Raw genomic sequence first — 60,948 nt, 5'->3', positions numbered from 1 at the left:
GGGTGGAGTGTGGGGTGCGCAGGGAGACAGAGAGAACCACAGAGCTGAGTGAAACGGATGGATGCCGAGTGGCTCCCCCACACTCAGTGCCAGCAAGGTGCCATTTACAATTTGAATTACAAATGACCCTGGGGTTGGTGGTGAGCTGCTGAGATCGCACGTGTTGAAAGCACCGGTGCCCAGGGCGCATCGTGCCCTGGTCCGTGTGGTTAGCACGCCGGGCCCGGTGGCCGTGACTCCTGTCCTCTCACCTGGACCAGTAGCCTGTGGCCTGCCTTGGTATCCACCAGGTATCCCTGAGCACAGGACTCATTCTAGGCATTTGCTCAGTAAATACTGGTTTCCATTCTGATGGAAACTAAGTCACAGAACTTTGGCTACAAAACAGTTTGGCACATAGCCCATAAGTCGCTTTGCTTTCCAGAATCTAAGAGCTTTCACTCTCTCTGTGCCCCTGATTTAGAAATAATTCTGTCACTGCATAATTAGCCCTCAGTTCTCTGAGCGCTTTGCATTGTTCTGCTGCAGCCGGGTCTCCCGAAAACTCCTGACTCTGGGAGCACTGCGTGCTCAGGATCAGGCATGGGGTTTACAGATGCGCTCGAGGTCAGAGTGCAGTGTGGGGCGAGGCCTTTGGCAGGCCAAGCCCTGAGAGACGTAGTGGACGTGCCAGGGTGTCAGGACAGCCCAGAAGGAGGACAAGGGCATCCCTCTAGGACCAGGGGTGGGCAAACTTTTTGACTCGAGGGCCACAATGGGTTCTTAAACTGGACCGGAGGGCCGGAACAAAAGCATGGATGGAGTGTTTGTGTGAACTAATATAAATTCAAAGTAAACATCATTACATAAAAGGGTACGGTCTTTTTTTTTTTTTTTTTAGTTTTATTCATTTCAAACGGGCCGGATCTGGCCCGCGGGCCGTAGTTTGCCCACGGCTGCTCTAGGACAGCAAGCCTGTCCAGTGCTGCAAAGGCAGACACTGGAGGACACAGCATATTTGCTCCCCATATTTCTTTCTTTCTTTCTTTCTCCTAATTTTATTGCTTTTCAGAGAGAGGAAGGGACATAGAAACATCAATGATGAGGGAGAATCATTGATTGGCTGCCTCCTGCATGCCCCCTACTAGGAATTGAGCCCACAACCTGGGCATGTGCCCTGGCTGGTAATTGAACCGTGACCTCCTGGTGCATAGGTCGACGCTCAACCACTGAGCCACACTGGCCGGGCTCCACATAATTCTTGAGTTCAGAGTTTAATCCAGGGATCAGAACAGAGAGTAGAAGAGGATTCTAAAGGACCAGAGCTAGACCATAGGAATTCAGGCCAGCCGGCTGGTAAACCACCCAGGCAGCAGCTGGGAGCCGGTGCCCATGGAGGCACCAGGATCCCAGGGAAGATGCCGTCATTTCAGGGCAACACTGTCATCAGCACAGTTGGCTACTGCCCTGGTTGATGTCTGGGTGGCAGATCCTGAGGCTGCCTCTGGAGTGTAATCAAACTTAGCCTGTGTGTTGAAGTTGTGGGGTATATAGAGAGAGGAGGCCAATTCCTTATCTGCTAAGCCAGGAGTGAAGAGGAAAACTCTGGAAATGGATTTGAAACTCAATACTTCACTCTGTTTCCTAAACATGTTTGAAATGCACTGGAAGCCATAAATAAATACATCCAAAATGAAGATTTTGTTACCTAGTGACGATGGTGGTAATGGTGATTCACAAAGATAATTATAATACCACAAATTAAGACAGTAACTACATGTGCAGATGGCCATGCTACACTCTTCACAATCTTCTATCATGTAATCCTCCAGTGAGACAGTGCTCTTAAATATTCCCATTTCGCAGATGAGGAAACTGAGCAACAGAAAAGTTCATTTAGACAATGCAGTGCAAAGGCCGGAATTCTCACTAAGTCTCTGCCACCTATTCTGCCCCCTCTGCTGCTGTCCTGCAGGTCTCTGGTCCTTTGACCTCACTGTGACTCAGCTTCTTCAAGAGAACATTCCAGAAATGGAGCGAGGGGCTGAGAATGGCGTGCAGTGCTCCCTGAGCAACCTCACGGACCTCATCCATGTCATCCTCGTCATGTTGGCCTCACGGCCACAGCAGCTTGGCAAGCTGGTCTTCATCTCCACACTGTGTGTAACCACAGGGCACTCAATGTAGTTTCTTTACGCAAGGAAGTGCAAGATTAAAAATGCCCAGGCTCAGCAGAGAGGAAAGATACTTCAACCTGAGAGGCAGGCAGCATCTCTGACTGCTCAGAGCTCTAGAAACACTGGCCCTGTCTCAGTGTTTCCAGTGATTTCCCTGCACTGCTCCTGGGGCCTGGCCTGCCTTGTCCTCTTGCTCCATTGGAGAGCAACTGTGTCTCCGGTCACCTTTAGCCAACAACATCGACTGTATGCAGTGCATGTGTGCAGTGATGGACACTAGCCAGGACTTGAACAGGGTCTGACTCACCGAGTGCCCATTAACTGAACTCAGATTCCAGCACACAACCTGAAGGGTTTAATTTTGCCAACATGACTCAATGTTTCCAGGTTTTTATTGTTCTTTGGGTTCTAAAATTAGAATCTTCTGGTCAATGTTAAAACCAGAGCGGTGGAACTTGGTCCCAGTTCCTTGGGCGTGGGTTCATGTTCTACAGCTGGTCTGTGAACGTGCCTCTGATGGGCCCAGTGCCCCGCAGGAGCATGGGAGCTACTTGTCGAAGTACAACCTTTGGGTGGTTTCTGGACTCGGGCCAGGACAGGGGTCTGGCAGTCCCTCAGTGGACCTGGCCAAGCTTTGCCTTAGCAGTCAAGCCAAGACCTCCAGTTTGACCAGTTATGATGAAGAAAAACACTAGTTTGTGAGGAGCTATTTCTGAGTTTCTGGCCACTTATAAACAGTCATCATAAAAACTAGCGTCTGAGGAGCCTGGGAGAAAATCCCTGTAGCTCTTCACCTGAAGTCATGAGCTGCTATTCCGTAAATGCTGTGATACAGAAGCGAGGACACTGAGGCCTCAGTGCAGAGCACCTTTCTGCACGTGGGAAAGTCACATTTGGGGAGTAGAGGTGGAGGGTACCGCAAGACAACTGGCCCCTGGCAGTACAGATAAACTCCACTCGGGGGTCTTCTAGGCATGGTTGCATAGTCCCAGATTGTGCTAAATCCCTGTATCACAAAACATTGCAATCGGAATTTTTCAGTTTATGAATAAAAAAGTAAGTTTTAGAAAGGCAACCCTTTATGAGTACAAAACAAAAATAAGCCTTTCAAACTCATCTCTGGCTGTTTATCTGTTCACACAATCCCAACATGGCTTTGCTCCTGCCTCCTGCATGCCCCCTACTAGGCTTGACCTGACCCAGACACTGGCTTGACCATCAGCAGAGTAGGTCCAGCCTCAGGGCTCACTGACCAACTGACCTAAGTCTAGAGTCAAAAGCCTGTCTCCACTATCTCTAGCTCCCCTTTCATTATCGGGACAATCTTCTCTGTTCTACTTCTCCCTTCAAGGTACTTGAGACCATGAAGGGGGAAAAGGCATCTTCTCATTTGGGTGCTAAGGAGCCTGGAATGCAGATGGCCCTGCCCCTTCCTCCTCCTCCATTTAAAGCTTCAAGTGCTAAATGGCAAGTCTGCCCACTGGCTCTCTTCTCTGGCTCCCAGGAGGCTCAGAGCAGAACTGGCAGAAGCCGAAAGCACGAGGTCAAATGGCTTGTTTTACACAATCCTGCTCTCTCCTTGCCCAGCTCTTTCTCCCTCTTCCAATTATTGTATTGTTTGCTATGTTTATGAGCCACCTCAAGATATCCTGGAAATATATTGGCATTGTGTAAATAGCTATAATAGTCTCTTCAGTTTGTTCTAACAGTTGAGTCTTTCAGTTATTGACTCAGAAATTATTGACTAAGTGAAATCAGCTTCATCTTATATAGTGATGTGGTTAAGTCACATCGTGCAATCTCCATTAAGTCAGGAACCCTCAATCACAGAACTTAACACACAGGGAAAACAGTATTTCCCGAATCATATATTTTAAGGTTTTAGGAATCTCAAAGAACATACCTTTATTTGGAATAGTCACTTGAACTACAAAGATTTGCTTGCTTTTAAGAAACAAGAACTACTTGTTCTCAGGGCTTAGGAACATGTCGAGGCTGTCAGAAACAGGGTATGCCCCTTCTTGAAATCAGATTAATGCAGTATGTGTACCTGAACTGGCATAGCAACAGTGCAACTGTGATACTGGGCAAGTCGCATCTGGGGGATTAGTGACTGGAGTTCACATTTAAAGCAAAACCATAGCCATTAGCATAACACTGTATTTCAATCCCATTTTCTTTATAATCTCTTCATGCCCAAGCATGTCCCTTGGAAGTAATAAATCCTCTTTGAAAACATTTCGTTCAAGTCAATTCCCTTCATTTCTCAGGGCCCTCGAGCACAAAGGAACGGCCTGGACCTGTAATAGTCATGCTGGCATCTTCCCACTCCTGCTTTTGCTCTGCTGACATGCAGGCATGTGCTGTGCCAGAGGACAAGCTGCCGGCGGAACACACGTGGGAATGGCTCCACTCCTCATCCCGATTTCTTTGGTGATGTAAGGCTACACAACCAGGGCACAGGACAACTGTTTCTGAGATGGGGCAGGGAATGTACCAAACCTGGAACCATAAGAGGACATCTGAAGGACATTGCTTGCTCCTACAGGTAAGATGGCACAATGCAGCTGCTGGAAGCACCCTTAGTCATGGGGGTAGGCGGCAATGGCTCTGCAGGTTATGTTACAGAAGACCGAAGAAATACCAAGCTTCCTAGAGAAAGGGAGGGACCCTGTTTCTTCATTCCGGGAATAATTTCCAAATCAGAGTGAAGAAACACGCAGAGAGCCTGTCTATATATATCCCGCTGGGGTCTTTGTCTTGCAAATACGCCCCCTGCCCCCTCCGTGGCCCTGCAGGAAGGCCCCCAGGTGTCAGGCCACATCTGATGGGTCTGCCCTGGCACCAGCATTAACAACCCTCCCCACCCCCTCAGGGCAGTGCACTGTTCACAGTTCCATGGCCTCTGCATTTAGATAACAAGTTCTGCAAGACCAGTTTCTTCCTCAGTTAGAGCTACTTCCTGGAGCTATGGCTCACAACCAATGCATGGCCCATCCCTCCTTTAAGAGCACCTTTGAATATCCCAAGAGAAAAAGGGCAAGTTCAGACTGATTCTTCCAAGACTAAACCATGTGGCTTGCTTATCCATTAAGCTTTGAGATCAACCCAAGCCAGATTACTTAGCACCTCTGTTCATTTCCCTAATTCCTTGGCTAGCCAGGATTGGCCAAGAACATGCAACATTTTTTCCCAAAGGGAAAATTGCCAATGTGGAAAGCAAGACTACAAGGAACCCAAAGTAGCGCCAATAAAGTTACTTACAGGTAGAATAATTTTCACACTCCATTTTCTGCTACCATGTGGCCACTAGAACAGATTGTTAAGAGATTGAGGGAGAAGTGCCACATCACAGGTGAGATTTAAACTGCAACCATTAAGAGGAGAAAGTGTTGCCTGAAACATCCATAAACAGAAATTGTATATCCTTGATAACTGAGCCAACATATACCTCTCGGTACTGTTTCTCAGGTATTTATTGTGTACATGAGTCACTATGTGATTCATACTCCAAAGTGATTTTGATGTTTTTACCACTTTTAACATCTCAGGAAGTCATTCAAGTACTGATCCAGGACTATTTCCCCAGAGACTTCGTCGGAAATGTCATTAAGATGCCAGAAAGGGTAAGTTTTTAGAGTCATGTTTATTGAAACAATTTACGTTTAGTAAAACTCATCCTAGATTGGACCAGTGCATAATAACCACTGTAATCAAGATGTCAAACACCTCCTCAAATCGCCCATGCCCCTCCCCACCCCTAGGAATCCATCGATCAAAAGGGTCACATTTAATCATTAAAGTGTTCTACATACAGCATTTTAGAAAAATCTGTAAGCATATAAAACCAGGATTTTAAAAGAATACTTGGTAACAAATAATCTTTACAACAGTCAAAAGAATGGGATTTTAAAATAACTTTGTAAATTGAAGCACAGTGGACAAAACGGCCTTAAGTACAGAATACACAGTAGGGTTACAGTAGGGTTACTGTGTCAGGCAGGAGGCTGGGGCCGTGGAACGAAAGCTGAAATAATGGAATTGAATAATGGAATGGGAATTCTCTATGGGGCAGATATATGCTCTAACAGAAACCTGCCCCCCCCCCCCCCCCCCGCAACTCACCCCAGCTGTTAGCGCAGTAGTTCTCAACCTTCTGGCCTTCTAAATACAGCTCCTCATGTTGTGACCCAACCATAAAATTGTTTTCGTTGCTACTTCATAACTCTAATGTTGCTACTGTTATGAATCGTAATGTAAATATCTGATATGCAGGATGGTCTTAGGCGACCCCTGTGAAAGGGTCGTTCGACCGCCAAAGGGGTCGCGACCCACAGGTTGAGAACCGCTGTGTTAGGGTAAAAGGGACAAAGAAAGCAAAAGCCTCTGTTTTGCATATATCAACCATCACCTGTTCACATACACCTTATCTACTTGAAAAGCTTCTTTCCGGCACAATTGTGTCTCTCCAGCAGCACCAGCCCTGTAAGAAAAGTGCCCCCGGAGGTAATTAGATTAGCAATTACTAGGTAAGATAAAACATCTTACAAAACTGTATAGAAAATAGAACTCCCCACTCAGACACAGTCATGGTTTGACTTAAAAACCACATTTTAAAACTCAAAATCCTATGTTAATAATGCTAACAATTCATCTCTACATTTTTTCAATCTCAAAATAGTCACCATTGGAAAAACATTTTTAAAGATTAAATGTCCATCACTTAAGCGTCCTTTGTGAAGTGGGGAGGGATATGACAGCACTTAATAAATTCCTACCAGGTTGGCCTCAGGTAAATCCTTTAACCCATCAGAGCAGGGGCATATCCCATCAGATTAGAGTTCTCATCCTTGGCCAAGAATTCTACTCGACTATTTATTTATTAATAACTTAATCCAAACTCTCTCCATTTACCTGAAGTTTGTCAGCATCCTGAACTGGACTGAGCCTGGTAGGAAAGTAAGAAGAATAACGTTAAGAATATCATGTGGTAACTTTTTGTTTTGGCAAAGGATGTCTTTTATTGTGGCCCTCTACTACCAAACTGTGATGGAATAAAGAGCTACCGTTGAATAGAATCCCTATTTTTAAAAAGGCACAGTCTCCAAATTTCCTGACATTTGGGAACCACCTAGATTTCCAGCCAGTAGTAAAATGAATAGTGCAACACATTCATGTACTCTGGAAATCCATTTAACAGAATGTCAGCAGCCACCACTTTTCCGGTTTTATTAGCATGGAATAATGATCAATTTTAGAAAAGCTAAACATTACTGGCAGCAGTTATCTGCCTAGAAAACAACAACAATAACAAAAAAACCCAGAAGCACCCTAGCTGGTTTGGCTCAGCGGCTTGAGCGTGGGCCTGCACCCGAAGGGTTCCAGGTTCGATTCCGGTCAAGGGCACATGCCGGGTTGTGGGCTCAGATCCCAGGTGGTGTGCAGAAGGCAGCTGGATCAATGATTCTCATCATTGATTTCTCTCTCTTTCTCTCCCTTCTTCACTGAAATAAATAAAAATATATTTCACACACACACACACACACACACAAAGCTTTAATGGATTTTAAAACCAAAGAGAGCCAGACAGTTGTTTGCCCAGGGCCAGAGCCCGAGCATGGAGAACAGGCGTCCTCCCTTGCTCAGCTTCCACAATCCTTAAATAGACACACGCTGCCTGGCTCTCAGTGCATGTATCTGTCTCAGATGGAATTGTTTAAACAGTTTGGCTCAACACCGAAGGCAACTGTACAACAAAGCCCGGCCATGGCCTTTCCCTGTGTGGCGGTGCGACCCACCAGAGACTGAGGCACTGGGGCAGCAAGCGTCGTCCGTGTGCTTAGAACACAGCCTGCAACACACGATTTCCCTCTTTAGAAGCATGATAAAAATAGACGCCCTCTCCGGTTGCCTAATCAGTAAAAGGATCTTGCACAACCGAGGCCGACACGCACACCACACCAGCCTCGCGTTTCGAAAGAAGATTGCTAAGTAGTATCTCCGAGGGCTACAAGGATTCCTTCGTTCGCTCACTCAGCTCTAAATTGAGACTTCCCCATGTGGACACCAACTTTCTACAGCAATATGTACGGAGTAACGAACCCGTCTTGTGCCCACCGAGCCCCAAACTTGGTGCTTCCTGGAGACAAAGCTTTCCCCGGGGCAGCCGTGCGTGTTTATCTTGGTGGAACCCGTGGCCCAGATGCTCCCCCAGGGCTCACCCCTGGACCTTTAGAAAAGCCCATCCACCGTGGCAAGGGCAGGGCAATCGCGGCGGGAGAGAGTGGGCGAAATTACCCCCGTTTGTTGCCAACACCGTCATTACCCTGCTCCGCACCGAAGCGCAGCGCCTTCCAGACCCGGATGGCAGCCGCGTCCTAAACTGGCTACGCCGGGTCATCAGAGCCCTGGGCAGGACACCGCCCGGCCTCCGCGCCTCCGCCCGGGTCAGGCTAATCCTCCAAATGCTAACGTTTCCATGAAAAGACGTTCTCAGCTCCCTGTGGTCCGATCCCTGGGGCGTCGGGGCCACAGGCACGAGAGGTGCCAGGCTCCCGGGCACCGGGGAAAAGGGGGACCCGAGGTGCCACGAGGGTGCGTCCCGGGGAGGGAGCGTCCCCAGCACCGCGGTGGGGTCCCCACCCAAGTGGGCCTCTCAGAGAGGCTCCCCTGTGGGCTCCATCCGCGGAGCTGGCAGCGCCTCTCCCCAGGGGTCGCCGGGCGGGGCCGAACCCCGATCTTGGCGGCACAGACGGGGCAGGCCCGGGACAACAAGGGCACCCCTAGGATCACCGGGGAGACCCCCCCGGCCACGTGGCCGCTACGGCGTCGAACCACACGGGAGCCACTTACCCAAGTCGCGCGCCGCGGCCGAAAGGGGAGGGCGCCAGAGAAACCAAGTTTAAAAGGGGCCTGGGCTGTCAGCGCCGGAGGCAGCCAACCAAAAAGTTGCCCCAGTGCCCCTCCCGGCCCAGCATCCGCCCCCACCCTGCACCCGCCCGGCTCCCGCCCCGCCCGCGGCCCCCGGGGGCCTCGCGCGCCCCCTGCCGGCGGCCTGGGGAACGCGGGGCGGGCGCCGGCCCAGTCCCCCAGCCCCGGCCCAGAGACGGCGGCCTCGGGCGGGGGAATCCACCCCTAACACCTCCCTGGGTGTGGTGTGCATGCACCTCCCTGCAGGTTCGAGAAGCTCCTGACGTTCACATAACGTTAGGTACCCGCCGCGCCCGATTACCCCCTGCCTGCCTTCCCCTAGGGTGGCCTGCAGGTCACAGAGGCCCAGAGGGACAGAGGAGCCCTCCCCAGCCTCACTCTCACACGTCGTTTTATCTGCAACCTGCCCTTGGGATTTTAGGACTTGGGTTTAGGGCAACGGGTATTTATAGGAGCCCTCCCCAGCCTCACTCTTACACGTCGTTTTATCTGCAACCTGCCCTTGGGACTCAGTAAGGCTTCCCGCCGCCGGAGGGGGTACCTAGCTGAGTCTAGCATTCCCAGGAGGAAGCTGACAGCACATCAAACATAAGAGAGGGGGAAATCAGAGGCCTAAAGAGTTGAAGAGCCATAGAGTAGAGGGATTTGACACATCATCCAGGGTTTTCTCTGCTGGAGTAGAGCCGGCCTTAGGCTCTTCTCCAATGGCAGAGTTGTCATGGTGTTGGAATATCAGCTCCATGAGGACTCCTCCATGGAATCCCCAGAATTCAGCCTCATTAGTGCCTGGGTAAGTGGGAAATGACTCAGGGCAAGAGATTTGCCATTTATCCTCCATATGCCTTTACAGTTGGGTAGACACTATAAAGCTCTTCTAGGCTCACATGGTAGGTAGCAGTGGCGGGGCCTTACCCAGGCCGTAGTTTTCCTAGGTCACCTTGCGTGTGCCTTTATCCCTCCCTGCATTCCCAGTCCTTGGCCCAGGGTTTGGTGCCATCAGTGGATTTCCCCTCTCAGTATGTATTTGGCAGGCGTTTCTAGAGCAGGCATCCCAGGGCATCAGGTGTTAGGTACCTCTCTGCTGACAGAGGGAAGCCATCCCTCCAGCCCGCCCCCGCCCCCCCCCCCCCAACTCCCCACCCACCCGTCTGACCCTGTTTCTCTGTAGAGGAACTTGTGTTGGACAATGCCTCTAGCCTCTGCCCACACGCTCCTCATTCCCTTCCAGAAGAGAAGACATTCCAATAAAATCCTGTGCTGACATCAATTTTGAGAGCATGCAGACTGGGGTAGGCTTGTTGGCTTCCCTCCCCTGCCTGTGCCGGTTCCCAGTGAAACAGGCCAAGATTCCAATCTTCTCTGATGGGAGCGGAGACGAGACGGGACAAGAGGCGATCACCTGGAAGCCATTGAGGAGTCCCTCCCCTTTGCCCCTGCGTTTTTCCAATAGGTCAAACCAAGTGGGAGATTATTTCTCATTAACCCTACAGTAACACGATCCTGCATTTTACTCACTCTAAATGCTTGCCCCCCACATGTTATGGCAGGTGACATCCAATGACTCATCTTTCTCAAAGAACAGCAAATCCATTAGAAAGATGTTAGCTGTGAGGATTCACGTTCTTTTTCTCCCCTCGGTGCCCGGGACTAGTTTAAGGAAATGGTGACTCAAGGTCTGGACTGAGAAGGGGGATAGAACAGACAGCTCTAAAGACTCGGATCTTATCAGTAGGAAAGCTAACACTTTAATTTCCATTCTGTGTCTTATGCCCGAGTGGGTTCTGAGCATGGAAGGGGAAGGAAGCACATTAGTTATGGCCCTCCCCAAACCCTGCAGTTGCCTGGCCCTAAGACTCCCTTCTTCTCTATGGACTAACATTAGACATATCTAGGACATTTGCTTTTGCAAATTAATGGGGCCATTCATTTACTCTTGTCTTTGTGTTTAGTGCAAATTTATTGTGTTATGGTAGTGTAGAGTCAGAAGTTAAAGCAATGACTGACATTATTTATGATTTAAATGATCACTCCAGTTGGGTAACATTTTAATTAGTGTCATTGGGCTGTTTGCCACATGCAGGCCTCAGCTCAGCAGCCTGCCTTTTCCAAGCAGCTGTAGGCTTGTTTTCAAGTCAAGAGAGAATGTCTGCCCTCCCCGGCGCCTATTGGTTTTATCTGCCTAAATAAACGGTGATCAGTGGATGATCAGTAATTAGAGGCTGTGCAGCAAAGTCTCCTGGAAGCCCTGGAATACAGATGTGCTTGTTTCTGACCCCCACATGGGTACAAACACTTTTTTTTTTTTAAATATTCACCAGAGAATATTTTTTCATTGATTTTAGAGAGAGTGGAAGAGAGAGGAAAAGACAGAGGAAAATATCAATGTGAAAGAAACACATCGATTTGTTGCCTCCTGCACGAGCCTGACCAGGGCCCAGGCTAGGGAGGAGCCTGCAACCAAGGTACATGCCCTTGACTGGAATTGAGCCCGGGACCCTTCGGTCTGCAGGGCTGACGCTCTATCCACTGAGCCAAACTGGCTAGGGCCAAACAGACCATTTTTAAAATTCCCTCTCATGTTTATTTTTTTTACAAACCAGGGCACTGTTGGTCACAATACTTCCAAGAAATATATGAATAATGGTGTAAAGTAGAATTCTATTTAATTACACATTCAATATATTAAATATGCCACTTTTATTGATAAGAATGATCTGGTTTGTTGTAAAATAATTAAAATGGAAACATACTTTAATGTCACATCTTTCTGCAACTAACCTCTCATTTCGTTGTTTTTCTATGTAGCAAAACTCTTCAAAAGCATTGTCTATGTTTGTCTCCAATTCCTCTCCCTTTTTTTTTTTTTTCTGAATTGAATTATATTGGGCAGCCTTTGAAATGGTCCCCAGTGGCCCCATCTCCTGCTATGTATGCCCTTGGGTGATTCCCACGCCCCTTGAGTGCTGCCTGGGCCTAGTGAATTTCTTTTACGGAATAGAGTCAGCAAAAGTGATGGGATGGCATATGAAGAGATGCTCCACATCACATGTCACAAATTAAGACAACAATAATATACTGTTATACCTTATTAGAATGGCTAAATTCCAAAACACTGACATCATCAAATGCTGGTGAGGATGTAGAACAACAGGAACTTTTATTTCTTGCTGGTGGGAATGCAGAATGGTACAGGCATTTTGGAAGATAGCAGTTCTTTACAAAATTAAACAGACTCTTATCATACAATCCAGCAATCCTGGCCCTTGATATTCACCCAAAGAAGTTGAAAATTCATATGCTTGCAAAAACCTACAAAGATATTTATCATAGCTTTATTCACAATTGCCAAAAGCTTGCAAGCAACCAAAATGTCCTTCAATAGGTGAGTGGATGGATAAACTGTACATCCAGGTGATGGAATATTATTCTGTGCTAAAAAGAAATGCTCAATCGTTATTCACAGTGGCCAAGACATGGAGACAACCCAAGTGTCCTGTGATAAGAGGACTGGATAAAGAATTGTGATACATATACACAATGGAATACTACTCAGCCATAAGAAAGGATGAAATAGCGCCATTTGCAACAACATGGATGGGCCTTGAGAACACTATGCTAAGTGAAATAAGTCAGTCAGAAAGAGCTAAGAATCATATGATTTCACTTATATGTGGGATATAAAACGGAAACTCGTGAACACAAACAGCAGTGTGGTGGTTGCCAGAGGGAAGGTGGTGGGGGGAGAAAGCGGTCCTAACATAAGGTGACAGGATAAGATATGACTTGGGTGGTGGGTACACGGTGCAATATACAGATCTTGTAACATAGAAACCCACATGTTCATGTGGACCAATATCACCCCAATAAGTTGAATAATAATAATAAAAAAGAAATGCTCTATCAAGCCAAGAAAAGACATGGAGAGAGATTAAATAGACATTACTAAGTGAAAGAAAGCCAATCCCAAAAGTTCACCTACTGTGTGATTCCAACTATATGACATGTTGAAAGAGGCAAGTTTTTAGTTTAATCATATGTGTTGCTCCAGGACAATGGAAAGAGTTCTTGTATCTCTCACAGCTTGAGGAAAATATTCTCAAGTTGGCCAATTCTACAGTGTAATATACACGGTCACTGGGGACATAATATCTGTAGTCTATTTAGGAAGAATGTCACATAAATAAATATTGATAAATCAACCGGAGAGAGTGGAGGCACCGTGAGGAAGTGCTCATCTTGCCCTGGACAGGGGCCAGGAGCAAAACAAGGTAGATTACATCTTGGAGGAGATGACTTGAGTGGACTTTAAAAAGGGGGTGTGGGGCCCTGACCTGTTTGGCTCAGTGGACAGAGCGTTGGCTTGCAGACTGAAGAGTCCGGGGTTCGATTCCGGTCAAGGGCATGTACCTTGGTTGAGGGCACATCCCCAGTGGGGGGTGTGCAGGAGGCAGCTGATCGATCCCTCTATCCCTCTTCCTTCCTCTCTGTAAAAAAAAAAAAAAAAATCAATAAAATATATTAAAAATGGGGGGGGGGGAGGCATTTCTGGCAGAGGCAACAGCAAGAGATAAGAGAGAATATGGTGCCTTCAAGGAACAATGGATCTTTAATCTTTTATCCTAAAACCCAGTCCTTTTGAATACAATGCTTCTTCTATGTCAGGCAGGGAACACGTGGAGATGCACTTGAAAAGATGGAGAAGGCGGTGAACAGAGAGACGGCGTTCCGAACGGAAAGAACAGAGCCTCCGGAATCCTGCAACCGGCGAAACCAGGCGGTTCCTAAACCTGGAGGTGAACTTGAGCCTCGGACAGCGAGCAGACTCGACCACGCATGCGCCTGTGATAGACAGCGCCGCGGCGGCGCGAGGCGGGTTCCGGGCGGTGAATTACGACCTCTGCTGGCGACGCTCACGACTCGTGCCGTAAAAGTCGCGTGTGGCGCCTGCGCACACCCCTCTCTTTCCTCGGAGGGAGGACTCCGCCGCGGCAGTGGGTGCTCGCAGCGCCGCCCGGGCCGTCACCATGGTGAAGCTGAGCAAAGAGGCCAAGCAGAGGCTGCAGCAGCTCTTCAAGGGCGGCCAGTTCGCCATCCGCTGGGGCTTTATCCCTCTCGTGATTTACCTGGGTCAGTGGGAGAAGAGCGCGTGAGGAGACGGGCGGGCGGGGAGTGCGGAGGCGGCGCCTCCATGTTTGGCTTCTGGGGCGGGAGAGAGCAATGTGGCCACGCTGTGTCACGTTTCAGGTCCTTTGAGGCCGTCGGGGCCAGTGGGGTCGGTCCAACATGAGTGCGAGTTCCGGTTCGACCTTTGAGTATTTCTATGGCCTGTAACAAGCCACGCAATCCCTCCATTTCTGCTTTTCCATCTGCGAAGCGGAGGTGACATGCTTTGCAGGCTTGTTGGGAGAGTGAGAGGGACTAAGGAACAGTATGTGAAAGCGACACACATTGCACTCCGGCACCAGGTGGGTTTTCAGGGCGTTCGTCCTCACCTGTCCAGGTGGGCCTGGTGCGAGAGAGGCCTGTGACGCGGACACGCCACCGCCTGGAAGCACGACGATGACAGTAGTTGCTGGATGCCGTGCTTCCTCCTCTGCGCCAAGAAGGGCGGGGGTGACTTTATTCTGGGACCCACTGCACAGCGAGAAGCCGAGCCGCGGAGAAGTTGGTTCCCTGCCGGAAGGCCACACCGCTGTGAGCTCAGGCAGGCCATCAGGGCCCATACTCTTTTTTTTTTTTTTTAAATATATTTTATTGATTTTTTACAGAGAGGAAGGGAGAGAGAGAGGGAGTTAGAAACATCAATGAGAGAGAAACATCCATCAGCTGCCTCCTGCACGCCCCCTCCTGGGGATGTGCCCGAAACCGAGGTACATGCCCCTGACCGGAAACGAACCTGGGACTCCTCAGTCCGCAGGCTGACGCTCCATCCACTGAGCTAAACAGGTCAGGGCAGGGCCCGTACTCTTAACCTTTCTGCTGTACTACAAAGATTTGTAAGTGCCCAGGCATTTATTTTTCATCCAGGGCTGCACATTGGGACTTTATCTTGTTTCTAAACTTGCGTCGTTTTTTTTTTTTCTTTTCTGTTTAATCTTATTGCCCGACGCAGGCAACATGATGGGAAGGAAACAGCCCCAGCGCTGTCAGTTTGAGCATCACGTTTGACATTTTCTAACACTCAGTTTCACACTTCAAAATCCTATGATTTTAGCTTCCTATTTGTTTTAGGTGCCTTGCCTAAGAAAGTACAAGAGCCTTTGATCATGCTGGATGTTCCCCATGAATTGCAAGCCAACTGATAGTCTGGGAATACTTACGTATCCAGGGCTTAAAAAAGATCTTTTTCCTCCCTTATTTTGAACACTTTTTTTTTTAAGCATTACTTTCCAAGATTTTAGTGACTTTTTTTAAGTATCAAGGATTAAATAATTGACAGGTTACTGTTACAGTCTATGCCAGTGACGGCGAACCTATGACACGTGTGTCAGAGGTGACACGTGAACTCACTTTTTTGGTTGATTTTTCTTTGTTAAATGGCATTTAAATATATAAAATAAATATCAAAAATATAAGTCTTTGTTTTACTATGGTTGCAAATATCAAAAAATTTCTATATGTGACACGGCACCAGAGTGAAGTTAGGGTTTTTCAAAATGCTGACACTCCGAGCTCAAAAGGTTCGCCATCACTGGTCTATGCTGTTACCCCTCTTCCTGACTTTCAGATGGTGGAAGGGCCCAGTTTGGCTGGTGGGACAGTGGGACCAGCTCTCTTTTTAGCTAAGAAAGGTAGGGGGGCTTTGATTCTTCCCCTTCATTGTGCCATTTTCTTTTTCCATTGTGTATGTGGGGTCCTGTTGTTGACTGCTCTTGGTCTCTGTCCTGTGGTTTCTTTGTTGCTTTATAAGTCTTTTCATCTACCTTTTTAAAAATATATATATATTTTATTGAATTTTTTTTTTCTTTTTTACAGAGAGGAAGGGAGAGAGAGAGTTAGAAACATCGATGAGAGAGAAACATCGATCAGCTGCCTCCTGCACACCCCCTACTGGGGATGTGCCCATAACCAAGGTACAAGGTACTTGACTGGAATTGAACCTGGAAACTTTTTTTGACTTTTAATTTCTTTATTGATTAAGGCAGGGGTCCTCAAACTACGGCCCGGGGGCCACATGTGGCCGGCCGAAAACATTTATCCGGCCCGCAGCCGCTGCCTGTTGCTTAGCAGCCGACTAGTTTTTTTTTAAATTGTATGCGGGAAGAGACTGGACAAAAATTGTGCACCTAGGGATGAGGACAGTGGGGGGGGCGGTAAGGGCAGAGGGTGGGGTGGGAACTGGGTGGAGGGGAGCTATGGGGGGAAAAAACGAGGAACAAATGTAATAATCTCAACAATAAAGATTTACTAAAATATTTTTTTAAAAAATAAACATCCACATTTACACCTTTAAAAAAAATAAAAATAAAAAAAATAAACTGTAGTCCGCCCTCCAACGGTCTTAGGGACAATGAACTGGCCCCCTGTTTAAAAAGTTTGAGGACCCCTGGATTAAGGTATTACATATATGTCCTTATCCCCCCCATTACCCACTCTCCCCCCCCCCCCCCGCCCCCACTCATGCCCTCACCCCCCTGTTGTCTGTGTCCATTGGTTAGGCTTATATGCATGCATACAAGTCCTTTGGTTGATCTCTCCCCCTTACCACCACCCTCCCCTACCTTCGCTCTGAGGTTTGACGTTCTGATCAATGATTCTCTGTCTCTGGATCTGTTTATGTTGTTTATTATTCCTCCTCTTTTTGAGATTCCTTTTCTACTTTCCAGAAAGCTGTGGCTGGTTGCTAAAATCTGTGCATCAAGGGCTTTGGTCTGAAGAGTAGATAATGCTTTTCTTTTCCATCCTAGAATTTGTTTTCCTTTTTGTGTGCGCTGGCTATATTCTCTTTCCTAGGATTACCATTGTGGTATTTTCACCCTAGCATCCAACTCAGGTTGAGATTGACGTTGAGGCTATTTTTTCAGTACTTCTTGTTAATGGCCTTTTTTCTTACACTATAATGTCTAACCTAGTTTCCAGGTTGTTTCTTTTACTTCTCCATCTCACCTCTTACTAAAACCTGCAATTGTAGATTGATTTTCTTGTGTAGTTTAGGTTAAAACATACCTTTTTTAGGACTTCAAGGAGTACAGTGGGATTATAGTGCTATAAAATAGGACATAATAAAGAATCAGTTTGGACATTTACCAACAAAAAGATTTTAATGAGCCATCTGTTGGAAGACAGTTTTCCACAGTTTCTTGAATTTCTACAATTCTTGTGAACAGAAGCTCTGACTACCTTTGCTCCATGTTATCTATTTAAGGATGTGTTTGTAGAATGAACAGCCTTGGACAATAGTATCTCCCTCCAGAACAAAGGGGAGATATGCTTACTGCCCATTATGAAAGACTCTGGTTCCCTAATGCAGGGTTGTCTCTGATATGATGGTACTCTGACTATTGCTGTAGCTGGGAGTAATAAATGGTTCTTTGTTTCTGACTAGGAATATGGCAGACAAGTTTGTTGTCTTGAAAAATGGGATAAAATTTCATACCCCTCATAGTTCTTGACACCAACTCTAATCTTAATAAATTATTTCAGCAAATTAATATATGTTGTCCAATTAATTAATAAACATATTTTAAAAAATTTTTATTAATCCTTGCCAGAGGATATTTTCCCATTAATTTTTAGAGAGAGAGAGGGAGAGAGAAACATTCATGTGTGAGAGGCACATTATTATCTGCACCCACCCTAAATGGGGGCCTGGGATCGACATGCAATCCCTGACCAAGAATCAAACCTGAGACCCCTTGGTGGATAGGCTGACACTGTACCATTGAGCCACACTGGCCAGTGCTAATAAACATTTTAAATGGTAAAAGGTTTAATTAATCATACTTGTAATAAGAATATTGACTTGATTAGGTTAAACAAAACTGAATGTTAAGGTTTATTTAATCATGCTTATAATAAGAATAGACTTTTAATTAGGTTGTTAAATAATAACGTGAATATCCTATATAATAATCCTATATAATAAAAGGGTAATATGCAAATAGACCGAATAGCGGAATGACCGATGCCTACCGACTACCAGGGGCACATGCTCAGGAGTTGCCCCCTAGTGGTCAGTGCACTCCCACAGGGGGAGTGCCCCTCAGCCAGAAGCTGGGCTGACAGCTGGTGAGCTGGTGAGCGCAGCAGCGGTGGCGGGAGCCTCTCCCACCTCCACAGCTGCGCTAAGGATGTCCAACTGACAATTATAGGGAGCAGGCCTAAGCTGTCAGTTGGACATCCCCTGAGGGCTCCCGGACTGCCAAAGGGCACAGGCTGGGCTGAGGGACCCCCCCGCCCCCCGCCCAGTGCATGAAAGTCATGCACTGGGCCTCTAGTGTTTTATAATGAAAAATAGTACATGCTAGGGTCTCCTGTGCTAAATTGTGTGTGTAATAGGAAGAAAGTAGTTTGTCTTCCCTACTGATTGGTCCTGGACATAATAGATTAGAAACTGTTCTGTAGCATAGGTAAGTCAAGATAAAGCTGGTAGCTTGGGATATCATTCCAGCTACCCTAGTTACTGAAAAAGACAGTCTTGATTGTAAATTTTTTGTCTGCTGGGGTTTTAATTAGTATTCTTTTTTTTTTCTCTCCTCCCTTCCCCTCTCTCTCAGGATTTAAGAGGGGTGCAGATCCTGGAATGCCTGAACCAACTGTTTTGAGGTACTGTTCTTACAAATAAATATTTCAGGGCAGATATTCATATGTTAGTACTGGGTCATTGGGAAGCAGAAGAGTAGTAGTGGTAGGCATTGTAATGGAGCTTTACCAGTTGTTATAGTTTTGGGCTATTGGAATACTGTAGCATTTTGCAGACCAGTTTAGCCTGTTAGCAGGTAAGTACTTTCTCTCCCCTTCCTAATTTTTATTTACTGTATCATAACTGTAATGAAGCATATTTTTAATTTTTTAAAAATTTTATCTTTATTGAAAGTGTTACAGATTTCCTCCTTTTTATCCCCCAGACTCCCTTCTCCCCACGTCCATTCCTTCACCCCACTGTTGTCTGTGTCCATGGGTTACGCATATTAAGTTCTTTGGTTGACCTCTTTCCTTCCCTCTGAGAATCCTCAGTATGTTGCAGTGAAGCATATTTTTTTTTAAAAAAGCAATAATTTATCATCCTACCACTTTAAAAGGTAAACTGTTTTAAATTTCCCATATTTCCATCTTAACCTTATTCAGATAAATACAACTTCTTATATCATTCTAATAAGAATACGTAGTATTTTATTGTCTTCACTTAAAATTAGAGTTGATATCCTATATATTTTCCAGGTTTTGATTACTTAGGTATTTCAGTTTTTCAATATTTTACATAATATAATGAACATTTTTTTTAATTAAATCTTTATTGTTCAGATTATTACATTTGTTCCTCTTTTTTCCCCCCATAACTCCCCTCCTCCCAGTTCCCGCTCCACCCTCCGCCCTCACTCCCCACCCACTGTCCTCTTCCATAGGTGCACGATTTTTGTCCAGTCTCTTTCTGCATCTCCCACACCCCTTTCCTCCCCAAGAATAGTCAGTCCATTCCCTTTCTATGTCCCTGATTCTATTATAATCACCAGATTATTTATTCACTTGATTCTTAGATTCACTTGTTGATAGATGCATATTTGTTGTTCATAATTTGTATCTTTACCTTTTTCTTCTTCTTCCTCTTCTTAAAGGATACCTTTCAGCATTTCATATAATACTGGTTTGGTGGTGATGAACTCCTTTAGCTTTTCCTTATCTGTGAAGCTCTTTATCTGACCTTCCGTTCTGAATGATAGCTTTGCTGGATAAAGTAATCTTGGTTGTAGGTTCTTGGTATTCATCACTTTGAATATTTCTTGCCATTCCCTTCTGGCCTGCAAAGTTTCTGTTGAGAAATCAGCTGACAGTCGTATGGGTATTCCCTTGTAGGTAAGTGGGTTTCTTTCTCTTGCTGCTTTTAAGATTCTCTCTTTGTCTTTTGCTCTTGGCATTTTAATTATGATGTGTCTTGGTGTGGTCCTCTTTGGATTCCTTTTGTTTGGGGTTCTCTGCACTTCCTGGACCTGTAAGTCTATTTCTTTCACCAGGTGGGGGAAGTTTTCTGTCATTATTTCTTCAAATAGGTTTTCAATATCTTGCCCTCTCTCTTCTTCTGGCATCCCTATAATTCTGATGTTGGTACGCTTGAAGCTGTCCCAGAGGCTCCTTACACTATCTTCGTATTTTCGGATTCTTTTTTCATTTTGCTTTTCCAGTTGGGTGTTTTTTGCTTCTTCGCGTTTTGAATCTTTGACTTGATTCTTGCGCTCCTCTGGTCTGCTGTTGGGTGTCTGTATAATATTCTTTATTTCAGTCAGTGTATGCTTAACTTCTAGTTGGTTCTTTATCACAACATCGAGGGTCTCATTAGATTTCTTGAGGATCTCACTACATTTATTGGCGGTCTCACCAGTCTTTTCGAGGGCCTTACTAAGTTTATCGGCAGCTTCTAGACAGTTCTTGAGAGACCTTAAAAGTGTGGTTTTGAGCTCTATATCTTCCATTTCTGACATTTGTGTCCTGTTTCTTTATCTCCGCATTTTTTTATCTTTTCTTGGTGCACCCCCTAGTGGTCTTTGTGCACAGTCTTGTAGTTAAGCCTTGATTGTTGTCGGTAATACCAGGGGTGATTTGACCTCCAGGCTAACTGGCTATGAGAGTCAGCTGTGTCTGCAGTGGGAGAGCTTCTGTGCTGGATCTCTAGGGCGGTGCTAATCTAGCGTTTGCCTGAGGCTATCCGGCAAATGGTTCTGCACCGGGCTTGGGCGGGGCGGGTCCCCAGGGATCTACAGGGCGGGCCGGAGCGAGCAGTTATGGCTGCTCTCAGTTCCGTCCCTAGGGGCTCTGCCTCTCATAGTCCCGGCAACTGCTGCAATCCTTGGAGAGAAAGCTGCCTTCGAGTTCCGACCGAAGCCAGACAGTCCCGCTTCTCCCGTTTGAGTCTGGGTCCCCAGAGACTCGCCCGGATCTGGAGCTCAGAGTCTGAAACTCCCTCCCGATTGAAAACAACAACCGCGCCCTCCGCCACCAGCCCGCTCCGCGCGCGCACTCCGCACCTGAGTATTTCACTTCAGCACTGCGCCTCCTCTGAGTCTGGGTATGATATTCTCTTTCCTCCTAGTTGTAGAATTTCCACTCAGCCAGGCTTCCTGTGGTTCTGGATGATGTCTGTTCTGTCCTTTAGTTATATCTCTGAAGTGGTTGTTCGAGGCAGCAATCTCCGGCGTTAACCTATGCCGCCATCTTGGTTTCTCCTATAATGAAATATCGCACCTAGATATAATTTTTATGCACCTAGATTCTATAGGTTTTGATTTAGTTCCTTATAATACACTAGAAGCCCGGTGCACAACAATTTGTGCACTGGGTGGGGGAGGGGTCCCTCAGCCTGTCCTGTGCCCTCTTGCACTCTGGGACCCCTCGGGGGATGTCTGGCTTGTTTCGCCCCCGCCTCCCTCCGCCCCCCGGCCCGGCTTGTTTCATTCCCGCCTCCCACCACCCCCCGGCCCGGCTTGTTTCGTTTTGTTTCGTTCCTGCCTCCCTCCACCCCCCGGCCCTGCTTGTTTCGTTTTGTTTCGTTCCTGCCTCCCTCCTCCCCCCGGCCCAGCTTGTTTCACCCCCGCCTCCCGCCGCCGCCCCGCTTGTTTTGCTCCTGCCTCTGGCGCCCAGCTTGTTTTTGGCTGCCTGGCTTGCTTCACTCCCAGCTGGTATATGCAAATTAACCGCCATCTTTGTTGGCGGTTAATTTGCATATCACACTGATTAGCCAATGGGAGGTGTAGCGAAGGTACAGTCAGTTACCATGTTTGGCTATTATTAGATAGGATTCTCATGGGATTAATAAGTCAACTATATGAGCACTTCCGGTTCTGAAAATGCATTGTCACATTTCTCTCTCAGAAACAACCTTGCCAGTGCTTGATAAGCACTGGCAAAAACTACACACATGCATAGGTACAAAGAGTAGACATATTTCTATGCTGACACATGTATGTATATATGCATACTTATGAAAACTATTCATATGTGTGTATGTACATACATATATGTAAAGGCAGAATCTAGAGCAGCAGGTTTATTCTCTAGGAGGGACTGATAGTTCTGGCACTCTAATGGCTAGGACCCCTGCACAGTTGCTGTGGGATTTCAACTTGACCCTCTGTTTTACAGACATTTCATGTGGATTGCCCTAATGGACTTTTTATCAGTCATCCTAGGTCTTCAGTTTCTTCAAACTCCTACTTGAAGCCATTTTTTTTCTAGGGGCAGAAAATAATAATGGCAATATTACTGTCACTTAACAATGTGTCACCCACTGTTTCAGGTGCTTTATATGCGATATTTCTAATGGTCCCTTCAGTTCTTTGGAGCAGGTCACAGTTGGTAGGTGGTGGAATATGAGTATGTGTGTCTCCAAAGCCTACACTCTTTCCACTGGGTCACGTGGCCTCCCTCAGATGATCTTACCTCTTATTGTAATTAGCACAGTGCCATCTGATAGGAATTTCCTCTACCCTCTCTGCCTTATCAGCCTCTTTCTTACCTAAGAGGAAAGGGTCTTTTTTTTCCTGAGATGAGCACCCTATGTACCTTCAACTTGCCCATTTCTGCAGTTAATTCTCTTTTCCCTAATAAAGTGCTTTAATAAATGGTCTTCACTCACTGCTACCTTTCTTCACTTCCCTCCCTCCCTTTAACCTCCTACGGTTCACCTTTATGCTATGGCTTGTTAAAACTGCTTTCAGAGATCACCACTAAGTTCCTTTTTCCTTAGCTTTTACTCTCTGAACTGCCATTTCCTTTTTTTTGTAAAATGGGGACTTGAGATAATGTGTCTGCTATTTACTAGCTGATTGACCTTAGACTAGTTGTTTCCTTAGAGAAATGTTACCTTAGGAGACGTTATCAGAGATGGGCGACCGGGTCAGACTGTGGGAACATTTTTCCAAGCACTGGAAGTTGCCAACAGGTATCTTTCCCCAAGAGGCTAGTAACCTTTCTAAAATGAGGTTTCCTCTTTTGTAAGTTGGGCAAAATACTAGTTCATATGATTGCCATGAGGCTTGATTAAAAATACTGTATGTGGCCGAAACCGGTTTGGCTCAGTGGATAGAGCGTCGGCCTGTGGACTGAAAGGTCCCAGGTTCGATTCCGGTCAAGGGCATGTACCTGGGTTGCGGGCATATCCCCAGTGGGAGATGTGCAGGAGGCAGCTGATCAATGTTTCTCTCTCATCGATGTTTCTAACTCTCTATCTCTCTCCCTTCCTCTCTGTAAAAAAATCAATAAAATATATTTAAAAAAAAAAAGAATACTGTATGTGAAGTATTAACAGTACTTGGCAAGTAATATGTGAGCAATAAACTGTTAATAGTGATTTTCAATCATTTTTGTGTCATCTCCTTTACCTCATTTCTTTAAAAAATAAATTTTTATTGATTTCAGAGAGGAAGGGAGAGAGAGAGAGAAACATCAATGATGAAGTGAACCATCGATCAGCTGCCACCTACACGCCACACACTGGGGATTGAGCCCACAGCCCGGGCATGTGCCCCGACTAGGAATTGAACTGTAACTTCCTGGTTCATAGGTTGATGCTCAACCATTGAGCCATGCCGGCTGGGCCTTTACCTCATTTCTTTCTCCTATGGGAACAGTGCTCTAGCTGCGAGATGGTGTTTGCCAATTCCAGAATGAACTGTATATTTTCATGCCTTTGTCCATGTGCTTGTGCTCCCTAGGCCTGGAATGCCCCTTCCCCTCTGTTTCCATTTGAAAATGTAATTCTAGAAAAGCCCAGTCTCAAATGTCATTTCTTCCCTAAATCATTTTCTCCTTTGTCCAGCTAAAGCTAGTCTGTTTTTGTGTTCCCATAGTATTATTTTCTGCTTATATTATGGTTGTTGTATATTTACATTATATTTTGTCCTGTAAGCACCTAAAGTAGCTGCCAACAGTGTTGCATCAATCAGTCAGCTCACCCGGACGTCTTGGTGGGCTTTTTGCATCTTGTGGTACCATTTTCAGACTGGACCTGCATGCTGAACAGTAGCATTTTTGTGTGTGTCCCAAGTGATCCGGGATGCAGAGGTGGGGACACAGTGTGCCCTTTGGTTGTACTTTTTGGTTTCATTTATCTCACCAAGAGTTGATCCTGGTTGCAAACTAGATGGAGCAACCGCCCTTGCTTTTTCATTTCTTCACCTTAGTGTCTTCTCAGCGCGCCTTGCTGGCGCTGACTCCCTTTTCTGTCGTTATGGGCATCTCTGGTTTCCTTCCAGGAGTATCTGTGTTTAGGAAAGAATTGACTAAGCGTCTGAAGAGAATTATCCAGTTACTAGAGGCCCAGTGCATGAATTCATGCATGGGTGAGGTCCAGCCTGCCCGTCCCCAATTAGCAGATTGGGGCTGGGTCTGTCGGGAGAAGGAGATGGCGGGAGGTTGGCCAGCCAGTCCCACCCCCGATTGGTTTGGGGGGGCTGATTGTGGGTGGAGCTGGCTGGGGGGAGGGGCTACAGGCTGATCAGGGTGGTGGGGGCTGATTGGGGGTGGTGCTAGCCATGGGTATGGGCTGTGGGCTGGTTGGCCCTGCCCCTGATCGGAGTGGGGTCCAATCAGGAGTGGAGCTTGCTTGGGGGAGGGATCGCTGGCGGATCAGGGTGGTGGAGGCCCATCAGGGGTGGGGCCAGCTGGGGGGTGGGGCTGCAGGAGGTTGGCCAGCCGGGCCTACCCCCTATTGGGGTGGGGGGGTGATCAGGGGCAGGGCCAGCGGGGTAGGGGCTGCAGGCCAATCGGGGTGGTGGGGACCCATCGGGGGTGGGGCCAGCCTGGGGGAGGGTCGCAGGAAGTTTGCAGCCAGCCCCACCCCCCTAATCCGGCTGGTTTGCTGGTTGCAGTGGTCATCATAGCAACCGGTCATTCCCGCATTCTAGTCGCTGGCTTTTTATATATATAGATAGCATTTCATATACTGTACTGTTTGCACTGGGGAGGCTGCCTTATTTGTACCCTGAAAGAAACAATGGTAGCTGCTAGGGTTTTACTGATGTAAAGTTTATTGTTCATTAACATCAAGTTCGTTGTTTATGTATGAATTTATTTATGTAATACTTATATAAATAATATAGTTGATGATTTACTGGTCTGGTTTTTTTTTGCTAATTAGTTGGGTTCCTTGAGATGAGGAAAATACTCGTTTTCATGCACCTCACCCAGGATGGTGCATTGCATGTGGTCAACAAATGTTGCTTGGTAACGCATTTAAAATGCAGTTCTTTAATGAATAAGGCAATATTTTAGTAAAACATTGTTTAGGTAAAATATGTCAATACTAAGGTTCATTAAGAGAATCATTGTTCCCATTATCTGTATAAAGCCAAGGAAGGTTTTCTTTTCCTCTTTATTTTGGATGCTCATTACCTTTGAGGAGGAGATCTTACTAGATGAATAATTTATTTTCATATCTTAACTGTATTTATAAATACTTGGCCTTTAATGAGAGATTTTAATACACTTTCGAAAATTGGAAATAGAAGAGTGTTGGTTTTTTTCTTAGACAAAGGAAATATACTTTTAAAAAATTTTACAGAATACTCAAATTGTCATTTTGTGGTGCAATTTTGTTGCCATATTACTAAGAATCACATCTTTAATCAATAAGATTTAGAAATAAAACATCTCTTATCTCTTTCCTGGATCCTGTTGCTTAGTCAGCAAATGATTCAGGAGGTTGGGCAGTTCAGTGATGGCGAACCTTTTGAGCTTGGTGTGTCAGCATTTTGAAAAACCCTAACTTAACTCTGGTGCCGTGTCACATATAGAAATTTTTTGATATTTGCAACCATAGTAAAACAAAGACTTATATTTTTGATATTTATTTTATATATTTAAATGCCATTTAACAAAGAAAAATCAACCAAAAAAAATGAGTTCGCGTTTCACCTCTGACACGCGTGTCATAGGTTCGCCATCACTGGGCCAGTTAGTGGGTGGAATGTTTGGGGTAAGAATTAGGTGAGGCAGAAATGAAGGCTGACTGCTTTTGGGATGTGTGTGGGCTAATGGTTAAGAGCACCTGGGTCACATCCCACTCTGCCACTAACAATATGTAACCATATCAAAGCCTCAGTTTCAGCTCCTTTAAAATAGGGATCATAACTAAGAGTTGTGAACTTTCTGTATATTGTCTGACCCATAGAAAGCACTCAATAAATGTGTTTTTTAATTTTACTGATGTTACATCTAGTAATGATACAGGTTTATTTTCTGGGCTCATCAGTCCTTCATGTTAATGAAAATCATTATCATATATCTTTTATTGACCTCAACTTATATTTCCCTTTTTGTTTATATGACAGGTAACTACTGTCAAAACTAACAAAATTGTATTTCTTTAAATATAGGTTTCTATGTTTGATTTTTCCTTTTGTTTAATGAGATTGATCTTTCTCTTCTAGTAACTGAATTTGGTAGACGAGTAAACACAGACATGAATGTATAAAATCTAGTTCTTAAACTATGTTTAAGAAGTTTTTACTTTGGGGTTAATTTCTTTCTCCTCTTCACAAACATTTTAGCTTACTTTGGGGATAAAGGACTGTTTGGTCATCTGGATTTGGAAGCAATCAATGGACAGTAACAACATGGAAGGTGTGCCCTCTGGCTGGCATAAGAGATGGGACATCGTTCACACGTTCACCAATTGAATGGCACAGGGCTCTTCTCGGATGCATCTGTGGCAGAGTGGAGCCTCTACTGATTGATTTATGGGGGACTGGATCAAAATAAATATTTTTTAACAATGTTATGTGTTGAGTCCTTATTGAATTGAACACAGTAGTACTGTTAAGTAAAAATTTAGCCTTTTAGTACTTTTTCAAAACAGGGAATCTGGCCTTAGCTGGTTTGGCTCAGTAGATAGAGTGTCGACCTGTGGACTGAGGGGTCCCAGGTTCGATTCCGGTCAAGGGCACATACCCAGGTTGTGGGCTCGATCCCCAGTGGGGGGCATGCAGGAGGCAGCTGATCAATGATTCTCTGTCATCGTTGATGTTTCTATCTTTCCCTCTCCCTCTCTGAAAATCAATGAAAACAAACAAAACTGTTCTGTTTAAGGGAAAAAAAAAAAAAGGCAAAACAGGGAATCTGTATTTGTGCCTAGATGCTACCTTCAAAAGTTAGAGAGTTTCCAAGTTAATTTCTTAACACATGGATTCCAGTTTCCTTGTGTGTTGAATTGATAACTTCCTTGGGATATTCTGAGGTAGTGAAAGTAGAAACCGCTCTTAGCTTGTGATAAATTGGCCCTTCCTTCCTGCACTGAATTGGAGTGCAGTTCTGATTGTAAGAAAGGGCTCTGTTGGTAATTGATGGGAATGGGCTTTGGGGAGTGTATGTCTGACTTATTTGTGAATTAAATGTGAGTCTGAGATTTCCCTTGGTGGTGCTCGGAAATGAGCTGGCTGGGCAAGAGCCCATTGAGAGCTACATAGAATAGTAGCACTTTCTGTTTTCTGAGAAGAAAAGACACTTACTGGGAACTAGTTTTCAGTTCTAGATCCTGGTTTCCTGGGCTTGACCTGTATTAAGCCTATTTATGTTTAGCTTTTTCCGTAATTCTATCAGAATAGATTTACTTAGTTTTGGGAGTTGTAATTAATGTAGGAAAATAGGCCTGAAATAAGATAAGATGCTGTTTGGGAGGAGCTTGTTGGTTTGAATGGTTTTAAACATCCAGTGTTGAAGTAGAGAATGATCTTGAAAGTAATTTCAGGTGACTGAACTTGTCATTACCAGAAAGTTCTTGCTTCCAATGTAAAACCCTCTTAGCTATTTAAACTTATTTCCTCAAGCTTTGTTACCTTTGCCATGGAGACGTAGGAGACTATTGTCGAGACTATTGCTTATATAAGGAGATTTTAAAAGTGGAATATTTGAGAAGAGCTAACTACAGGAAAACCATTTTTTGGTAAGCACTTAATAGCTTCAACATCATGAATCTCAGCACATATGATTTTGCTAAAAGAAAAAACCACCTCTTTGTTAAAAAAACGACAATTTTTAGTTTTTAATCTCAGAATTGCTTAAAATTGTGGCCCTTTCTTTCCCCTTCCCCTCACCATTCCTTTTTGTTTAGTGCTGTCAGTGAATTTTTTAGTTAGAATTTTGGTGTATATTTTCCCTTTCTTATTCAGGATTTCTAGAAAATGAAGTAGAGCTATGGGAGGTGTCCATTTTAATAAAATTTTAATATGGATAGTAAACATAACTGGTTTTATATTTTAGGGGTTAACTTGTAGTTGTCTATAAAATCTAGTAGATTTTAAAGAAAGGAATCCAGAATTCAGTTGTAAGGGACCAGTCCCCATATCGCACATCTCAGGAAGCTAAGGAAGAGAGTTTAAAGCTCATGTTCAAGACACAGGAAATGGTTGAGACTAGAATACACTTTACTGTGTGTATATATCTTATATTTGTGAACTACATTTTATTGAATTTTAGTTTTTAGGGCAGTGCAATCCAACAAGCATTGGTCTCTGTTCTGTGCTGGACACTAGAGAGTCCTTAAAATTAAGATTATTCCTGCCCAGTTGGTGTAGCATAACTACAGAAAGTGTGGGTGACATGAAATGACAAGAAGTTTTAGTAATTCTGAAAAGATCATATTAGTTTCTTGTGGGAATCATACTCTCTTGCCTTTAATCCTTCCTATTATACTGCTCCTTCTCCCCACCCTCGTTTACCTAGCTTTCTCATCATAAAGATGAGGATCTAACTGATTTGTTCACTGCTATATCCCTATCACCTAAAATAGTGCATGGCACATAGTGGGGTCTCAGTATTTGGTAGGCAAAGAAGTAGGCAAAGAATGTTCGATGCCTACCAAAAATCTATGTTGCCATCCAATCCTGAACATTGTTGTTTCATATATTTTGTCCAGTTTATGGCAGGAAGGCTAAGTCTAATACCAGCTATTCTGGCATGGCTGAGGCCATAAGTCCAAGACGGCTTATTTTTTAATTGGTACAATTGTTAATGAGAAATGGAGTTGGTGAACATGCTTGGATTAATCTTACTTACTTTTGATTTTTTTGTTTTGTTTTTTTATACTTCCTTTCAAGTAAAAAGAGGCTCTAATGAATAGTGTTGATGTGGGTGGGTGGCTAGATTATTAGAACTTTCAAATGCTTTGAAGAGAACTCCCACAAGTTATTTTACATTGAAAAGGTCTCCATAAAACTATGTTTAATTTCTTTTAAAAGAGCAAGACTGCTCTCTGAAAGTCTATAGCTGTAGGAAATTCAGCATACGTCAATCCTTTTTTAAAAATTCAGTTGGAAGAAAGTATATTACTATGGTTTTGCTTCTGTTTAGATGCCTAGGATATGTATAGATATGTAAATGCTGGCAAATGAAATTGGTCCAATCTCAAAAAAGCGTTTTTAAGTACAACAAATTAGGACACATGGGGGCAAGTCTAAAAGTTTTTTTAATGTTATGCACTTAGAATACTTGAGTTTTGAATGTATAAAGAATGTTAAATCTAGCAATTGACATCTTTGCAGGTGACTAAGTCACGGAGCTTAGAATTCTCTGAATACAGATTTATTTCAGATTGCTTAATGGCTATCAGGCTAATATTGCAAATTGGAGAGTGCTAAATGTGTCTTTTTCTGCAAAAGCAGAGAGTCCTCTTAAAAGATGATTGCAGAAAAGGGCCTTGACAATAGATTAGCCCAACATCCTCTGTGGCAGCTTCTAAAATGGCTTCCAATGAGCCTGGTGTCCTGGTGTTCAGGCCTGTGTTAGTCTGCTAGGGCTGCCATAACAAAATAACTCACAGATGGGTGACTTAAACACAGAAATGTATTTTCTCACAGTAGAAGAAAGGCCAGAGGAGAAGCCAACCCCATTGACACCTTGATCTTGGGACTACCAGTCTCCAAAACTGCTCTGATGTGAGGGGAACCCTATGTCGGGGGGCTGTAGTTAGAGGCAGATAAGTTAGATGGAAGTAGACAATGGGGAGTCTAGAATGTCAGAGAAAGAGTTTGGATGTCCTCTGATAGGCAAGGGAGGGCTGTTATTTAGTTGAAAACTAAACTTGAAAGAAGAGCTACAAGTGCATTTTATTGGAACTAGAATTAAACTTTATTAAATGCTTTTTTCAACAAGTTTATGATTAAAAATTCTGTAACAGTATGTACTTACCGTCTTCAAGGAACTCCCTGCGATGTTACGTTAATATTGAATATCTTTAACAGGATCATTTTCCAAAATTTAATTTTTTTCTTTTACTATTTGGATCTTGTGAGTAATATATTGAAGGAAAGGAAGTAAAACACCTAAGAATATGCTATTTACACTTTTTTTCTGATATTAATGAATTGTTTAAATGCTGCATGGATCAAGAGTTTATTTAGAATCAGCAGAGTGAATAATGGAGGTATTATCATTTTCATTATCATCCTCATCCTCATTACTATTATTTGAAATAAAGTTTCTCCATTATCAAGTATCATCTTTCATTAGCATCTTAGGAGTACAAAATTCTAACCTAAATAATTTATTTCTCTGCATTATGTATTTTATTCCCAGTATCACAATAATCTATTGAAGGATAAGGGCTAACAGATGAATTGCAATGTTATGTTAATTAATATGTCTGTTTGCTCAATACCTAAAAGCCTTTCCAGCAATTCCTTTCTCTACATCACACTGCTATCCTAGGGCAGTAATCCATGTTCTACCTAACACCTTACCTGGGCTTCACAGCTCCTGCCAAGTCCTCTTCCCACTGAGGGCCTTTCAACAAGGATGATAGGAACACTGGTGACCTTCCTGATTGGCTGCTCATATTCTAGTCTAGTACATGCTCGACTGAGGACATATCGCCTGCATGGGAAGGGAGCACACAGGACCAAGCAGCTCTGTGTTCAATTCTAATACCATCTGGTGAGCTGCTTCTCATCTAGGCTACTGTTTTCTTGATGGCTTCCTGTGTAGTAAAGTGTTAATTCATCAGGTATGGGTTGTCCAAATTGCATACGTTGCAAAGGTCGGAATTGGTTCTTGACCATTCCTGAGAGATAACCTCTAAGCCCTTGGGATAAGAGTGTACTATTTGTGTACCTGGGGTCTTGGGACTTGCCAGATAGTTTATACCAACAATTTGATTTATGGTGAGCATCTGTTTATGTTCACCTGGAACCTGGGCCACACTGTATCAGCTTGGCCTCTGGTGGAGACTGGAGACTGAGTAGCTAAGGTCAGTCATGTGGGGGCTCCTAGTAGGCAGCACTTCACCTGTGTCACATACCATTTCTGAGAGAATTAAGCAGTTTGTGACCGCTGGGAGAGGACAGCTGGGAGCTTGTACCTGGTTTCTCTTGGACTCTGCCCTGCGAGGCTTTTTCCTTCTCATTTTAACCTGTACACTTAAACAGTAATATGTAGTAAACCCTAACCACAAGTATGATAGCTTTTCTGAGTGCTGTAAGTCCCTCTAGTGCAGTGGTTCTCAACCTTCCTAATGCCGCGACCCTTTAATACAGTTCCTCATGTTGTGGTGACCCCCAACCATAAAATTATTTTCGTTGCTACTTCATAACTGTAATTTTGCTACTGTTATGAATCGTAATGTAAATATCTGATATGCAGGATGTATTTTCATTGTTACAAATTGAACATAATTAAAGCATAGTGATTAAACACAAAAACAATATGTAATTATATATGTGTTTTCTGATGGTCTTAGGCGACCCCTGTGAAAGGGTCGTCCGACCCACAGGTTGAGAACCGCTGCTCTAGTGAGTCACGGAACATGATAATGGTCTTGGGGACCCCCAAACACTTTCCTATCACATGGTTTTCAACAATTTTAGTATTTCTCGCCACTCTTCTTGCTTGCATGGATTCTGAGGAGAAGTTTGATGCCATTTTTTTCTCTACAGGCAGGAGTTCTTCTGGCTTTTAAAAAAGATATTCTCTGTCACTGATTTTCTGCAGTCTGAGTATGATATGCTTAGGTGTAGGTTTTTTGGTATTTATCCTGTTGTTATCTGGACTTTGGTGTCTATCATTAATTTTGAATGTCTGAGTTATTATTCAAATACTTTCCTTCCTCCATATTGGTTAGGCGCTGGTGAAACCTGTGTGTTAGGCTCAGGCAAAATAGTTTCCCTTGAGGGCAGGCTTTTGTTAGGGAGAACCAGAATGCTCTGTGTATATTCAAAAATGATTACATTTCCTCTCCTTTTGCTAGAATTAACTGGGGAATTAACATACATAGCTTCTTATGTTGTCTTCTTAAAGCAATATGAATTCTGAGTGGATTCTTCTAGTTTTCCACAATGGGAAAATATTTGTTATAATGGTAAGCAAAATAAAACAGCATCATATATATATGTGTGTGTATGTGTGTGTATATATATATATATCTTAACATGCTGTAGATATATATCTTATATATATATGATATATATATATTAAATATCTTAACATGCTTTTTAAAAAAGCACAGAAAAAAAGACTAGAAGGCATTATTATACCCAAATATTAATGATGAATGTACGTGGTATATTGGATGATACATTATTTCTTCTGTATTTTCTACCTTGAGCACATATGACTTTAAAGAAAAACTTGCTGTTGTTATAAGTTGACCATTCCATATTGTGTTTCTCTTTGTTTTTAAAATTTAGTCAATGGGTGAATGATATTGGATGAAGTGAGAAGGTTTGATTTGCATTGGTTGTTTTCCAGTCTACCTGGAAAAAACAGCAAGGTAAACTCCTCATTGTGTAGGATGATTGTGGAGAGCTGTGGGCAGATACGCTACTGCTCTCAGGTCAGCCTGATAATAATGTAATTTGTAACTTAATTGACATTATTGAACATTTAGTTAAAAGCAGATATCAAAGTATATATTGACTCACTGTATATTGCTGAGATGTATTTCTGAAACTCACCTACTCAGATGCCAAGTAATTCTACCACACTCCCTACTTATGCCCTGTTAATTTTAGAAGTCTGTTACTTCTAGAAGCACTTTATAACTTCATCTGCTGCTTTTGTCTTTCTGTAAGTTGCTCAAGAACAGGACTAATTTGAGCACGTGACATCTTTCTGGTATTTTTTCTTTTTTTTTTTAAATACATTTTATTGATTTTTTACAGAGAGGAAGGGAGAGGGATAGAGAGTTAGAAACATCGATGAGAGAGAAACATCGATCAGCTGCCTCCTGCACACTCCCTACTGGGGATGTGCCCGCAACCAAGGTACATGCCCTTGACCGGAATCGAACCTGGGACCCTTGAGTTCGCAGGCCGACGCTCCATCCACTGAGCCAAACCGGTTAGGGCAATTTTTAAAAGAAATTGTATGTTTTCCTCCATTACAGAAGGAAACATAATATTCTGTATAATTCCACTGTTGGGGTACAGCCCCAGCAGGTCCAGGGGTTCCCAAAGATGTGGATGGAGTCAGCGAAGAAGGAATGACACGGAGACAGCGTTCAGTTGATCAGCTTAGCCAGGTTCTCTCGCCAGGTTCTCCAGCCAGGTTTTCTAGCCAGGTTCTCCAGTATTTTTTCTTTGATATATGTAAAACTGAGTGATAATATGTGACTCTCTTTTTCAACACTATGATTGCAGTGTCTTCCATTTATGTTTGTCCCTTTCTTTTACTCCTTTCTTTTCCTGCCCTTGCTGCCATTCCAGCCTGCCTCTCTCCTCGGCAGTCATAACCTTCCCTGTACTTACCCCTTTCTTTCCATCTCATGCCTTCACATTGTCTTCAGTAAACTTCCTCAGACATGCTATTCATAAACCTCAGATGGCTCATTGTTGCCTGGCTATAAAGTTCAGTCTGACAGAGCACCATAATGTCCCAGCCTGTCTTTCTAACCCTGTTGTCCACTGTGGCACCTCACCTCCTGCTGCAGCCAAACTGGGAGCACTTAGTGTCTCCAGACCCTCCATTCCTCTGTGTCTTTACTCTCACTCTTAACTGAATCCGGGAGGCCCTCTCCTCATGTTTGCTGCCCCAAATCTTGTCTCTAGAACCTGGTCCAGTGTGACACACGCATGAAGCCATTCTTGTCCTACCCTCCATCTTAGACAAAAACCAATTTTTCTTTCCTCCACAATCCCATTGTTCTTTTTCTGTAAAATTAAGTCTCTGCTTTAAAGCATAGTTATTCTCATGCAGGCTTATTTTACCCACCAATTTATACAATTCTGCAATGATCAAAACTAGTGTCACCATATTTCTTCAACGTGGTAGGCAGGCGTTGTCACTTATGAATGAATTAGCATAGCACCTCGTGGTTTACAAGGTGTTTTGACACACATCTGTCTCTCCTTTGGCCCAGCTAACTTTCACAGGTAGGTTGAGCAGGTATTGCCATTATTTCATAGATGAAGTCACTGGGGTGCCAAGGGAGAAACAAAGAAAATTGGATGCCTGCTTTAGTCCAGGCACTGTTGTGAGTATTAGATCATGTAATCTGCACAGCAACAGTATGGGGTGGGTATTATCATCTGCATGTTATAGATGAGGAACCTGAAACCCAGAGAAGCTGAGAATAACTTTCCTAGTATCAACTGGAAAGTAACGGAATGGATGCCAGATGCCCATTTTCTGACAGGTGGTTCATGCCATTTTCCACTGAGGGGTGTCCCTTTCTCTAATGAGTGAAATGTGTGATTAACAAGTGTGGCTTCTCTTTAATGTTCAGCTTACACATTTTGAGCCATAAATAGGTGTCAGATCAGCCTGGGGCTGTGAACTTTTGAAAGAGTTGCACCAGGACATCGGTGTCCAGCAGGGGGTGTGGGAGAGCAGCATCTGCCTAGTAAAAAGGGTCTCAGCTAAAGACAGACAAAATCAACAAAAGGCAGACAGCCTACTGAATTGGAGAAAAGATTCCCCAGTGATACATCTGATAAGGGGTTAATATTCAAAATATATAGGGAACTCGGACAACTTAATACACACAAGAAAATCCGACTACAAAATGGGCTGAGGGCCTGAATAGACTTTTCTCCAAAGAGAACATGGAGATGGCCAATAGACATTTGAAAAGATGGACAACATCACTAATCATCAGATAAATTAAAATATAATGAGATATCACCTCACACCCTTCAAAATGGCTATCATCAATAAATTAACAACCAATAAGTGTTAGCGAGAACTTGGAGAAAAGGGAACCCTATGCACTGCTGGTGGGAATGCAGATTGGTGCAGCCACTGTGGAAAGCAGTATGGAGGTTCCTGAAAAAATTAAAAATAGGACTACCATATAATTCAGCAATTCCACTTCTGGATATTTATCTGAAGAAACCCAAATCACTAATTTGAAAAGATATATGCATCCCTATGTTCATTGCAGCATTATTTACAGTAGCCAAGATACGGAAGCAATCTAAATATCCATCGATAGATAAATGGATAAAGAAGATGTGGCACATGTATACAATGGAATATTAATTCCTCAGCCATAAAACAAAGAATGAAATCTTGCCATTTGTGACAACATGGATGGATCTAGAGGGCATTACACTAAGTGAAACAGAGAAAGACAAATACCATATTATTTAACTTATATGTGGTATCTAAAAAACAGAACAGGAAGAAACTCAAAGATACAGAGAACAAATTGATAGTTGCCAGAGGGGAGAAGGGTTGGGGTGATGGGTAAAAAAGGTGGCAGTTATAAAAATTGTCACAGGAATATCAAGTACAACATAGGGAATCTCTCTATATAAAAGCCTAAGTGACTGGTTGCTATGACACGCACTGACCACCAGGGGACAGATGCTCAACACACAGGATTGGGCTCTCTCCTGTCTGGATTGGGCCTGTGGGGATTGGGCCAAAACTGGCTACCGGACCCCACTCGTGCATGAATCTGTGCATTGGGCCTCTAGCATAGTTAATAATATTGTAATAGCTATGCATGGTGTCAGATGCGTACTAGACTTATTGGGGTGATCATTTCATAGGTTAGATAAATGTCTATTATGCTGTACATTGAAACTAATAAAACATTGTATGTCAACTATAATTGAAAAATAAAAAAACAAAAAAACCCAAAAAGATCACAGTGTTTTCTTTGCTGTCTTAGTATTTTACTTGGCTTCTAGCCAGTAATTCAAGATTAGTGCTTTACTTTTATTTTTATTTTCCTTTTGGTAAGAAAATTGCCTCTGCCACTATTGTAGGCCTGTCTCAGGAAGGGCAGGAATTGTTGTCATAGAGAAACACTGTCTTTGGATCCCGTTATGCTTCATAGGGCAGATAGAAGCCCTGGGAGAAGTCATATGGGTTAAGAATCCCATCTGACAAAACATGGTAGGATAAGGGTATATGTTCTCTTAAGTCCTTTCTGGAACAGGGCAAGTTAATAAATAAAATTAGGTGACAATTAAATTAGTCCTTATATGGCATGTTATATGTGGGAAGACTGGGTCCCAGTAGGTAGAGTGTAGAAAGCAGATGGTGATGGGCCAGAGGAGCTGTACTGAAAGGTCAGGAGGACCGGCTGAGGAAGCCATGAGGGTCTGAAGAGGAACAATGGGCAGAATGCCTTGAGACTGCATAACTCAGGAGCTGGTAGATCAGATTTGGCCCACAGAGGTTGGAACCGAGATGGTAGAGATGCAGTTGCGGTTAAAAGCTAAGACTAGCTGGGTAAGAATGGAAAGCTCACAACTGTGGCTGGATTTGGCTGTGAAGTAGGAAGTGAGAAGTCTGGAGAGATGAACTAGGGCTTGATCTTAAACTTTTCAGGGTAGGGATGGTAATTTTATGAAATATATATAGGGGAATATTACAGGATATTTATGGAATGGCCAGTGCCTGGATGGAGGGAGCAGACATATGCATAACAGTCATATGCATTATCTCACGGAGGAGGTATTTTGGGATAAGGAGCCATGCTTTATACCCTCTCAGCTGAGCAGTTAAATATTCTGATTACTCAGAAGACTGTCATGAAACAAGTCTGTCCAAGACACCTGGTGGCCACCTTGAATTGTCTCACAGAAAGATCTTTCTTTTTATTTCCCAGACTCTGGCACAAATGCATTCTTCTTTTGACTTGTGGCAGACTGAGGAGGAATGATAAAGTTTCTGTTCTTCTATTCTTGATTGGGATTCAGGCATAGATTCAAGCTTCTCTGATACCTAGGAAATGATTTCGGTTATTTAGTGAAAGTGAAGCAACTATTTCAACATATGAGTTCATAAGATTTCGGGGGCATAGTGCCAACAATTTGTGTCCAAAGAGCTGGTGAAATCATTAAGCATTTTTGCTTACTGATGTTAAATAAGGGAACTCACATAAACGAAGACATCACAGTTGGCTTATCAAAATCATAGTTTTAAAAATTAAAATTATTGAAAAAAGTATTAAAGCAAAACTGAAGAAATATGTCTAAATATTTATGATTCATGGCATAGTCTTTAAAAAAATATATCTTTATTGATTTCAGAGAGGAGGGGAGAGGGAGAGAGAGATAGAAACATCAATCAGGAGAGAGAATCATTGATTGGCTGCCTTCTGCACACCCCCTACTTGGGATCAAGCCTGCAACCTGGGCATGTGCCCTTGACAGGAATTGAAACTGGGACCCTTCAGTCCGCAAGCCGACACTCTATCCACTGAGCCAAACCGGCTAGGGCCATGGTGTATTTTTAAAACTAACATTTTTTTAATTTTAAAAGTGATAGATGCTCATTGAAGAAAAAATTGGAAAACATGAAAATGCAAAAGAACAAAGAAAATATCACTTGTAATCTTCTACTTAGAGATAATCACTTAATATTTTATTTTACTATTGTTTTTGTTTTATCTTAAGAACCTTTTGCTCCACACAGAATCTTTTTTATTTTTTTAAATATATTTATTGATTTCAGAGAGGAAGGAAGAGAGAGAGAGAGAACGATAGAAACATCAATAATGAGAGAATCATTGATTGTCTGCCTCCTGCATGCCCCCTACTGGGGATCAAGCCTGCAACCTGGGCATGTGCCCTTGACCAGAATTGAACCTGGGACCCTTCAGTCTGCAGGCCCATGCTCTATCCACTGAACCAAACTGGCTAGGGCCACACAGAATCTTTAAAGTAGACAATTATACAAAGCTTATCTATTGTTCGTATGACATTTAAATAAGTTAACACAAAGGAGAAAATGTGGTGTTAGTTTTCTTCTTCCTCATCCTCCTTGGTTACTGGGGTACCAGCTTTTTCAGTTTGAACTCTCCCTTGGTTGCCTCTTTAGTCCAGTTCCCCTCAGCAGAATGTTTCTCTTCCAAAGGATTGCCTATGAACCCCAGGTCTTCTAGGCATGGCAGTTCTGCCAGCTTGACAAATCCAGCTGTCTCTCACCAGGTGATTAGACATGTAGAGAATTTTCAATTTCTTCATTACACAGCTCCCATTCAACTTCTCAATAAAATTATAGGAGAGCCACAGTTCTTCTAATGTGTCCCCTACTGCTTCCTGTCCCCTGGCAGGAAAGCTGAAGGCTGTGGGGGAGTTTTTGTCATTAAGAAAGCCAAGTAGAACCTTGGCCGGTTTGGCTCAGTGGATAGAGCGTCGGCCTGTGTACTGAGGGATCCCAGGTTCGATTCCGGTCAAGGGCATGTACGTTGGTTGTGGGCACATCCCTAGTGGGAGGTGTGCAGGAGGCAGCTGATCGATGTTTCTCTTTCATCGATGTTTCTAATTCTCTATCCCTCTCCCTTCCTCTCTGTAGAAAATCAACAAAATATATTAAAAAAAGAAAAGAAAGCCAAGTAGAACATTCTTTTCTTCTCTTCAAACTGATCCGAACTGAGCAATTTAGACCCAGCAATTTTCATCCAATATTTTTCTCCAATAGATTATTTTTTTTGTTCTGAACTAATTTTTTTATAAGTAAATATCACTTAAGTTTAGGAGTTTAGGTGGCTCCATTGCTTTATTCGCTATATGTTTCTACAAATAATACAATGTGGTGTTAGCACTTGACCATCACTTATGGTTATAAAACCAAACAAACGAAACAGGTACTAACTCTTCTAATTTTTTTGGAATCACTCCCATTGTCATCATTTGATTAACTACCATTCTCCATTCAGAAAAAGTATGTTTGGTTTTTTTTTTCAAAAATGTCCATTGAAGCTTATTTAGCCATCAGGTTTTTAAAAGGGTTGATTGGCATTTAAATTAATTATAAAATAAAATATTAACAATGCTTATATTTTTCAGGTTTTTATATACTTTGGTGTTTCATTGGACAAACTAACCTAAAAAGAAATTGTCCTACTGCTCCTGACCAGTATATAGCTTATGCCACTTGCTCCTCATCTCATGAGTTCACTAACACTGACCTTGCTCAGAGGAGTCACTGATCACACACTTGGATGATGCAGCAATGATCAAATTTCTGTTTCCAAACGTTTACTCAGTTAACTTTGGTATTTATCTTGTTGCAGACCTATAACAAAGGATTCATGGTTCAGCAGGAGTTCACTTTGAGTAGCACTGATCTGATGGAAACTATAGATACACAGAACACTGTAGGCGTGTAATAGCTCTCACTTGAGTACTGCATTACAGCCTACAGAGCACTGTCACACGCACTAACGCTTAGCGTAACTCAAAAAGGGTAATCTTACTCTCATTCTGCCATCAAATATCCCACAGCTAGGAAGTGACAGTAGGGAATTAAAATCCCCAGTCCAAAGTGCTCTCTCACCTACAATTCCCAAATACCTATAAAAAACCAAAGTGCATAGTTATATGTAGTTATTTCTTGCAGTGATTTGCTGTGACAACTCAGTTATGGATGAAATAGTTTCTTTTGATGACTCATTTTCTAGATAGATTTGAGTGTATTTGTGATCCTATAAAATGTTCTAGAGTCAATTTTGTTCTCTAAATTTATTGTTATCTTAAGATATAATTAGGAAAGTAAATTAACTGTCATTTTTATAAAATGTCACTTTATAAAAAAATGAAATCTTTTCCAGCCTTTCTCAAGGTACCTGAAATTAAATGTATTCTACCCCCATCATTTCCATGAATGAAAAATGGGAAATTAAAAACAGGTCTCTTAGAATGACCATCCTTCCAATAGCTTGAAGATTAACCTTTTCATTGCTATTTTTTGACCACTTCTTATAAAAGAGGTTGAAAACTAAAATGCCCACAGGGCCGAGTAGGTAATGTAAGGAGGGTAGTAGGTGGGGTGGGACAATGGTGAATTGTCCAAGGCATTGTGGTCAAATAGGGCAGCTGCTGGCTCTTATCTTCAGCTCCTTGTGACCAAGCATGACATGAGCACAGGGCCATTATATCTCCTGATATTTCAGAAAAGTTGGAGATCTAGATTTTTATTAGATTTTTTTTTTGTTATTTTTAAAAGTTGGCAGCAAATTAAAATATTTTGAAACACTGGGGAGCCTAATGAAACCTAGCTGCAGTTGGACTCAGTGGCCAGCTAATCATTTACTGCTGACTTGTGTAGAGATAAGTGGTTCTCACCTGAAAGTTCTCAGCTACTTGGGGTCATTAGGAAGAAAGTGATGTCATAGGTTTTAGAAAGCTTTTCTAAGAGGTGAAATAAAGTTTTCTGCTCAACTCTAACTTTGCCAGAAAATTTAGTTAACAAAGCACCCCCATTCTGATCACTCTGGTGCTTGTAGTGTGTATTCTATTGAAATTTTTAAATTGTAAAATACACATAACATAAAACTTACCACTTTAACCTTTTTTTAATGTATAGTTCAGTGGCATGAACAATAGTCAAAATGTGCAGCCTTCCATTCTCTAGAACTTTTTCATTATTTCCAATGGAAACTCTGTGCCCATTTAACTGTCTTTTGTGTCTGGCTTATTTTAGCATGTATTCAAGGTTCATCTATGTTGTAACATGTATTAGAATATAATTCCTTTTCAAGGCTGAATAATACACACACACACACACACACACACACACACACACACACGAGGCCCAGTGCATGAAATTTGTGCACTCTGGGGGGATCAGTCCTTCATTCCGGCCTGTGCCCTCTCTCAGTTTGGGAGCCCTTGGGGGATGTCTGACTGACAGCTTAGGCAGTTGGACATCCTTAGTGCTGTTGCCACCGCCACTGCGCTCGCCAGCCATGAGCCCAGCTTCTGGCTGAGCGGTGCACCCCCTGTGGGAGTGAGCACACTGACCACCAGGGGGCAGCTCCTGCATTGAGTGTCGGCCCCCTGATGGTCAGTGTGTGTCATAGCAATCGGTTGTTCCACCGTTGGGTCAAAACCGGCTTTCCGACATTATCTGAGGGGTCCAGTATTGTGAGAGGGCGCAGGCCAGGCTGAGGGACCCTACCAGTGCATGATCAGAGCCAGGGGGCGATGCACGAGGTTGGCCAGCTGTAGAGGGACCATGGGTGGGCTCCAGGGCATGTCCGGCCCATCTTGCTCAGTCCTGATTGGCCAGATTTCAGCAGCAAGCTAACCTGCCGGTCAGAGCGTCTGCCCCTTGGTGGTCAGTGCACATCATAGCAAGCTGTTGAGCGGCCTTAGCATATCATTAGCATATTACACTTTGATTGGTTGAACAGATGACCAGACATTTAGTGTATTAGGCTTTTATTATATAGGACACACACACACACACACACACTGTATTTTATCTGTTCATCTGTTGATGGATACTTGGGTTGTTTTTACCCTGTGGCTATTGTGAATAATGCTATGATGAACATGGGTGTACAAACATCTGTTTGAGTTCTTCCAATTCTTTTGAGTATGTACGTAGGAGCAGAATTGTTTGATCACTGTTTTTCACAGTGGCTACACCATTTTACATTTCCACCAGGAATACACAAGGGTTTCAATTTTTCCACATCCTCACCAACACTTTCTATTTTGTGTTTCTTGATAACAGCCATCTAAATGAATGTGAAATGGCATCTCATTGTGGTTTTGATTTGTATTTTCCTAATGGCTAGTGATATTTAGCATATTTTCATATGCTTATCAGTTATTTGTGTATCTTCTTTGGAGTAATGCCTATTCTATATTCCTCTGCCCATTTTTGAATTGGGTTGTTTGTTATTTTGTTGTTGAGTTTGTAGGAGTTATATATATTCTATTTTACTGATAAGATCCTAGTGAACATGGATGGTAACTGGCAGCAACACTCACTCTTGGAGTGAGTGGGGAGGAATGGATGAGAGCTGTTTGAAAAGCTGGGTCCCCTCCCATTCCTTGACCTGCCCCAGTAGGAGTTCAGGGGTTAAAGGGTGGGTTAACACAAGGATCATTTTATTGATGAGTTCACATGAAAAGGTGTAGGATGGATCTGTGATATGAAAGCTGTGTCTTTATAACATACTGAAATAAACAGTATATTAGGTCTTCACACCTCTTCACTTGACCTCCAGGTATTCTGGGTGACAGATCCATGAGCCAGCTCCCAGAGGGTAGTTCTGAACGTGTTGGTCCTGCTCAACTGGCCAAACAGGACAGGGGGAGTTAGAAAAACTGGCCATAGCCTTTATATGTGTAAATGTTTGTATTTTTATAAGAGAATGTAGGCCTTGCTAACTTTTTTTCTGAACAATAACATTATTATCCTTTTCTAACAATAGGAATGAAGATTTTTTTACTTAAAGGACAAGAAAGGGATTTGGATTTTTTTTTTTTTAAGTGATAGAAGGCATTTTCTTGGAAGGTAATTGTGATTTTTAGTCATTTTGGGAGTGGTTAATCCTATGGCAGAAAAAGAAGTGACCTTAAAACTAGGACAAAGTCAGAATTCTAGCTCTGAGACTTACTAGCTATCGGGCCTGGGTTTGAGGTCCAGCATCACCACTGACAAGCTGTGTGACCTTTAAATTTCAATTTTTCTCACCCATGAAATGGTAATACCTAATATTTACCTCATAGAGTGCTAGAAGGATTAAATAAAATAAGAGATGAGAAATGCTTAGCATGTGCTGGACTTGTGAATGAACACTCAGGAAACATCATCTGTTATCATTATTGGAGCCTACATTGCCTTTAACTTTCTTTTTTCTTCTTTTTTAAAAAATTTATCTTTATTGTTGAAAGTATTACAGATATCCTCCTTTCTCCCCCATTGACTTCCTCCATTCCACTTCCCTCCCCTCCCCAGGCCTTCCCTGAACTATTACCTGTCCTGTTAATATCCATATAAGTTCATTGGTTAACTTTAATGGGCTCCCATTTTGAGAGGTGTAACACTTAGAAGAGTAAATTGCTGAAGTGGTGTGTGTATATGAGAGAGAGGGGAGAGAGAGAGAGAGAGAGAGAGAGAGAGAGAGAGAGAGAGAGAGAGAGAGAGAGAGAGAGTTAATATACACTAATCTCTTAATCCCTGGTCAATGTAGACTGGGGACTTCAAGGTTTGGAAAGAACGTTTTTCAGAACAGAAGATCTAAGTTTCTAAACTACTCAAATGCTGAATTACTGCGGGCTACTCTATCAACTATTGAATTGTTAATTCTTTTTTAGATATGGCTAATTTGTGAGTTATGTCAATACAGTTTATATCTGAAAACTGAGTATTCAACTAGCTAATTATGAACACCACTATATATGATGTCCCCCCAAAATGTATATACACACTTCGAATAATTGTAAAGGCAGAGTTTATGAAAATACATTTCATTTTCATTTAACAGCTACCAGGTGTTAAAGAGTGTATACATTTTTTTGGGACACCCTGTATTATTTTATCCATTCTGTTCCTGTAATGAAAATATTAATAGTAAAGATAAAATTGATGATAACAAGAAAACTGGATTGAGTGATTCACCAAGTTTCAGGGAATATTTCTCCTGTGTAAATAAGTATACTTGTCATGATGCCAGTCTAAGATGCCTCTCGGTGATTCAGGTGATCAGACTCAAGTGAGGTTATTCAAGCTGGTTTATCAGACATTACCCCTGAGGCCTGTGTGCAGCTGATTTGCTTCCTCCTTAGGGGAAGATGAGTTCATTATAAAGAGAACAGTATGTGTCATACTGATTCCAGGAATCTTAAGTGTTTGACAGAATATTTTTGAAAAAAATAAATTAACTCAAATATTCGGAAGTCAGGCTTTGGGAGGCTTCTCCTGAAAATAGTTACAAGGCTGCTGGAATTAAGACTCTTGATTGCAAGTAACAGACGTAGACTCTGGCTAGCTTAAGCAAAAAGGAAATGTATTGGACAGATACAGGATTATTTTATTCATCTAAGAAATTGATGGCCAGCCAAATCTTGAGAAGGACAGAAAGTAGCAGAAGTTTGTAGAATTTTGCTATCCATGTCTCTGCTCCAGGAAACCCTCATCTCAGTGTCATTACTGGAGAACTGAATAGGGCTGGTTTGAGCCATTGTTTGAGATTCTCCTTGGACTTCAGCCATCTTCTAGTCCAGACAATGCAGCTGAGCACCCAACAGCCCTGGAGAATGAGGTAAGAAGCCCATAAGGGGCGTCTACCACACGGTATTTACCTTTGAGCTGCTTTGTTTTTCTTCCCACCCTTAAAGACCTTGGTAAATTTTTGTTCCCACTCAGGGAAGTTAAATGAGTGCTTGCCCCTATCTCTGGGCACATACTTGATCAATGATTTTTAAGAAGTTTTGTCAATATCAACAATTCTACTTAGTCAAACCATTAACAGCAGTCTTTGGATAAATTCCTCTTGTGATGTCTGTTCTTGATCAATTCTTTGCTTGTCCCCCCACCCCCCCCCCCACCCCTTCTTGCTGTTTTGCAATTTTTATGTATAGGTTGTACATTGATTGGCTTGTGATTATTACACATCTTTGAATGAATAGGCTGACCACCAGATGAAAGGAGTGGATGAGGTCATGAACTGGGACAGTCTGAACCCCGATTTGGGTTTATTGTCTCAAGCATCCTCTCATCAAATCTGTTATTGCCTTTGTCCTGGAGGAACATTTTCCCTCAGTTGTCTTCTCTCCCTCCTGACCTTTTTTTGAGAGAGACCTTTCATTAGGAAGGTATTATTTCTTCATTTTGAAAAATTATGAACTGTATAATTCATACACAGAAATAAGTAAGATCACACTATTTTTCCTCTGGTGGTAACCATTTGGTGACTTTTGTGTTCATAATTTTCTTACTTGAAAACAATTTTAAAAACTACCTATGTATGTATGCATGCACAAGCATAAATAGAAACATGAGTGATCAGTACACACCTAGTTGAATAGGGAAAGAGCTCCATTGTCATTGTTAGAAGAAGGCTTCTGGGATATAATAAGCTAAATAGAGTCTCATGAGCATGGTTTACAAGATATCTTTCTGGAGAAGTCAGTGGGCAAAGGCTTGATGAAGTGCCGGGGTCCAACCCCAGCAGGTCCAGGGGTTCCCAAAGGCGTAGACGGAGTCGGCGAAGAAGGAAGGACATGGAGACAGTGTTCAGTTGATCAGCAGCCTAGCCAGGATCTCTAGCCAGGATCTCCAGCCAAGTTCTGGTCTGGATCTCCAGAGAGGTTCTGCTTAGGTTCTCCAGCCAGGTTCCATCCAGGCTCTCCAGCCAGGCTCAGTCACCAGGTTCCAGTCAGGCTCTCCTGCCAATCTCCGCAGTCAGGTTCAGTCCAGGATCCCCTGCCATGCTCTCTCGCCAGGCTGCGCCTCCAGGCTCCGAGGCCAGTCCCTGTCCAAGATCCTCCGGCATGCTCTCTCCAGCGAAGTTCTTCTGTCTCTAGAGAACGTTCTGTGTAGGTTCTGTGCCTAGGCTTTGTCTCTCTTGGTCCTGTCTTCCAAGCCCTGTGTCCTAAGTTCTGTGTTCTTTCTGTCTTGTTACATCTGTATTTATACCAGTTGATTCAATCCTATCAATCTCTATTACAAAGGTTAGGGCGTTTCTTATCAACATTCCAGGGAGTAAAGATTATGTAGCTTAAGCATGATTGTTTGTAGTGATTAGCTACCCGCCTGGCACTTAGTTAAGGAGTTTCATCCCCTCCCTGACTTCAGGGAAAAATTCCTACCTGGGGAAACAACCTTTCTAGGAGAGGCATCCCCTCCCTGACTTCAGGGAAAAATTCCTACCTGGGGAAACAACCTTTCTCGGAGAGGTGACCTTGGTTAAAACACGCAGCGCTAAGGGGAGCAAACATATTAAGAACAGTATGCTATATACGCCAGGTCCCTTGAAACAGCAAGGATGGACCGGCTCCCGGCAATGAAGTCCTGGGAAAGTCAAAATCTCCTGCAGGCCAGGAACATGGGCCACAGATGTTCAGAGGAAAAGTAGGTGGAAGGAGTGCAATTCTGTGTTTTCTATCCCCAGCTCACCACGGCCAATCCCATCATACAAGGGTAGGTGAAAACCAGTGTTCTCAAAGTATGGTTCCTTGGCCTGCAGCATCAGTATTATCTGGGAACTTGTAAGAAATTTCTAGGTCTCAGATCTGGAGATGGGCTCATCAGTTTGTGTTTTAACAAGCCCTGCAGTGATTTTGGTACATGCTAAAGACTGAGATATATTGGATAGAAGCACACACGCCACATATCTTCAACTGATCTAGGTTATAGGGCATACAGAGGAAAGCAGGAGCTCAATTAATTAGCATATGGTCAAAATAGGCTAAGGATAGATAACACTATATATATAGGTAATAGCCAGGATCACTAGGCATTCATTCCTCCATTTAAAAGGCAGTGCAAGACAGGCATTTGAAGGATGGCATCCCTCATCATGGCTGTCTTGGTGACACTGCTTTAGTCTGGACTATTGTCCTCTAAACCTGGTGCACAGTTATTAACATGGGATCTCCCTTCACCATTCCACCTTGAGTTTACCTTCAGTTCTCTGCTTTTTCTTTTCCTCCATATTTTCCCTTTTCTTGGTTTACCCTCTTGTTTTGGTGACGCTCAACATTCATTAGTTTCTTCCAAAAGACTGTGGGATGTAAATTTTTGGAGTCCTGGAGTGTCTAAAAATGTCTTCATTCTTTCTTCATACTTGATTGTTAGCTAAATTTAGAGGAATGTTGAAGACATTGCTCCATTGCTTCTTGTTCTTGTCTTGTTTCTAGTGTTATTGTTGAGAAATCCAAAGCATCTGATTCCTGTTTTATTGTAAGTGACCTGTTTTTTCCTCTCTGAAGCATGCAGAATCTTCTGTTTGTCCCTAGAGTTTTGAAATTTCACAAGAATATGGCTTGGTATATGGGCCTTTTTTTTTTATATGGGATTAAAATATTAATTGTGCATTCAGAGGTCCTTCCAATTTGGAAACTTGTATCTTTTCATCCTTGGAATTCTTCAGTTCTTTTGTTGACTTTGAATCCATCAATTTTTTTTCTCTCTGTAGTTTCTGTTTGTTTTGGATGTTATATCTCCTAGGTTGGTTGCCTTTTAAAATTTTTTATGTTTTATCTCTTTTTTTTCTTGCATGGTCTCTCTCTCTCTCTCTTTCTCTTTTTAAAATAGCCTCCCATTCTTGTTTCATGAATGCTACATTCTCTTTTATCTCTCTGAGGATACTAGTATTTATGGAGTTTTTTTCACTGTTTCCTCCAAATTGCTTTTTTATTTTTGGTTTCCTTAGATGTCTGACTTGGTTGTTTGCTCATGTTAAAGAGTTAAGAACTAAAAAGCTGATTGGAAGCTTGTGCATCTGTGTGCAGGACTTGTCATTCTTTATTTCTTTATTTATTTTTTAATATTTTTTTTTATTGCTTAAAGTATTACAAAGGGTATTACATATGTGTCCATTTTATCCCCCCGCCCTAGACAGTCCCCTAGCCTCCCCTATCCCCCAGTGTCTTATGTCCATTGGTTATGCTTATATGCATGCATACAAGGACTTGTCATTCTTGAACTTCACAAAGTAATGAGTAAATCATTTGTTGGAGAGATCCTGATATTAATATTTTTACATCTTTGCTCTTTTAGCAAGTTCTCCAGAGAAGATTTTTTCATTATCCTGCCTGGCTCCCAGAAATCTGGACCTGAGTGGGCGATGGGACTCAGGACTTAGCATTCAGCTTCTCAGACCTCATCCATTCACTCTTCCTTATTTGCAAACCCCTTAACCCCCAGTTGCCTTGGCTGGGATACTGAGGGTTGACAATGTGCATGGTTCTCCTTCATACTTTTCTTCTCTGACATTCAAAGGAGTTGATCTGGGCCCCTTGTAGGCCTAAAGACATTTCTGCTATAATACCCTTTATACATTACTGAAAAAACTCATATTTTGCAAAATCATGCTTCTGAGGAAAATAGGGCTAGGAGAACACTACTTAAATTTTTGTAATTTTATGATCAGTGCAACACAAAATCAATAACAATTCTAATAAACAGTAGCACAGTTAAATCTCGTGCATTTGCTTCCAGCATCATATAGTAGATTCTTTGCAGCTTAAACTGAGGTGTGTTCTTAAGAGTATTTCCTTCTAACAGATTGATATCAAAATAAAACTCTGATCTGACACAGGTCTAAGTATCCTTTCATTGATGTTTTTAAACACAGGGGATGTGCCTTTGCAGTTCCCACATCTGCACTCTCAGTTCCCTCAGATGGTCCCCGTAGTAGAAAATGTTGAGGTTCTTGAAGTTACTAAACCAGCCAATATTTAAAGTAAAGGATTCTTAAAAAGGATTTTTATATACCGTTAAGGCTTTCTCTTTAATTGAGAAATTTTGCCCCTGATAGTTTCAAAATGCCTGGGAGAGCCCAGCTGGTGGGCTTAGTGGTTAAGTGTTAACCTATTAACCAGGAGTTCATGTATTGATTCCTGGTCAGGGCACATGGCCGTGTTGCTGCTCCATCCCCAGTGGGGGCAGTGCAGGAAGCAGCTGATCAAGATTCTCTCTCATCAGTGATGTTTCTAGCTCTCTCTGAAATCAATACAAATATATTTTTAAAAAAGAATTCCTTTTAAAAAAAATGCACAGGAGAGGTCATATATGAATCTATATAATTATACTGAATTATTATATTGCATCATACCCCTATTTACCAGTTGTGTTAGAATTAGTTCTCATTAAAGAAACATGATATATCTGAGCAGACTATACATCTCAGTTCTGTGGGCCATTTCCACCCCAGGACATACTGCTCTAATCTGAAGATGCTGGGTAGGCCCTGCAGAATGCTGACAATTCCTTCAGCTGAAGTAAGTGCTGTGCCAGAGCTCTACCCCTCCATCTCTGCCCAGACTCCCTAAATTTTGGGTGTTGTGCTTGTGGACTGCAGCTATGTTCATTTCCTTGTTTCACCAATGATGTCCCCCTCCCCCCCCACCCCCGCCCTCATATTTTTATTTTTGCTGTTTTCAGGAAAATTTTAGAGAGGGCAATGTAGTATAACATGTCATTCCACTGTCTTTATCCAAAGTCCTCCAGGAACAGTAGTCTCTGAGGAAGGTGAATCAGTTATCTGGAATTTTATAGGTTGAGAGGTTTGCTTCAGCCCCAGGGACTTCTGAGGAAAGAGGCTGTAAGGCTGGGTGAGCTAGAGGGAGGGAGAGGTAAAGGAAGCATTTTTGCAGGCAGCATAGACATGAATTGTGTTTTCGCTTCTTGACAGTGATTATTGCTTTTCTCTAAACAAAATATTTGACTTACATGAAACTCAGTTTTCATTTTCTTTTGTGGCTCTTTTTCAAAGGGTGGAAAAAAGTTCTAATAGAACTTCATTAATAATTTAAAAGTTTGTGGATATGCAAAAAAAAGTTTAATAAATTTATTTGCAAAATGTGTTTAGTTTACCAATTCTATTGAGTATGGACCCAGTAGGGCATGAGCAAACCAGGCCAGCTCTCTTATTTGAATATTTCTGGTTATTTGCCAACTTTTTTGTATTATTTCATTACTCTGTAGTGGGCATGAAACTTAGGTTCTCAGCACAGGTATTAAGCTATGCCTATTTTTTTTAAATTGAACATAAGTTCTATGTCAAGCCCTCATTTTTTAGAAGTTTAACCTCAGCTAAATCAGGATTTCTTCAATCACTTTAGGCTCTTGCTTCCCCTACTGCCTGCCCATACACCTTCAGGATTGAGAATCAGTCCCAGGCATGCCAAGACTTCCTAGGAGGTGGAGTTGGGGGTGGGAATAAGTTGTCTGCCCTGAAGTGGCTGTCATCTGTTTTCAAGGTATCAAATGTAAGTTGGATCTTGGTTCATCAGACACAACATTGCTCTTGTGTCTGCCTTGTTCTGTCCCAAGACCTTCCAGACTATTCTTACTTATATCCTTTGGACACACACATTACAAATGGATGCCCTTCTCAGAGATATTTATCAACAAATAACTCTCCTGTTTTACTATCTTATGACTCCCTATCTTCCACAGCTAAGGAAATCCATATTTCCCCTAGGATAGGAAAAACTGGATTTTATATAATTATTCATTCTCTTTAATACATTTGGTAATATATACTTTTTAATAATATACTCAAAAGATCAGGCTAATACAACTGAAGAAATGATCTGCTTTTCTACAGAAACATCCCTCTTTGCAGGTAGGAGATGCCTTAATGTTCAATCTGAGTTGGAATGACTAGCAATGAAAATAGCACTATTTTAACATGTGAAAACAGTACCCACAAAAATTATGTTGGAACTTGGAATATATATTAATACCTATTGTGTACTCTAGAGTCCTAATTTTAGTTTAGTATTATATTTCTCCTTTATGGATATTATTTCTGTATGTCCCTGTGGGGAATGGAAAGCTGATGACAGTGAAAGACTGCTCACTGGCATTGACTCTAATGAAGATGTGGTCTTGAAAGTCTGAATTTGGGTTAAGAATTGGGAATACCTGATATTAGTACACATTCCCTTGAAAGGAAGCCCATTTCCAGGAATATGCAATAGACATACTTTCTCCTATTCTTCCTATGAAGTATAACTAAAGCCTTGGACATTATATATAAAACAAACATAAGAGGACTCTAGAGAGAAGAGAAGGACCAGCTAGGAACCTTAGGACCTCGTGAATGACACAATGGTGAGTTCCCTGGCTTTTCTTTTTGCCTCATATATTTCAGACTCAATACAGGAGAAGAGAGCAACCTAGAAAATGCCAATGGGTGCAGACAAAAACAAAAGTCCTAAGAAAAGCCTGAATTTTCTAGCCAGAGGACTAGAAAAGGGACAGTCTCACAACACAAAAAAATTTTAGATAATAATCATCGACTCCAAGCAAATCACAGAAAAAAACAGTCCCACTATCCCACCTGCAGCTGAAACCAAGTGAAGAGCCTAACTTCCACCTTTATGAAGTTATAGCCAGGAAGGCACCCCAACCCCCCACTGGGCTGGTGTCAGAGAAGGCTAGGTGGGGAGCTGCAACTTCCATTCCTGACAGGCAATAATGAACCACTAACCCACCCCCAGCCCTTGTGGTATCAGTGGGCCACATGCAGACTCTGAAGTTCCACTTCCACCTAATGGTCAGGAGGTGTCCCTTCCCCTTTCCACTAGGATGATGCCAGAGGGTGCCTAATGGAGACTTAGAACTTTCACCAACACTCAGTGGTAACAAGGCCACCTCTTACCTTCACCATGTCAGTGGAGTCTAAATTTAGAGCAATAATGAGGCAAGCTTCTCTAGACGGCTTGAATCCCTACCCCTGCCTAGTAGTAACAAGAAGCTCCTCCTACCTTGGGTGTCAACTGAGGACAAATGGAGGACCTAGACTTCTTTCCCCATCTGAAAACTAAAGAAGAAAAAGAATATTGAAAGCAGCTAGAGAGAAATGATACATTAATATCTAGGAAAAAACAATTTGAATGACAAGCAAATTTCTCATCAGAAATCATAGAGGCCAGAAGAGAGTGACACAACATTTTTCAAGTGCTAAAAGAAAAGAACTGTCAACCCCAAATTCTATATCCAGTGAAAATATCCTTCAGGAATGAAGAGGGAATCAAGATATTTTCAGATTATGAAAAACAGAAAGGTTATTGCTAGCAGACCTACTCTAAATGAATGGCTTAAGGAAGTTCTTTAAACAAAACAGAAATGGTAAAAGAAGGAAACTTGGAATATCAGGAAGAAAAAAAGAATACAGAAAGAGCAAAATTATGGGAAAACAAACTTTCCTTTGACTTTTTTTTTTTAAAGGATAGTTTATTGATTTTTAGAGAGGAGGGAAGGAAGGAAGAGAGAGAGAAAAACAGCGAAGTGAGAGGGAAACATTGATCAGCTGCCTTTTGCATGCCCCCTACTGGGGATTGAGCCTGCAACCCAGGCATGTGCCCACACCAGAAATTGAACCAGCAACCTTTCTGTTAATGGGACAATACCCAGTCAACTGAGCCACACCACACAGGGCTCCTTTTATTCTTGAGTTTTTCCAAAGTATGTTTGATTATTGAAGCAAAAATTTTAACAGCCTCATGTGGTTCTCAGTGTATGAAGAGGAAATAATTAACACAATGATATTATAAATGGGGGAGAGTAAAGGAATGTAAAGAGAGGTAAGTTTCTGTGATCTACTCAAACTTGTAAAATGTTGGCCCCAGTAGACTCTGATAAGTTATTCTATATAATAAAAGCCTAATATGCTAAGTGTCCAGTTGTCGTCCAGTAGTCTGTTCAACCAATCAAAGCGTAATATGCTAATGATATGCTAAGGCCGCTCAACTGCTCGCTATGATGTGCACTGACCACCAGGGGGCAGTTTGCTCTGACTGGTAGGTTAGCTTGCAGCTGGGGTCCGGCCGATCGGGACTGAGTGAGATGCCCTGGAGCCCTCCCACAGTCCCTCCCTGGCTGGCCTACCTCCCGCGTCCCTCCCTGGCTCCAGTCTTGCACTGGTGGGGTCCCTTGGCCTGGCCTGCACCCTCTTGCAATCCAGGACCACCTCGGGGGATGTCAAAGAGCTGGTTTTGGCCCGATCCCACAGGCCAGGCCGAGGTACCCCACTGGTGCACGAATTCGTGCACCGGTCTCTAGTCCTATCTACTAAAGACAAAAAAGGGTAATTGACCATACCTTCACTACGCTTCCCATTGGCTAATCAGGGCGATATGCGAATTAACTGCCAACAAAGATGGCGGTTAATTTGCATACGTAGGCGCCAAGCGACGGAGCGAAGCCTGCTGGCCCTGGGCAGGAGAAGCGCACGCCACGGCCTCCGCCACGCTCCTTTGGGCCCGCGGCGAGCTGGGGGGCTTAGCTAAGGCTTACCGCATACTCCCTGGTAGCCCCGCAGCAGGGCATCCTGGCAGCCTCCTGACAGGTGGGTTTTGGGGAGAGCCGAGTGGGGCAGGGGTTGCAGGGAGCCATGGAGGGGCAGGGCGGCCGGAGCTAAGTTCCCGGGGGTCTGAGGAGAGTGCTTGACAGGAGCCCGGACTGCAGAGAAGGAAGAGGAAGCGGCCACGGGGAGCTCTTCTAATCCTCCTGCACGAACACCCTACCCCAGCCCCCTATCAACAGTCAGTAGAACAATTAGAGAGAAAATCATCATAATATAGGAGAGCTCAACAACACCTGTTGGTTGATACTGACAGGGCCTAATTGACATCTAAAATACTCCAGGTAACAATATATTTCTTTTCAAAAACCCCATGGCATATATACCAAAATAGAACATATCCTGAACCATAAACTAAGCCTAAACAAATTTAAAAGACCTGAAATAAGATAAAGTATGTTCTCTGACCACAGTGGAATAAAACTATAAATGGATATCAGAAAGATAATGGAAAAATCTCCAAATACAGGGAACTAAACAGCAAACATAAATAATGGGTGGGTCAAAAAAGTTTCAAGAGAAATAAAAGAATACACTGAATTGAATGAAAATGAAACTGCAACATGCGAGACAAAGCTAAAGCAGCACTGAGAGGGAAATTTATAGCATTAAGTGCTTACATTAAGAAGAAGTACCCAGCCTTGGCTGATGTGGCTCAGTTGGTACACCAAAGGTGGTAGGTTGCACATCTGGGAGGCAACTGATCGATGTTACTCTCTCACATCAATGTTTTTCTTTCTCTAAAAATAAAGGGAGTGGGGGAGAAAGTACATAGATTATTTGTGTAAATTCTTCTTGATGGTAATACAAAAAGGCATTGGTAGAGCAAGTGTGAGCTTTTCATATTCTGGGAGACCCTAACACATAGTGGACAATGTTACCAATAGGTCTGTGCCCTGATTAAAGACCTGGGCATCAAGGGAAGCTGTGCTCCTAAGATATTCTGAATCTGCTCCTGTCCTGCATGATTATTTTGCTTTCTGCGTATTTTTCTTTCTTTCTTTCTTTTTTTTTATCCTTGGTTTGAAAGAAATTGGGAGCTATGTTACAGTATAGAATAAGCTGCTGTAACAAAGATATCCCCAAATATAGTTGCTTAAATAAGTTAAAAGTGTATTTCTTTATCATCTAACAGTACAGTGGTTATTGCTGATACAGTTTGGTGAGACTATTCAGCTCTAGGAGGTCATTTAGTGTTCGAGGTTCCATTCATCTCTTTATTCCACAAACCACCAGTGTAGGGCTGTCCAGTAGAAATTTCTGCAATGATGGAAATATATCTGGACTGTCCAATATAATAGCCACTAGCACATTTGAACTTGGTAGCCTTAATTTTTAGTTTTATGTAATTTTGCTGAATTTATTTTTTAAAAAATATTATTTTATTGATTTTTTACAGAGAGGAAGGGAGAGGGATAGAGAGTCAGAAACATCGATGAGAGAGAAACATCAATCAGCTGCCTCCTGCACGCCGCCCGCTACCAAGGCATATGCCCTTGACCGGAATCGAACCTGGGACCCTTCAGTCCGCAGGCCAATGCTCTATCCACTGAACCAAACCCGTCAGGGCAATTTTGCCGAATTTAAATTTAAAATTAAACACGCAAGTGGTTACTGTGAACTATATTAGACTTTCCAGCTCTGGATATTGTTCTGTTCTGCATGATTGAAACTGATTCACCAATAAATTTTTATTCTAATCCCCAGAAAGGTGAAAGACCAGAAATGGAGGACTAGTGATACCTTTTAGAGCAAGCAAAATAAAATTACATTAATTCTACTCAAATTTCATTGGTGGAAACTTGCCACTAGTTCAGGGTTTCCTAACACAGTGGTTAAGTTTTTTTGTGATTTACTAGGAGGGCTTTTAGGACACAGTGAATATGAGTCACAAGCTATTATTTCTTACAGCAAAGGATACAAGACACATGGGCTGAATTCTGGAGAAAATCAGGCACGAGCTTCCAAGAGTCCTCTCCCAGTGGACTCAAACAGGATGTGCTTAATTCCTTCAATAATGAGTTGTGGCAACATGTGTTTACCAGGGAAATTCATTAGCAACCCAAAGTTTTTATTGGGGCACCTCTGCTTCTCATGTATTAAAATTTCAGATTCTTAGCAGGAAAGCAGGTGGTACATATAAATCATATTGTTTGGACACACATTTTAGGCACTCTTAGTATTTGAGGGAAGTTCTGTATTGGTATAGGGAACTGTTTACTATTCAAATTCCCAGATGCCAGCCAAGGGATATGCTTGAAAGCAGGCTTTTCTAGGATAGTAGTCTTAGGCTTACTATGTTCTTTCTTCAGCACAGCCTTCCTGCAAAGGAGAATGGTAGCCACGTGTCTAATTCAAACTCTATACTACAGAAGAAGTGGAGAATGGATTTGAAGGGATAACTTGCAGTCTGCTATGTAACTTAAACACTTTATGACTTTGCACAAGTTTCTTAGACCCTCTGCTCCTTTGGCTAATACACGTGCTTTCGACACAGTACATCCATTGAACTGTGCTTGGCACAAAGTAAGTGCTCAAAAACAATTACCGTATTTTTCTGTGTATAAGACACTATTTTTTTCTAAAATCATTAGACTGAAAATCAAGGGGTGTCTTATACAGGGAAGTCAGCCGAGAAGGGAGCCGAGCAGGTGCATAGCTGCCCATACCTTGTCAAACAGGTTTCCTCCAATCATGAGCCTTATTGTTACTGACATCAACTGAAGTCGTAATTGGAGGTGGAGGTGGAGAGTGCACAGATGCAGGACCGGAGCGTTCTGAGCCCATAAAGATGTCAAAAAATAAAAAGATAAATACCGTTAAGTGATTGTCTTACTCTGCAAAATTCAAACTGAATGTAATCAGCTATGCAAAAGAGCATGGAAATAGAGGCAGAGAGACAATTTAGACCCCCTCCCACTGAGTGTATGGTCAGACAGTGGAGAAAACAGGAAGAACAACTTCTTAAGCTGCCAAAAAAGAAGAAGGCCTTAAGAGGAAAACCAGCAAAATGGGCAAACTTGGAGCAGAGGCTGAAGACCTGGATTATGGAGCAGCGCCAGAGTGGCTTATGTGTGTCAACAAAGCTTATTCAGTGTCAGGCAAGAATGTTTGCAAGCGAAATGAGCATTGTTGATTTTACAGGAAAGGCACAATGGTGCTTCAATTTCACGAGGAGAGAGGGGTTGGCCATGAGAACACAAAGTTAGCTCAGAAAATGCCACCAGTTTATGAGGATGATCTCACATATATAGACAGTGACTCAGAAGACAGCAGTGATACAATAGAAGTTGAAGAAATTGGTATGTCTGGAACTAATAGTGATGAAGAGAGCAGCGATGCAACAGAGGCTGAATAAAGTGATATGCTGCATAATATCATAGTACTGGTATGTAAAGATGACCTGCGGTAATTACTAAATAAAAATGTGTTCTGTTTTATGTTTAAAATATTGATTTCTTAACTTTAGGTTGGAAAGGGGGGGTGTCTTACACATGGGGGAGTCTTATACATGGAAAAATATGGTAGTTATTATTATCATTATTATTACTATTAGACTTTTCTTAGAGAATGTAGGATGGTTTATCTCTTCCTTCCCATTCTTTTTTTTTTAAAATATATTTTTTATTGATTAAGATACTGCATATGTGTCCTTATCCCCACGTTACCCGCTACTCCCACCCCCCCCACGCCCCGCTCATGCCCTCACCCCCCCCCCCCCCCCCCGTTGTCCGTGTCCATTGGTTAGGCCTATATGCTTGCATATAAGTCCTTTGGTTGATCTTTCCCCCTTACCCCCTCCCTCCCCTACCTTCCCTCCAAGGCCCGACAGTCCAATCAATGCCTCTCTGTCTCTGGATCAGTCATTGTTCATCAGTTTATGTTGTTCATTATATTCCACAAATGAGTGAGATCATGTGGTATTTATCCACTCTCCAGTTCCATCCATGCTGTGGCAAATGGTAAGAGTTCCTTTTTCTTCTTCCTCTTCTTAAAGAATACCTTTCAGCATTTCATATAATGCTGGTTTGGTGGTAATGAACTCCTTTAGCTTTTTCTTATCTGTGAAGCTCTTTATCTGACCTTCTATTCTGAATGATAGCTTTGCTGGATAAAGTAATCTTGGTTGTAGGTTCTTGCTATTCATCACTTTGGATATTTCTTGCCACTCTCTTCTGGCCTGCATGGTTTCTGTTGAGAAATCAGCTGACAGTCGTATGGGTACTCCCTTGTAGGTAACAGAGTTTCTTTCTCTTGCTGCTTTTAAGATTCTCTCTTTGTCTTTTGCTCTTGGCATTTTAATTATGATGTGTCTTGGTGTGGTCCTCTTTGGGTTCCTTTTGTTTGGGGTTATCTGCGCTTCCTGGACTTGTAAGTCTATTTCTTTCACCAGGTAGGGGAAGTTTTCTGTCATTATTTCTTCAAATAGGTTTTCAATATCTTGCCCTCTCTCTTCTTCTGGTATCCCTATAATTCTGATGTTGGTAGGCTTGAAGTTGTCCCAGAGGCTCCTTACACTATCTTCATATTTTTGGAATCTTTTTTCTTTTTTCTTTTTCGGTTGGGTATTTTTTGTTTCTTTGTATTTCAAATCTTTGACTTGATTCTTGGGATCCTCTTGTCTGCTGTTGGATCTCAGTATATTATTCTTTATTTCAGTCAGTGTATGCTTAATTTCTAGTTGGTTCTTTTTCATATCCTCGAGGGTCTCACTAGATTTCTTGAGGGTCTCACTAAATTTATCGGCAGTTTCCATGAAATTCTTGAAAAACCTTATAAACGTGGTTTTGAACTCTATATCCAGTTGTTTGCTTTCCTCCATTTCTGTCATTTGTGACCTGTTTCTTTGTCTCTGCATTTTTTATGCTTCCCTGTGTTGGTAGAGTGGTTTTGTGTGCTAGGTGTCCTGTAGGGCCCAGTGGCTCAGCCTCCCCCGTTACCTGAGGTGGACACTCTTGGTGCACCCCCTTATGGGCTTTGTGCACAGTCTTGTTGTAGTTAAGCCTTGATTGTTGTAGGATCACTGGGAGGAGTTGACCTCCAGGCCAGTTGGCAGTGAGAATCGGCTGTGTCTGCAGTGGGAGAACTTCTGTGCTGAAGACACCCTTCTGGGGCAAGACTTGCTTCAGTGGGGCTTTGGTGCTCACTGAGTCTGCCCCCTGGGTGTGTCCCTTATGGATCTGAGGAGTTGTAATCCAGATGGTCCCCCTCTGACCACTGGGCACACTGGCCCTTGGAGGTTACCCAGCAGGAGCTATGAAGAGAACTGCAGATTCCCCTTCCTTTTTTTGAGTTTGGAGGTGCCCTGACGAGGCCCAGCTGTGAAGCAATGCAAGCTGCTGTGGGGCCTTGGGCCTTCTCTTGGAAGTTCTGGGTCTGTGGCCCAGCTGCAGTTTGTTAGTTAATTTTCAGGTTGCAAAGGGCCAGGGCATTCATATGCAAAAGCCTCTGCCGCAGCCTGGGTGGGGTGGGGTCTCAGGGAATCAAAGGGGGGAGCAAGGAACTATGGCGGATTCTCCGCCCTGCCCTAAGGGGCTGCGTGCGTCTCAGTGTCCTGATAATTTAATTGCTGCAAGCACCTCTGAGGGAAAGCCGCCCTCGAGTTCTGAGTTCTGTCCGCTGCCAGACAGTCCAGTTTCTCCCCGTATGAGTCCTGGGTCCCCAGAGACTTCCCGGAACCGGAGTTCAGAGCAGTCGGGAGCTTGTGACTCCCTCCCGATTCAAAAAGACAGCCTCATCCTCAGGTACCAGCCCCTTTCCGCGCACTCTTGAGCCTCCGTACCTTTGCACTTTACTTCCGCAGCTCCTGACCCTCAATGTGCTTTTCTCTTTCCTTCTAGTTGTAGAATTTCCACTCTGCCAGCCTTCCTGTAAGTTCTGGATGATGTCTGTTTTGTCTTTTTATTGTGTTTTGAAGTTGTTGTAGGAGGCAGCAATTTCGGTGCTTCCCTATGCCGCCATCTTAGTTTCTCTCTTCCTTCCCATTCTTAACTCACCAGAAACTTCGAAGTTTTATCAGGAGTGCAATCTGGACTGCTGCCTCCCTGCAGCTTTCTCTCTTGCAGATATTTGGGTCATTTTCATAGTGTAACTGAAGTGCCCCAGGCCCCTAACTTTGGGAGGTAATCCTTCCCTTTAGCATCCAAATATAATAAGCAGTGTCTCCATCTCAAGCCTTCTACAGGAAATTCAAACTTTTCCCAAATCTTCCCAAGTATTCTTGATTTTGCCTATCGCTTCTCTCTTTAAACACTTACCTTTGATTTCTCTTCAATCACTTCTCTGAATCTTTATGTGTTTTCAATCTTGCAGTGTCCGTTCCCACCCCCCCCCCCCCAAAGTGGATATGAGCCTCCCTTTGTTTATCACAGCTAGACTGGAACTAAACTGCCATACATTGGGTCCATGTTGGTGAATATAGCTCATGGAAGTTTAATGAGTAAGACAGAAGATAAATTAAAATTCACTACTAGACATCACAGTGCCAGAAGTCACATCTGCCACAGGTGCTCCTTATCATCTCTCTTTTTTGCCTCTTGCCTCCCTGGTACCATCTGCCCTTTTGCTGGAACCTGCTAGAAAACGGAATCTCTTCTAGATGCTGCCTCCGGATTCTTTTTTCCTTACCCATCATGCCACAAGAAGAACTGAAAAATCCCCCAACATTTAAAAAACAAAAGTGAACAGACAAAAGAAACTCTAAATCAAAAACATTCAAGGAAGTTGCTCTTCATCTTTCTGTTACATTGGTGATCCTATTTAACCCATCCTCTAGACTCTTTCCTAACTTGAATCCTACTGCATCATTTCTACTAATTCCACCTTTGTGCCTCGGCCATTTAAGATTCCTTCAATTCTTCCAACATGTTCTCTCCTTCCTCTAAGCCTTCGCATGTTCTATGCTCTCTGCTTGGGTCACCCCATCCCCAACCCCGTCTCTTTAACTGTCTCAGTCCTATACATTCTTCTGATATAAGCTTAACTGTCATTTCTTCTGGGAAGCTTTTCCTGAAGCCTCAATTTTAGATTAGACTCTCCTACTGTGTTTTGCCATAGTAGCAGTAATAGTTTCCTGTGGCTGCTATGACAAATTACCACAAACCAGGTGGCCTAAAACAACAGAAATTTTTTCTTACAGTTCTGTAGCCTAGATATCTGAAATCCAGGTGTGGGAAGGGCCATGCTGTTTCTGAAGATTCTAGAGAAGGATCCTTACTTGCCTCTTCCTACCTTCAGGAGTGGAATCCGGACTGCTACCTCCCTACAGCTTTTTCTTGTAGATTTTTTTTGGTCATTTACATAGTATAACTGAAGTGGTGGTTGTCTGCAATCATTGATGTTCCTTGGTTTATAAATCTATCTCTTCAATACGTGCCTTTATCTTCACAGACTCCTTTCCTGTCTCTTCTCATAAGGCCCACCCAGATATCTCTCCTTCACACATGCTATGCTCTCTGCTTGGGACACCCCACCCCCAAGATAAGATGT

General features: G+C 42.8%; 1 protein-coding gene, 1 long non-coding RNA gene and 1 other non-coding gene across 4 annotated transcripts; 1 reads left to right on the top strand and 2 right to left on the bottom strand.

The window, feature by feature from the left end:
* Nucleotides 1–6,231: 6,231 nt before the first annotated feature.
* LOC132243026 (uncharacterized) lies at nt 6,232–9,124 on the bottom strand. The gene is made up of 3 exons (XR_009454764.1): nt 9,009–9,124; nt 7,071–7,104; nt 6,232–6,639 (listed from the first exon to the last, which is right to left on the bottom strand). It is a non-coding gene; the product is annotated as an uncharacterized LOC132243026 (long non-coding RNA).
* Nucleotides 6,940–7,013, bottom strand: LOC132211626 (small nucleolar RNA SNORD93). The gene has a single exon (XR_009447526.1). It is a non-coding gene; the product is annotated as a small nucleolar RNA SNORD93 (small nucleolar RNA).
* Nucleotides 9,125–13,670: 4,546 nt separating the features above from the next.
* TOMM7 (translocase of outer mitochondrial membrane 7) lies at nt 13,671–27,015 on the top strand. 2 transcript variants are annotated; one of them, XM_059712531.1, is made up of 3 exons: nt 14,034–14,213; nt 18,803–18,851; nt 26,786–27,015. In XM_059712531.1, exons 1-3 carry the CDS (start codon nt 14,111–14,113, stop codon nt 26,799–26,801), a joined length of 168 nt encoding a protein of 55 aa, XP_059568514.1. In that variant the 5' UTR covers nt 14,034–14,110; the 3' UTR covers nt 26,802–27,015. The 2 variants fall into 2 exon arrangements, with proteins under 2 accessions (XP_059568512.1, XP_059568514.1); XM_059712529.1 differs by lacking the exon at nt 18,803–18,851 and having other exon boundaries at nt 13,671–14,213.
* The last annotated feature ends 33,933 nt before the right edge of the window (nt 27,016–60,948 follow it).

Source organism: Myotis daubentonii, chromosome 10, assembly GCF_963259705.1.
Source record: "Myotis daubentonii chromosome 10, mMyoDau2.1, whole genome shotgun sequence".
Taxonomy (NCBI): domain Eukaryota; kingdom Metazoa; phylum Chordata; class Mammalia; order Chiroptera; family Vespertilionidae; genus Myotis; species Myotis daubentonii.
The sequence above is the reverse complement of the archived record's forward strand: the minus strand, read 5'-3'. Positions and strand labels throughout refer to the sequence as shown.

What these genes read in the sequence shown, in the direction of transcription:
- TOMM7 (XM_059712529.1), top strand. Translation starts at nt 13,780, where the DNA reads ATGGAGAAGGCGGTGAACAGAGAGACGGCGTTCCGAACGGAAAGAACA.